This window comes from Electrophorus electricus, chromosome 2 (genome assembly GCF_041902795.1).
Source record: "Electrophorus electricus isolate QZ-2024a chromosome 2, ASM4190279v1, whole genome shotgun sequence".
NCBI lineage: Eukaryota > Metazoa > Chordata > Actinopteri > Gymnotiformes > Gymnotidae > Electrophorus > Electrophorus electricus.
This window is the reverse complement of record NC_137498.1, coordinates 32,733,552-32,804,761: the sequence shown is the minus strand read 5'-3', so window position 1 is coordinate 32,804,761 and position 71,210 is coordinate 32,733,552. Positions and strand designations below refer to the sequence as shown.

The window sequence follows — 71,210 nt, the reverse complement described above, 5'->3', positions numbered from 1 at the left end:
GCAATATTCATACCCTCCTTCATGATAAACGATTCAGGAGTCATTTAGCTGGAATGCTCGTTTAATGAACTGAGGCAGAGGACAATTAAAGTGTGCTGTGCGTGGTGATCTGGGGGGCGAAGACAGCGTCCTGTGGTCTGAATCAACTCAAGGGACGGGTATGACTCACTCTCCACACCCAAATTGATGACCTTTCTTCACTCCTCCTCAATAGCCAGAGTCCATTTTGTGCATCATCATGAGTGTCACCATAAAATGGCCTCCATACTGAAGTGTGTTTGATGTTGTGAAGTTTCTGTCAGCCTCTTGGTCAACACATATTTGAACTAATGATGACCTTTTATGCTTTATGACTGGCCATCGTAGTCCTTAAAGCGAAGACCTTCAGCTGCAGTGGATCCCACTTTGGATGTAGCACCCATTTGCTGTGTAAAGCCAGTTTCCTACAGCTTTATTCCATTAGATGGAAATGGGGGAAAAAATGGCATGATGCTGAAATGATTGCTAGGTTGAAAACAGAAAAGCAGAAGACTGACCCTCTGGGCTTGTGCTGTGATGGGGAGAAACACAGCTTAAGCAATCACAGAGATGAGAGTTGTGACCTGGTTTCCCCCCATTTCCTCTCCCTCTTTCCCACTATCCGTCTCAGTTCAAGGCCTCTTCTCCTATTTATTGCAGACAGCGCTGACAGCATGTCAGTGTCCTTGCTCTGCATGCGCCTGGGAGGCCTCTTTGGGCCCTAGGGCCTGAACCCACCGCATATCTCTGTGCTGGCCCACCCAGCAGAGTCCTGCAGGAACCAGAATTTATGGCAGCATGAAGTCTCCAGTGCCAGATGGATGGCTCTGACCATGAGCTCCCAACCGCAGTGCTCACTACAGGACAAAAAGCCTCAGGGAGGTCCCTGTTCATACCGTAGCCATGCTCAAGGGGACTGCAGTCACTGTCTGTCATTAGGACAGTAGGGAGAACAACGCTTAGAACTGATGTGCTGGTGTATGCACTTGTGGACGGGCGTACAGCAAAACACAAATTAAAGACAGAGAATGTGTGCAATGGGTCTCATCTCCTCACCAGAGAGCCATTTACCTTGTTGTTCCAATATCCCACTGTGTGGATACATTAGTGCCCAGCCCCCTCATTTGGGCTGTCACAGAGTCTCTGGGCACCCACTGAGGGAGAAGAGAGAGACACACAGAACACCAGTAATGTTGCTGTGTGTCGTTCTGCTTCATGCGGCAAGATGTGGGTACAATGCTAGAGCATCACTTAAAGCCAAAATGACCAGTTGTGTGAATCCCCCCCCCCCCCCCCCCCCATTAAGGAAATGGCTTGAAGCGGAAGCACAGATGGTTTGTACTGTCAAATGTCAAATCACACCAGGCAAGAGCATGATGGGAATAAAGCACAGCAGATTTGGCCAACATCATATCTGTGCATTATTCACCCCTCAAAGCACTGTCCTTATCGACAGACTTCATAATGAAATCTGCAGTCAAGCACTTCCAATTTCTTCCTCAGCATTTCCTCATCGAGTAGCATTTCTTCAGCTCCACCCTGATACCAAGATGTGCTGGCCATGGCAGCATGTTTGAGAGTTGTCTGTTAGAGACATATGTTCCCACTGAAATTTAGTGGGAAATATGACAGACAGTGAAATAATGTTTGCAAAATACCATTGGGTTCCCCTAGGTTTCCCATTAAGTGAGTTGCATTCTAGGCCACGTATGTGGCCATATTGTGTGATTAATGTTGCATGCCGTGTTGCAAAGTGAGTCCGCAGCACTGGGCATATAACACACATTCGTGTTCTCTCGTATTGCCTATGCTGCTGATGTCGTCATCGGAAGAGAGCAGCAGGGCTGGGGTATGTGAGCTAACAGAGTGCTCCACCTCAGTGCTTTTCCTCGAAAGGGACTCTGTGTGAGGGTGAGCCAGTCAAACATAAATTAAAGCAGGTGGAACAGTAGCACAGCACTTTGGGTTTGTTTGGGAGAGTGAGGAGGGGATGATTGCACTGGTCTGATCAAGAGCTGTTACATTCTCCAAAATGACCACCTTTAAATCCCGTGGAGCATTCAGGCCAGAGATTGCTAGACTACAAGGCAGTGAGAGAAGGGTGGCTGGAGAGAAAATAGAACTATCAGAGGGCTGGATTGCTTTTCTCTCTGCCTCCCTGTTGGTACACCGTTAACAAATTACTGTCGATCTATACAGAATTAGCAGCCGGGCCCTTGTGTTGGCAGGCCAGCCGTGGCGAGGTGACAAACCGAGGTGTTAATAAAAGCACCCACAGCATGACGATACAGAGGCAGGCCGTTGAGTGGTAATCGGATAGTGATAGTCCACCACGAGTGATGTGAATTCAGCAGCTGTAGGATCTCCAGCGCACAACACACACACACACACACAAAGCCAGGGTATAGAATAGCAGGGATGCTGTACAGAAGTGCCCCCAGCTTCCATGAGCTCCTTGGGATGAAGTTAGACTACTATACACCTGCATATCAGATCAGGCCTTTGTGGATGGGATAAAGACAAATTTCCATGTTGGGACCCCACCCATTTAAAGAGCTCCATGTTTGAGTGATCTTCAAACAACACTTCAAGTGTTCTATGCTTGGGTGATCTCCAGCCACTTTAATTTAACATCTTGCCTAAGAATTGGATCTGTTTCAGAGAGTGGTGGCACAGAACGCTTGAAATACTGTACAACCATCTGTCAGCCGAAAAGGAGAGCCACACATTGTGCATTTGGAATGAAAATCCTGAGGCTTTAATATAACTGGCCAAGTGAAGAATCAGGGGGTGGATACAGAACTTATTCTCTCCCCATCTGAATATTTTGTTCTGTTTTTTGTTTCTTTTCATTTGTATAATTTCTGCTTTCAAATGTTTTGAATGTATAAATATTGTTCTGTTAAATGATAGTGAAGAACTGTGTAAAATGCATTTGGGTGCTCTGTTTCCCATGCATTCTCCAGTTATTACTCACAGAAGCAACACAGAAAATATCAAGTGAAATCACAATGCAAGTGCATCAAAAAGGCAGTTTCTCTGATGCACATATTGCAAGTTGTTCCTTAGCAGTTCCCTGTCTGCATATCAATTTTGAGATATGAGAGCATACAGATAGTCTTAGGAAGGCAGTTAAAAATATATAGAATTTTAATGAAAAGCAGAGCATTATTCCCTGAACCCAAGTTTCTGTCCTTCTGCTCCCTGCCGCTAAATTTCCATTCTGATGTTCAGTCTTCTGTTGCACAGCAGTTCACTTTTCTCATTCACACAAAAGCCGATTCATCACAGCGACTATCGCTTTTTAATTGCTTCCATTCTTGCAGCAGAATATATGATGCTTCCAACTGTTTTAATAGCAAAGTGCTTTTGTATAGGGTGTGAAATTTCACAATAACTCTGTCTCTAGTTCAGCCTTGTCCACATCAGTGCTGGCAGCTGTATAAAAAGAGGGTGATGGAGGAAGTGAGGGGTAAGGAGGTCCCTCATAGTGCAAAAGGCCCCTGCTCCTGCTTTGAGGTTTGTCCCTGCAGATTGACTGATGAGTTTAGACTCAGGAGTGACACATCTGGAGAGCAGCAGGCTAGCTATGATTCTGCTTTAGTACGTTAGTGTAGGTTTCCAACTGTTTCATATCATCAGTGCTCTTGAGGTTTCGTAACCATCGGCGTATGCAGAGCATTTTTAAAGTCTGGAATATTTCTGAGAGTTTGCCTCAGAAAGTCAAATAAAGCAGTGATCTGTTTCAGAGCCTCCCATCTGCTGAGACAGTGATCTAGGAAGAAACAGGTTTTTCATAGTTTGTAGAACCTGCATGCATGCACATGTACATACATGCATATGTTCCCCTCCCTCTCTCTTCCTCTGTAGTATCCAGGAGTGTATCTGCTCACTTCTGTGGGTATCGTCACTACTGTAGCATGGAGTGTTTTGCTTGGGTAAGCACATCTCCTCTTCAGCTTATTTATACATTTGTGAGTTAGATGTCATGTGGCCTGTTTCGACTAGGAGTCCATTATTTACCTGATCGCTCTTGTCTTGTCATACCTTCTGCAAATGTTGATTGGTGAGGGAGTGAAAATTATGGAATTCACCAGGGGACTTGCCCACGGAGGCCATGTCTAAAGGTTGCTTGCACTTACTTTTCCATTGCCAAATAACCAAGAATTCAGGTTTCCTGTATTCTGTAAATGCCTCAGCTGTTGCCTGGGACATTCTGCTCACCTGTGAGACCTGTGTTTGTGTACAAACAGGGGCTGTTACTTACTGGCCATGGAGTCACAGGGACTAGCAGTGGAGACTGAAAGATCCTGGATCCCAGGATGCAAGTGTCTCTTCCCTAGATTTCCATTTTGCTGTCTGTCCACTAATCCACTTAGTGACTCTGAAAGGGGTCATTGTGCATGAAGTGAGTGGCAAGAGTTACATGGGTTTCTGTTTGGAGTGGGGCCTTGGAGAAGTGTTCACCTGACGATGTATACAAACAGGGAGGGGAGGTGCAGTTACTCACTTATGCTTACTTTATGTAGATATCATACAGACAAGCAAGTGGCAGCACTGCCAGCAATGCACTACACAACTTTACATCAAAGAAGAAAAGGGGTGTGTTCAGTAGCACAGGGCACCCAGGTGTTTAAATACAAGCAGTCTCTCGGGTTTTCCCTTCACCCAAGGGTAGACCTCAAAGAGAGGTTTCTGGAAACCCAAACAATAGCCAACAACTACCAGTTATATTAATCTGAGTAATGGAAGAATCTGAGTCTGATCAGCATTACCATGGCAATAGATTCACAAATGTTACTAAGCAAGCTGGTAGAGGCAGTAATGATGCGGTCTGAAACAAAGGTTATCTTCCCTATCACAAAACAGAAGACAAAATTTCAGTTCCTGGACTTAGCGCCAGAAGGAAGATTCCCAATATACCTGGAGGACATCAATGACGTTCACTGAAGAATTAGCACTGACAATTCCCTTAAAATTCTAGATGAATTCTGTGAGGACAGCTTGGATAATTTCTGAAAATATCCAACACGTGAGACTTTGGTAAAGATCTACGCATTGTTTAGTTAAAGAACCTAAAGGACATGGTCCTTAAAGTAAAATACAACAGGACAGCAGGGTTAGGGGAGAGGGGAGACAGCTCACATGATGATGTGAAAGTCAGGAGCATATGATTTAATAATGTTATGCTTTGTGGAGGCAGTGGTGGTACATCATTATACTAACTGTCGTAATAAGGAGATTCTCATTTTTTTGATTATATAAACCAGATTTATGCAGATATTTTTGCATGCCTACTTTAATGTACATGAGTCACATCTCAGTATTATTTTGCTTTTACAAAAAAAAAACCAACTTACCACCATTGTGCTTTGTCCTGTGATCACGTTAGAAGAAGACCAGCTGAGCTTATTTACATACAGCCATGCCATTCTGTCATTCATACTTCATGCCATTTTATTATTTTGGTTCTCCATAGGCAAGCCAAACCAGCAAATCTCCACACTTTTTACATCATGAACATACCTACTCACTTTTCTTCTGTTTCTCATAAGCAAAATTGCCTTTTAGCTTGTCTACACTGTAAATGTATCGATAGCTGATTCTAGTCCGTGTCTTAGAGTAGTTATTTTCACTCTGTCTGTCTATCAGTCAAATTCTGATTGTTGCCAATATCTAAAATAAATCATATGCACATAATGATCACTATCATCAGTCATCATCTTCATCATCATAAAACCATCAGTATGTTCTTTAGGTAGAATTAAGAATTGTGTTTTGATTTTATATATATATATATATATATATAAAACATTGAAATTATGTTGCCTGCACTCGAATAGCATAAAGCAGCACTGCAGTGGAAACAATGCAGGAAAGTGGGGTAAGAGGAGACATCTCACATGATGATGTGAGCATCAGGAGCATATGACTTTATAATGTTATGACTTTATAATGTTATGCTTCGTGTAGGCGCACAAGTGGTGGTACATCATACTAACTGTCGTAATAAGGCGGTTCATTCTCTTATAAGTCAGGTCAAGCATCACTAAGTCCATAGTTCCATGAAAGACCTGCACTAAAACAGTATTCACTCATAGTAAACAATATTTGTATAATATTGTATGGAGTGGAAAAAAAAATGCAATTTCAGTTTAATGGGATGTAAAATAGGAAGATCATTGTTGTCAGTTTGCCGTTTTTTGCCTTTATTTTTAGCCATATTTTTTAAAATACAAGCCTGAATATGTGACACCTTCATGAACAAAACAATAATGAATACAAATGCTTTTTATGGAATTCTTTTCCAGCAAATTATGCAATCTTATAATGCCACAAAAAATGTCCCATTTTAACTTATATATCAAAACTGCCGTGTATTGGTCTGAATGTAATGCTTCCTCTGTTATGTTTGAGGATGTGGATGAACACACAGCCCAGGGATCTGAGATGAATGCTCCTTATAGGATATCTCCAGATCCCTTCGAAGCCCTGGTCCTCTCATGTGCTCTCCTCTCCTCTTGATCTGTAGGTTTTCAGAGTAGTGCAGATCTGGGGATAAGCTTCTCATTGCAAAGGTTTGATTCTGTACTCATCTGGAGGGAAGTTTTGGATCAGGGTCCTACCGTACCCAGGAGTGATTTAGTTTTTTCTGGAAAAGCTAGCTTGATTTCATCATAACATAACAATATCCCCAGAGCCTTCAGAAGCACATATCTATAACCATATTTCACAGAGTATGGTATGTATGGACCTTACTTTCTCTGGCAATCCCAGTGGTAGAAACTCCCCCACCCTGTGTACAGAAGAATGCACACACATCCTTTTCTAAGAAGATTTAACACATTTTCACTTGATTTCGGCTTCTTAATTACTGGCCCAGTAGTAAAAATTACTATTTTTAGGCATGTATCCATTTCTTAAAGAATTGCTTTGTTTATGAAGGTAAAACTTTTATCTAAAATTTTGTTTTCTGTCCATGTTAGTGAGCCAGGGAATGTAAACTGTAAAATCTAACTATACACTGGAAGATACTTTCATTAGAATTTCAAAAGTGCCAACGCATTCACAAATATGACATTTTCAGTTTTACATGATGCAAAAACATACATTTAAAAACTTTGCTGATGGCAAATGGCAGATCAGGAATTAAATCAGAAGATGTGTTTGTACTTACTCATTATCCACCCATAACCCCACAGATCTAGTTTTATTAACAAATTTATTAAAAGCTAGATTTCTCCCATATCAAGACCAAGGTTTTTTTTCAGTCCTTTTATGGGGATGGGGGGGGGGGGGGGGGGCTGTGGTCAGTCACATAAACACAATTGCTCAGTGATCATCATCACACCATATTGCATGATTACACCCCTCAGTGAAAATCTGGTTGTTCTCCAAAAATGCACTTGTGTTTCAGAGAAAAACAAGCAAATCATCCAAAAAGAGTAATTGTGTGAACAGTGTATTATGTCTGCAGTCTCCTACAATATGGTAGCCCCCACCCTTTACTCTAATGAAATACAGCAGCAGTGGATATAATGCCTGGACTTTGTATGTATGAGTGTAGAGTTACATCATGTATATCAGCCAAGGGCACAGAGAGGTTCTGCAGAACCATAATGAATGGTGTGATGAATGCAACATGCAGTGAATTCTATCTATAATATCCAAGCATATTGAACTTAGAATCAAAGAATCTATTCATGTGTATGATTCATTATTCACAAAGTCTAACTATTCTGAGATATGCTAAAAGCTGCAGAGTCAGCATCCAGGTCTGTTCAGTCCATGTGTTTTCTATTTGAAACCATAATGAAACAGTTCTAAAGACCAGCTCTGCTTGACTTTCCTCAAAGGTTCATCTGTAACACAAGGCAAAATCTTTACCCATTTTCTCTACAACTGTGCTATATTGGTGTTTTTAATCAAATGATTTACACTGAAGATAAAAACAATGGAGATGGAAAACATGTTCTGTGAAATTCTGCTTTTAAATGCTCTGCTGCCTAAAGAAAGGAGGAGGAGCAAATGCTTCTTAATTTTCTCTTGTTCATTTATTCAAACTAGCAGTCAAAATAAATATTACTGATGTGTAAAAAAAAGGGAGGAGGAGTTGGTAGGAATTTTTTTTAACATCAACAAAGGCTCATCAGATCATTTCTCAGTGATTATGTGCCTGCAATTACTTTAGTCCTTGAGGTTTGAAAGGCATATAGGAGTTTGTCGTAAAAGAGGAAAAATATCTTCTGAACCCATTGTAATTGGTCCTCTTCTGACCTGTGAAGCCAAAAGAAGAAAACCCTAATTTAGTGTACTTACTAAAGAGGTTATATAAATTAAGTGATGCCTTTTATTGACAGAGGATTCAAATGGCCATGTGCTACAGTGCAACAGCAGGGCTCTGGCTGGGCCAGGACTCCTGCCCCAGTCTCAGCATGGAGTCTGAAGCCCTCCAGAGTGGTTCAAGCTGGAGCAGAGTCTTCACACATGCTCGCGCCAGACGTCACCCAGTCCCAAAAAAATTGCTCTGAGACATACACTGCTCATTTCACCTTGGGTCCATGAGTACCCCAGTAATACAGTGGATTTAATGGCACTGTCGGCCCTCCATTTCACAAATTCCCCGAACTATAGTCCTCTCACTGCTCCCTGCTTCTGTAGCCTCTCTCTCTTCACACTTCCACTTCTCTTGCTCTCATGGTGAAATGATCCATTCCAAAGTCATGGTAAAATCAAAACCTCCCAAACATAAGGTTTTTCATGAAAACATTCAGTGAGAAATATTGATGCCTACAATCTGCATTAGTCCCATGAACCACAAACTGCTATAGAAGAGCAACAACGCTGTGGTCATACCTGGAGTGAACCGTGGCACGCTGTGCTCTGACTAGAGACACTTTATGTCATTCTGCTTGTTTGTAAGGAGACATGGCATCCTGTATCTGAGGAAGGGAACTACAAACACCTGCAATTAAAAAGTAGTCACATGACTACTAATACAAAACACCTTTAACAAAGGAGTCTTGGTTGAAGGTAGAGTACAGTTCACATGTGTGGGTGTGTGTGGATGTGCAAGTAGGACAAATAGGTTTTCTTGGCTGAACTAACATAATACCATACATTTTTATGAGATATAAATCATGTATGTAGCTTAATGAATGAAACATTTGAATCTATTTCCCAGGCAGAATTGCTTATTCATGGATACAGGAAAAGATGACCTGATTTCACTGTGTAATTAAATCAAAATTAGATTTGAAATAAAAGTGTAAAAAAAAAATTCTCTTTTAGTAGGTGCCAGTTTAAAAAAGACAAGCTGTCACCTTGTCATAAGCATATAGCCATAATTCTACATAATTGCACATTATGAAAAAAACTGTTGTCAGAACAAATTGTGTGATGTTCACTTACATTCTTACACACAGGATCATGAGGAACTGACTCGATCATATTTTATCAAGTGCTGTCAGAACACAATGAGCAGTTTGGAGTAAATCATATGCATCTAGGGCACCCATTCGTATCTCCCCATCTACCCTATAAGTAACTAAAGGAGCTTCAGCTCACTGAAATGTGCCTAAGACAGCAGTCACTTATTAGTGTATAATATTAACAAGGCTGATCTGATGTGCACTGCATTTTGTTATTCTATTTTGTGCCACTTTCATTTCAGTAGAACATCTTTCATTCTCTCCCAGGAGATAACTCTGGAGCTGTGCAGACGGCTAGTGCTTGTTTGCTGCACCACGGCAGGACGTTTGGAGGGTTTTCTGAAGACGGATAATGCATGTGTCTGCTGAATGAGCACAGCACCATCTGGTGTTTGGTCTTCCAAAATTAAGTCTGAAATATTCCACTTCCAGAAAGAGGATTCTTGATACACTGACCATGAAAAATCAAATGTAACTGCAAGCCTGTCAAGTTTTAAGTAAATGCCTTTCTACTCATACTCTGAAATCCAAGACCTTCTCATTTGTGTATTGCTTGGACTAAGTATTAACTATATTCACAAGATATTTTAATAGACTATTATAAACACTTCTAGAGACTACAAATAGACCAAGTATTTTTAATGAAATTGGTCATGGGTTAAAACTGGTTAAGATAAATTTTAAACTGTTGAGAGATCATGAAGAATATCCCTTCCATAAGAGGTTTGAATAAAGCCAACCAAGGACTGTAAGATTTGAATTGTTAAAATGTAATTATGTCAGACTGTAAATATCATAAAGGCAGGTATAAACCTTTACTGGTTTACCCAAACAGCCTGGTGCCCATTGTACCAAATTCTGCATACAAGTCAAGACATCAAGCATATATTGTAGGCCCACAACACCTGAAAATTTAGCAAGACCCTCAATGAGGCAAAATCTTTTGCTGAATAAGTACTTTGTAAACATCTTTACTATGCACAGCTCACAAAAGTAAACAGCTATACCCTTCACCTTTAAGAAAAAAAATAAATAAGCCAGCTTATGCAGTTTAATACATGGATGCAGCTTTATTGCTACTGTAGTTCCTTAGTGATTCAGAAACAGTTGCAGACCCAGCTAGCCTTCAGTTAACATTTAAATACTTGTATTGCTGTAGAGCAAGAGATTGATTAAACTTGTTGTGGCTTATCACTTAATATATAAAACCATTTTAATTTAAAGAAAAAAAGTCTCGGAGAAAGACAGGGTGATGTCTTACATGTGCACTTTTATTGGAATTGAATTAGTCAGTGTACAGGTTGGCCCCACCAAATGTCTGGCACCACCACATTCTATACAGACTAACATTTGCCCAGGGGGGATGGAAACCTTTACATTTTGAAGGTAAAGCTTTTGTTTTTTCCATTTTGTAACAAACAAAACTGAGATTAAGGCTGAAAGTACAAAACCCAGACATTGTTCTGTTAACATAATTTACATACAAGTAATACTACAAATGTTATGTATGCTCCCAATTACTGGGTAGCCTTCATAGAGGCAAATAAGTTTCTGAACAATGCATTTAACATTTGGAATGACTAAATGGAAAAACCAAAAGGGCAAAAAAAACAACAAAAAAAAAAAACCCAAAAAAGGCCTTTGAGTCCTCAGATGCATTGTAGAACTTCAGGGATGCTTATTTGCCAAAAAAACATTACCGTCACCTTCACCGTTCCAGTTTTTAGATCCTGAGTCAAGCGCCAAAAATAAGCCATGCCAATGTTGTCGTTTCAGGTTTTGCTTTGCGCAGTTTTGAGTCGGCGTGAAGTGGTAACAGTCTGTTTAGAAGCATTTACGGTGGACAATGGAGGGTCCAGACTCATCATACTCCTGCTTGCTGATCCACATCTGCTGGAAGGTGGACAAGGAGGCCAGGATGGAGCCTCCAATCCAGACAGAGTATTTACGCTCAGGTGGGGCAATAATCTGCAAAAAAAACAAAAACAAACAAACACACCATTAGTCACATGAAAGCCTGATGTTAGGCATCAACTACCTGTGTACAGCCAGAGCCTAGTCTCACCTTAATTTTCATTGTGCTAGGTGCCAGGGATGTGATTTCCTTCTGCATTCTGTCTGCAATGCCAGGGTACATGGTGGTACCACCAGACAACACAGTGTTGGCATACAGATCCTTACGGATGTCCACATCACACTTCATGATAGAGTTGAACGTGGTCTCATGGATTCCACAGGATTCCATACCTGAGGACCAAGGCAACATTAGGCAGGCACTCCTAGTATTGCCATCAGCATAGAGGACCTTCCATTGTAGAGAAATTGATAGCTCATGCAGTGTACTTACCCAGGAAAGATGGCTGGAAGAGAGCCTCAGGGCACCTGAACCTCTCATTGCCAATGGTGATGACCTGTCCATCAGGCAACTCATAGCTCTTCTCCAGGGAGGAGGAGGACGCAGCAGTGCCCATCTCCTGCTCAAAGTCAAGGGCAACATAGCAGAGCTTCTCCTTGATGTCACGAACAATTTCCCTCTCAGCTGTGGTAGTAAAGCTGTAGCCTCTCTCAGTCAGGATCTTCATGAGGTAGTCAGTCAGGTCACGACCAGCCAGGTCCAGACGGAGGATGGCATGCGGCAGGGCGTAGCCTTCATAGATGGGCACAGTGTGTGTAACACCATCACCAGAGTCCATCACAATACCAGTGGTACGACCAGAGGCATACAGGGACAGCACAGCCTGGATGGCAACGTACATGGCTGGGGTGTTGAAGGTCTCGAACATGATCTGAAATGAGAAGGGTTGTCAGTATTTGTTTAAATACAGCACAATCCATGCAGAGGTTTATTAAAAAAAGAAATTAAGTCAAGGCAAGTTAAGAAAAAAGGCATGAGTGCAAAAAAACAGGTTCAACACAAAGGGGTGCAGCAACAGCAAGAATGCAGGAAAGCCAGGCAGGGGAAGAGGAAGTAACCTGCTGCTTCCAGCAGATGAGAAACTCAGGAGTTCAGGAGATAAAGCCTGGAGAAAATGAATGAAGGAATGAATGGGGAGAACTTGGGTAATGAAAGTTTTAAAAAGTCAGACAAGAGGCAGATTGAACCAACCTGTGTCATCTTTTCCCTGTTGGCTTTGGGGTTCAGGGGGGCCTCAGTAAGCAGGACAGGGTGCTCCTCAGGGGCAACACGCAGCTCATTGTAGAAGGTGTGGTGCCAGATCTTCTCCATATCATCCCAGTTGGTGACAATACCATGTTCAATTGGGTACTTCAGGGTCAGGATACCCCTTTTGCTCTGGGCCTCATCACCAACATAGCTGTCCTTCTGTCCCATGCCAACCATCACACCCTGTAACAAAACCCCATTTAGTCAAGTCTTCTCTCCCCCACCCCTTTTTTGTGTTAGAGACCAGCATTCACACATAGGAAGGCAGAAACGCAAGTAAAACTACATACCTGGTGTCTTGGGCGACCCACAATGGATGGGAAGACAGCTCGGGGAGCATCATCTCCAGCAAATCCAGCTTTGCACATGCCAGATCCGTTGTCAACAACCAGTGCGGCAATTTCATCATCCATGGCTGAGCTTAAAAAAAAAAGAAAATATTTACTGTAAAGCAATGTAGCAGTGTCAATGTGACTATACTGAGCCAACTTCCTGTTTTGCCCTGCATTCAATTTCCTAACCACTAGATGGCGCTGGAGCGGAACAATGCATACTCCCAGAGATATGCCAGACAAAGGAAGTCCCTCCGCTTTCTCGTTATTACCATAAAAGGCAATGTTTGAGGCGCTTTGCGGCTGCCGGTGGTGTGGCATCCAGCCAAAGGAGAAAGGTTCAATAAAAAGGAACGGATTTCGAAATTCATGTCCATAGCCACTCCCTAAATAAGTTTCCATTCCTCCTCCCACTGCCGGCTAAGTGTGCTTTACCAAATTGACAATTAGGCAACTCTACCTGACGAACATTACTGCGTCATATATCTGCAGCCAGTCGTGATGTTCCAGTTTCAACTCTTTGGCCGTCTCTACGAGCCTTTCAGAGCTAGCCAGCCGAGTGGATAATTTCAATAACAGTTATAGGCCTTTGCTTAAGTTCCTGCATTTTTAAAGCATAGAACATTTAACAGTCTGATGTGGTCAAATCTGAATTTCTGTTGAAGTAGTCGACTTTAATGGTCTATGCCAAACCGTTATTTCAAACAACTGATACTGAGCCACACCTTGTTCTGTCAACTGTCTTGTTCATTTGAAAGCGCACACCAAATGTGACTCGCGAAATCCGTTGAGTGACCGCTTTTTAAAATTCCGTGCTTGTTTTATCGGATATCCATACCATTTTATGGCGATTGCGTTCGATAGACGTATACCCGTCTCTGGGTCGTTTCAGAAGGCAATGTACATAAGTAGTGTGAAGAACACCTGGCCAGCCAGATAGCAAATGCCGGCTAGCATGCTAGCAAGCTAACGGGTAGCGTTAAGTAGGTCACACCCTGCTGCAGCAAAGGCACAAAGAACTACCCATGCCAGGCATAAATAAAGTGCCAGGTAGGTCAAGTAACGTTGAACCCTCGAAATGTTTAAGTTTACAGTTTAAAAATGTAAACGTCATTAAAGTGAAACACTAAGTGCCACCTGTAATTTGGGGAGCTATTCAACATGTATGCACAACCGTCTAGCGAATGGGTAACAAACTTAATCACAGCCAGTTAGCAGTTAACCTAGCTAGCAAAATAACCATGCCAGTTCCGAGCGTCATCTTAACTTTGGACTTAAAGATGCTCACTTCTAAGTACAGCCACAATAACTTAACCATAAAGTTGCCCGTTAATGTATTCCTAACATCTCTACTTGAAATAACCAAAAATGTTACAATTCAAATTGATTAATAGCATTTTATGCAATGAAAAGCATGTGGGTAACCCACTCCCTAAAGAAAAAAACTTACCTTAAGATTGGGGGGGGGGGGCTTGTCGGCTTAAGAAAATTTGTTACAGGCAGATGATATTCCGCACTAGCTGCGAATGGAGGAGCTCAAAGTAAGGCTGTGAAGCTGGGCGCACGTTTTTATACAGAGTTTGATGCCCGGCTCTCGCCATAAAAGGTAAACTTTCGCGGCTGTGCGCTCTGATTGGTTCAGCGTCACACACCCGGGCTATCGCGTGCACATTGCTACACTTGCTTGCAACTTGAGAGCGAAAGAAGGGGAAGCTAGCTAGGTTTGTAGCGGGAAACAGGCCTACTTAAGTCTTATGAAATTGTGCTTTTGTACTAAATTATTTTATTAAAGTCAATTTTTTTTGTTAGTCGCTGTTATCTTAAAAGAATGCATTTTCGTATTTTTATTCAGTTAATTCACCTTCACATTCTTTCTGTTGTTTACAAGGCCAAGCTTTTAACATGGATACTTGATTACAGGGCCTCATGTGTTTATAGTGCAAAAGAACAGTGACCTGACAAGTTGTTTAGCTTTGTTATGATTGTACTTTTAGTTATTGTTCAATGGGGCAGGATAAACATGACAAATCACCAGTACAAATGCTACTCCACAGTGCCACTTGTCAGGAGATTAGTTTGAGCTGATACAGGCTAGAATATGCATTTTCTTTAGCTTTTATGTTGAAACTTTGTGCAGGGGTCTATAAAGTCCTGTTTGAATTTTGTTAATCCATGCATTCAAGTAAAAAAAAGTAATTACCTGATTTATTTTCACTTCAGTAAGCCTGCACAACCAAACTTGCTCCATGTCACTGCTTGGAGGACAGCAGGATAGTATAGTGCACAGGTGTGTGCATATAACATAACACTTATAAGGAGGGGCAGATATGTCATTTTTGTATAAATGAAGTGTTGTAAGGTTTTATGGATTGAAACATGGAGCTTGATTCTGGCTTACTATTGGTTTATGCTATGTTTTATGCTTTCAAAATCTTACATTGAATTGATATGCAATCAGTGTCAGAAATGCAGTGCTGATTTTAATGGAAACATGAATGGAAATCGTTCTGATAATTACATTGATTCAGTCTGTTCAGAAATAATTGCAGGGGCAGTGCGGTGGCTAAGTGACTAGTAATAAGAAGGTTGCCAGTTCAAGCCCCAGTGCTGCCAAGCTGCCACTGTTGGGCCCTGAGTAAGGAAGGCTGTTAACCCTTAATTGCTCAAGTTGTTTTCAGTCATAACTGTAAGTCACTTTGGATAAAAGTGTCAGCTAAATCCCACAAATGTAAAATGTTTAATAATTCGCAAGCTTACTTCAGATGCTTACAGTCCTTTGTGGAGGATCAGAAAGACGTTCTTGTGACTTTTTAATATGTAAACAATGAGCAATGCTTGTGGAGCTTAGTCAAGAAATTTGTAAGTGGTAGTTAAAGTGGTAGGTAGCTCTAAAAAGAAGAGCTGACTATGATAGGCTGATTATGTCTGCTATCAGATACATTCTGTGTGGTTAGCTAAAGAATCATGTTTACATAATTTCAGACACATTACTGCTCCCTCATCTGCCTCTGTAGTATTCTTTAGTATGTGTCATATATTTGATTGGCAAACCTATTCAGATCTGAATTGTATTTTGTGAGGGCTATTATTTTTTGTCCTGCCCAACCATTGCCCAACTGTAGTGAGAGTGTAGGAGTTATAATGAAATTCAAAATTCTAATTTCAAAGGTTCATTTCAGGCCTAAATGAGTTCTCAAAATAGTGTTACAACTGGTGGGTTATATTCCTGGCATCAACAACTCAAATTAGGGAGACAGTGTTCAGAGATTAAGATAAGGACATGGTGCTGGTAGACTGAGTGGTATCTCATCATTTAGGTTTGAATACAGTCTCTCAGTCTTAAATAAGGATTTAGAAATTACAGGAAAAATCCTTTGCCATCCCCTCCCCCACACCCGCTTCAAAGAATCTTACAAGTCCAACCTCCTTTCACACAAGCTAACCTTAAATTACCAAAAGATTTTTTTTTAAATTATTAGTTTAATTGTTGTATTGAGGTGATATTTGACAGTATAGTTTAAGTTTGTCATTTCTCTTATATATTTTTCATTGTTACTTTAGTCATGATTTTCCCAGGCTGCATGGGGTCCTTCTACTGCAGATCTGCTCTGGCTTCCAACCCCACAGATCTGTGGGGTGCCTTTCTTCTGCCTTTCTGGACTGCATTTCTTATTCTGTTTCACGTTTATCACCATTCTAATAAGTTTACACTTTAGACAATTTCCAAAAAAACATTCACAGTAATCTGGATTTGCATTAATGAATATATACAATTACAGTATTCAGTGGATTTAATATGCATTAGCCAAAAGGAATTTAATGCATTTACATTTATTTGTTTGATTGTTTGTTTGTTTGTGTGCATGTGCGAATGTGTGTGTGTGTTTAGTGGGAGCTGCTATCAATACCTTACACCCCCAGTAAACTGAAGTGTGTCAGAGACTAGCCTATCCTGCTGAATTAGCATTTGTAAAGACAAACACACTCCATCTTAACCCCTTTCTCCTGAAATGTTCTCCACACACTATTTCTTAGCATCCAAGAAGGCTAGTGGCTTCCCCAGTAAATTTAAATGGACCACTTATTGGCAGCACTGTTACTACACGCTGATTTTTGAATCATTTAAATGTGCATCTTTACCCAGAACTTCTGAATAAAGCAAAACAAACAAAAAAAACCCCAAACAAACAAGGAAGTCACATTGTACTGTGCTAGCTGGGTTTTTAGTTTACAGATTGGATTAGACTTCAATTTATGGGCCATCTGGATTAATCTCCTCGTCCCCACACACTTAAAAGGGACACTTTTTTATCCCTTTGACCTGTTTCTTGTGATCAGCATAAATGTTTTTGATTAATTTAGAGGACCTCCATTTAATTTTATGTTAAACATGATAAGCAGGCCATAATTGTACCACTAAATGCTTTAAACAACATAAACAATGTTTTAAACATCCTTAGTGTTACTACAAAGAACAAAAACAAAGAAATGCATTGTGTGGTGATGCATTTAAAAATGTTCTGGAACAGGAAATGATACTGACCATGCAAAAAAGAAAGAAAGAATGAAAAAAACAGTGTTCCTATCGGCCTTAAGTGCTTCGGTGGTGGCAGTGTACTCTTGCCATATCTCTGCTTTGCTTCCTCTTTTCAGTGACAAGGGACCATAGGTGGCCTTTATGACTGCGAGGATTTACAGGGTGCTCAGAGCTCCATGTTCCCACAGCACTGGCTTGACCACCTTGGCCTTCTCACTTTGGTCCTGGCATGGTGACATGTCTGAGGTTTGACTTCTCACACAGGTGTCTCACTGCCACACTACCACCAACAACTTGGCGTGAGGGCCAGGTTGTTTGCTGCATGTGCGGTGGGTCACCGTCTGGTCACAGGGGGTGGGGTATGGTCTTTGGTACTCTTGTTAGGACAGGCAGATTAATGCAGATCGGTGCCTTAATAGCATCCCACTGAGATGCCTGCTAACTAGGGCACACAGAGTTCTGGAGAGATATTTCTGCAAATACAGAGCCATTCACTGAAAAGCATACTCTATGCAGCCATTCACAGTGGGGTCAGACATTTTGAAGTTCTAAAGTCGTCTATACAAACCGCACACCTGTATAGTTCTGCTCCATATACTAAGTGTGATACATTATATAACAGTAAGACTATGAGCCGTGGTATTCACAATAGTTACGATCCCTTTTGTCCATTGCTTGCATATTTCTTCTCCTTAAGTATAGCAATTAAGGGTAGATAAGGGGTAATCATGGCCCATCATGGCCTGCTATTCAGTGCTAAAGACTGCATGGTTGAAATTACTCTACTAAGCAACATTAATAAAACTCTGCTGAGGAATTGCCCAAACTACAATGGTACTAACTGAGTTTAGTGGAAGAGAGCATGTTGAATATTCTTACTATAGAAATTGTATATATAATTCTGAATTCTTATCTTCTGTAGTAACGAGATCTCCTGCTGTTTTCAGCAAAAACTGGGAATTTAATTCTTATAGGATATTGAGTAACATCTGCAACAGCAGAGTTCATCATTGTTTAACTCTATTGGTGATCATTTCCACATCCTGGAATCTTTGCTTAAAACCTTGGGCCTCACCCTTTCTATGCTAGTGTTTAAAAGGTTTTGCTGGCGTGGCCTTTTGATCTTCCAGATAAATGTTTATTCATTATGCAGTTAGTTAGGTAATGCATCATTAAGGCTAGTTGTATTAGTTGTACTGTACACCATAGTAGTTGTACTGACATCACACGCTTGGGCTGACACTTAGACTCCACCCTGCTAAAATAATACTGAGATTAATACACTAACTGACACTGGTTAGAACTGGTGAGACCTGTGTCTACGTACCATTCACAGGACTAGATCCATCACTATGCACAGGTCCTGTGTGGCTGGGAAATGCAATGCCTCTCTCACCTCTCTGCGAGGACAGGTTTCAACATCAATATCTGTCTTAGAAGTATATTTATGTTTTGAATAACACCTATCACTCCATTAGCATCTCTGCTATCAATCAATCAATCAATCAATTAATAGCCAGGCAATATAGCCAGTCTTCATGGTAATGATTTAAAAAATGCATATTAATTTTGATAAACTTTCACAAGTAAAGCAAGTAAAATAAAAAGGATTTAGGCCTCAGTGCATGGGAGACCTAGCCTCTAGGCATATGTTCATATAAGTTGCCAAATAAGGGAACAGCCCAAGCATTCAGAACAGGAAGTGAATTTCTGAGGGATCCCTTTTTTCTGCAAGTTTGTACAGGAAATCACATTCAAGCATTTGAAGCTAGGAGAGGGCTGCCTGACGCTGGAATGCACAGTGTGGCTGCGTGTGTTGACTGCTCTTTATCCCAGCCTGTCATAGCCTGCTAGCTCACACTGCAGTGGGAAAAGACGACGCGACACACTACCAACAAGTCATTTTAATTAGCACACTATAAACAAACTGCCTCATCTGTGTACTCTTCTGTGTTTGGTTAGACATGTGATCTAAATTAGTAAACCTCTGATATTGCAATAGTCTTAACATAGATTACGATTAAGATTATTGTTAAGATTAATATTATTGTTGTGAAAGTTTGTTTGTTTTGTTTAACTTGGCGGTCTCCGAACAATTTTCTTACTCTTTAGTTGAGAAGCCAAACATTAATTAGAGAGCAACTGATGTATAACCAGCCTTCAGGTTTTCTGATTCATCTTATCTTTCTAAGACGTAAGTATACATGCCCTTGTGGAGCTCATATAGAGCACTGCTCTCAATCCAGTACTTTTAAAGCATTTTGCATATGCTCCAGGCAGTAGCATTGAGCTAAACACATATATGGTAGTTTTTATTGTCGTGATGGGTAAAGGCAAGGTTCCCTCGTATTTATTTCCTCAAAGGCATGGCTTTCAACCGTTCATGCAATTTGGTAGTGTTAAGGCCTCGCCCTCTAGCAGATGTAACAGCAACCACCATAAAAGGAAATCTTTAAGTGTGTCACATGGTAACAATGTCAAGAATTCAAGGCCGCTGTCACATGGCACTTTCTCAAGGAAATCAGATTGAAACTGCTGGCCAAATGAATGAAGTATTGCTTGCTAAGCGATGCTAGGGAATTTTAAGCAGTGATGGTTTTCACTTTTATTTTGATGCACTCATAACCATGTTTTTTCCCTTTGTAAAAACTACAAGGTAACCTGTATTGCTTTTTAATCTCCCATGTTCATACAGCTGTACTTTGGTTTTGCTGTGGGGATTTGACATTCTGCATGTGTTTCTCATTCTCTTTGCTCATTGTGTAAAAGGTACAGTAGCTCTTAGTGACACTGAGAGGCAAAGATAAATGCTGTAGCAGAGATCCACATCACAGCAAACGAGAAGGAAGTGGTCTAGAATGATGATAGCGGAGTCTTAGCCTTATATAGTCAGCCTTGGCAAAGGAAAAGATGACTGATATATTGTGTCAACTTAGGGCAGCGAACTTTGTGCTTCAAGTGTGTAAAACTAAACCATTATCATGCTGCACTGAATTTCTAAATTTCACATCAATAGTTTTCAGTCTTAGTCTTTTCAACAAGTTCTCTATCTCTCTTTTACTCACACCCTCTCTTACACATGTACACACACATATGCTGTCACGCACACTCATACCCACACAATAACTCTTACATTTTCTATGAAACTCCCATCCTATCACTCCCATTCTCTTCCCTGCTTGTACTGTTTAGATGACAAACAATTGCGTGCTCAAGGCCTCTGGGGAGGAGCTTCTGTGCACTTCTCATGTCTCAGGTGCCATATAAGGGCAGAACCAGCAGGTAGTTTTTGCCAAACTTAGTCATCAAAGTGCATAGGGCTCAGTCACACAGTCAGCCCACAGTATTTGGATGAAACTTAGGGGGCGTGTTTCTTTCTACTCCAGGGCTCTATGTATTCTGGCAAATGCATGGTTCCCAAACCAGTTTATGATCTAGGCTTGTTTCTCCCCTTAAAACCCCAAGACCTAGAACTCCAAGAACAGTTTCCTCAGGTACAGTTGGTGAAAACCACTGGGGCATCCTGCCATTTTCTGTAACTGAATCTATAAGTGTTGTATAGAGGTTTACAGGAGTACAGTTATTAACATATATGCCTTTCTAAAGTATGAATACTGCTTCTTTTTAAAATTTTGGCCATGAGTTGGTTTTTTTGTCTTATATTTAAGGGATAAATTATTCACATAATTCTGTTTTTCTGTAGGTTGTTAACTGAGCTTGTGTGTCCTAAGCAAGCTACATTTAGGACTGAGACACACAGAAGAAATACACACCTCCTACTTCCCACACTGAGGAGCTATTGGTTAGCGATTACTCTGATGTAACAGAGGCACTGAGTTTGAACAGAATCAAGTGCTTGCCTATGCATGCTAAAAATTCTAAGAAATGCTAATTGCTCTTCTCCTAATGATGTTACTAAACAGGACGACTGAAAATATGGCCTTGCTTTTGTCTCCTACAAGTTATTAATTCAATGTTTTTGACTTTTATGATCACTAATGATGGACTGTTTGCACTTGTGTAGCATGTTGTCTGTTGTTTTGTGTTGCACCATGGTCCTGGAGGAACATTGTCTCGTTTTTGTTGTGTACTTGTATATAGCTGAAATGACAATAAAACCTCTTTGAACTTTGAACTTGAACTTGAACTATTATCAGCAGTTATTGTTAGATGCAACTGTAACTGTCAAAGACAAGCCATGACACAGGTTGGATTGAACTGCAGGATTTCTCCTGTAAGAGACATGGTTAGGAAGCCCATGGGTAACTCTGGATATCCAACAAAAATATGTTTGGATTTTATGTAACAAAAGATTTTTTAGTTGTTATCTTATGCAACAAAGAACTTGATAACCTTGTATTCATCATGTGAGCACTGGATTGATCAACCACTTTAGATATGAAAATAAACCTTTTAAAGACCGTGATGTGATTACTAAAAGTGTTAGGAAGATCTCTGAGATAATGTGTGGGTAGGGATAGGAGTAATGTTGTGAATGGTTGAAGGCAGATAAAAAAAAGATTATCATGTATATCCCTTGATTCAGCACAGGCCTCAGTTTCCTGTTATTGTAAAAATGGAGTCCAATTTCAGATAACTTCCCCTTTCTTGTACTTTATGTGTTAAAAAAAAGAAACTTATTTGAAAAAGCACCTTCTTTGCTTCTTTGGCTGAAGTGCAAAAACTGTTTGCATGATTATGTTATTGATGTGTCTCAGAATCATAGCATTTACACTCTCCTTTCCCTCAACCACACCCAGGCCCACTGAATGTGGATGTGCCCACATCTTTCCCTTCACACTGTTCCATAATGCTAATTTCAAACAGCTGGAAAAATTTACCACATTATTTTCTAAAGCATGTGAGCATATATCTTCATACTCATTGTAAAGAACTTGGAAACTGAAATAAACAGGATTACTTCATTTAAACTTAAATCAGATTTGTGTTCACACCAGCTGGGTCATTCAAGATTATAACTCATCAATTATGCAGAGATAACTTTGCTGCAGCCAGCATTGACTCATATGTTGTGACCTACTTCTGGGCTATAACATTGCTCGAGCTTGACAGAACATGGAAAAGAAGTCAGTGAGAGACAGACTGTTCCGTGTGAATATGTGAAATATGAGGGATCTCTTTCCCCGCTCACTCTCTGCCCCTGTTATTATCCAGATATGTATGGTGTAGAGAGGGAAAAGAGTCTGGATTTAAGAGCATCTGTGGTTTACAGGGCATTGAATCAGAGATGCTTGGTATTCTGGCTATCTCTCTGCCTGGGCTGCTTCCTCTGTCCCTGTGAGGAGCCTTGTTGCCTGCTTACCCTGATCTCTTTTCTCCCATCAGCCAACTTTCACTCTGTGCAGGGTCAGTCAGAGGCCTGTAGAGGGAACAGAGGCTTCAACCGTGCTGGTACAAAGGGGTGAGAATTAGATGCTTGCTCTGCTGCCCCAGCTGTCCAGTTAATTCCTGAGTATGCGACCCATGTCCGTCATCCCACCCAGCCAAGGAAAGCAGTGCTGGAGGTGAAGACATCTCTTCCATTGGTTGTATCCATTAGGCTGTGGCTATGGTCATTATTCCATAATGGCATATTACTAGAAACAAGGACTCCTGTTCATAAGAAAGCATTTCAGTTTTGCTAAAACACTGAATGCTTTTCAGGCATTTTTCCGAAACGTTCATGTCATCTTTATTTGCAGCTAATATGTATCGGGCAATACTCACTGTATAATGTGTTTACCTTCATATAAAATAACATGCCACATGACATAGTCATGTTTAATGGATCCTTATCTTCTGTGGCAGTGAGCTTTGCCCTGATCGGTGCTGGGCTTTGCTCACAGAGAGTGGGTGGAAGAGGCAGTGATGGGATGGAGCTCTGGGCCACAGGGAGAGAGACAATACAGAGGAAGGGGAATCCAGTGTCACTCACTGCAAGCCTGTCACAGTCATTCCCTAAAAAGGCAATCCAGTCTATTGGCATGACTGAGGAGCACCAGATGGATATAGAGAGAAAGAGAGAGAGAGGGAGGAGCATTCCTGGGCTAGGTGTTGAGCCAGGTAACCCTCACAGTGTCTGTGAGAGTGTTCCATGGTCAGAAGCTGCAATCCATGCTAAGTTCCTGCCTAGCAGCTTACTACAGGTAGAGTGCAGCTCTCACCCTACCCTGTACGTTAAGATCATACTTTCTGCCTAAATAAGGAAAGATTGAAGAGTAGAAGACTGACATATGTAGGGGTGGGCAGAATTGCAACACTTCCATGCCTGAAATTCTTTATTATCTCTCTTTCCCTCTCATATTTTGTCTCTCTCACACTGCAGGAAGTTCGATGGTTCTCAGAAAAGAACTCCCACTGAAGAGTGTGTGGCTGAGCATAAACACACACGCCTGGTTAGAAGCAATATGTAACCTGAAAACTCAGTGATGTGCTGGTAGGGTGTTGCATAACTCCCAGTAATTGCACCATCTCCAACACGCAGTGTGAAGGCCAAGTGTAATAAAATAATGGATTTCATATCTCAAATTGGTTTCAGCTCCTACTCAGTGTCCTACATGTAGAATAGTCCCACTTTATGATAATCTAAGGATTTACAAATTTGGGATTTCCTTTGTTTGTTAAAAAATCTCTCAAGAGGTTTACAATTGACAAATGGCATTTTTTTTAAAAGGAATTTGACATACTTTTTGGCAAACATACTAGGTGTTTTTATCTTGTATGTTTGTAGTTTATATAATCTCTTTGTCCTAGTACAGTTCTGTGGTCAAATTCTTCATACTCTGCATACTCCTGACAACATTTACATTTGCATTTACATTTACATTTACGGCATTTAGCAGACGCCCTTATCCAGAGTGACTTACAAAAGTGCTTTGTCGTTTAGTCATAGAATATATCCTAGTACAGTATAGTAGGTTAGAATTAAACATACCAATGAACTAGAATACTGTAGAATACAGGAATTAATGCTGATACCTAGAAGTGCAAAATATATAAGGTCTATCTTAAACAATGATAAGTGCTATAAACAATAAGTGCTAGAGTTTGTTAAAAAGCATAAATAATGCCCTACAATAAGTACTAAATTAGTCAGTCAGTAAGGGAGCAGTGTCAGTTGTCCTTTAAATATTCTGCAAATAGAAAACAAATATTAATAAACAAATATTAATAGCTTGCAAGACAGAAAAAAGGTAAGTGAGGGCAGTCTGCTACATGTTTTACAGACTGCCTGTACTTTGTGAACACTTTATGAAGTGACAAGAGACACAGTTTCAGAGAAAGGTGGCAGTTTTTCTTCTAATTTTCTTCTAATTCAGTTTTTCTTCTAATTTTGAAAAATATTTTTCTTTGGAAACACTCAACCTGTCCTGAATTACCTGTCTGTTTTGGGGGGAAAAAAAGGCAAAGTGACCAAGCAACTGTCCATATTTCTCTCTATCAGGGTGGTGATTTGGACAATGTGCCGTTCGTCAGATGAAAGCTACTGAGCGGAAAGAAGGAGTGGAGCCAGGCTGGGGACGTGGACCATCATGGTGTTCGCCCCGGAGGGACTGACTGTTGTTGGCCAAATGAACAAAAGAACGTGTGTCACTGCAGGCTGGACAGATGGGCAGCAGAAAGCCTCCATCCCAGGTCACAATAGCATGGCTCAGCAGGAGCAGCGATAGAGCCTGGAGACTCCACAACACCACCCAGCTCCATTCCTGGCCACACCTCTGACCAACTACAGATGCCTTTATCTCTTGTTACACTGCCAGAATACATGGGGCTAACCCCATGGATGCATCTGTAACTGCAAATGGAGACTGTTCTACGATGAGAAAGGATCAGACCTTTATTAAATTGTAGTGAAAACTGTTGACTACTGTTGTCTGTATTATAACTTTTCTATCAGCACAGCCAGCTCTATTTCTATTAATTGAAAGCAGTTAGTAACCAGTGTAATAATTATGGGGAGATGTGCAAGTATAATATGTGTGATAATAAAATTATTACAATTCCGCATGGGTCAAACTATGTAATGTGAGAAGAATTAATGGTGTACCCTTAGTGCACCAGTAATTATCATACAATGGGCACTCTGCCAAAGAGGCAGGAGACCAAAGCCCTCTGTTGTGGGGTATCAGTGGAGTGTTGGTCTGTGTGTGTGTTTGTGTGGGTGTGTTTGGCCATCTGTGCCAGATGTTAAAGAGCCATCTATCAGCAGATGATGTGTGTTCCCACATTTAAAAACAAGAGATTTAAAATAAGAGTCTTTAGACAGTATCATTGTCAGTGTCATATTTTTTGCATCAATAACATTCAACTAATGAAGTGATACTAGAGGAATATTTCAATAATTCAGGCCTAGATCCTTGAAAATAAATTACCCAAATTATCTTTCCTGGGGCTACTCTGCCAATTAACTGATGAAACTGAACAAGAAAAAGGGGTTAAAAAAGAGGGTTAAAAATGTTTATATATATATTCATTTATTTTCTCAGCTAGCTGAATCAGCGGTAAAGCAGTGAGCAAACAGCTGGTTGTGGGTAGTGTGTGTGGCTGAATGGCTGAGGCCTGAAGAATGGGGGCCCTCCAGAGTTGCCGCTGTTCATTGTTAGCTTAGTGCATATCATTAACATCCAAATGCCTTACTGACCAAACAGGCAAAATAGGCATGTCCAGAGAAAAGGGGGAGAGGCTGAGAGTGCAAAGATCGCACCCAGACACATGATAAGAGAAAGGCCTCAGTGGATGGGCATCGCCTCTGAGAACAACAACCATCTTACAAATGCTGAGGAACTAGGAGATGTTTTAGAATGACCAACATGTAGTCATCCACTCAGCAATCATAATCATCTACTCCTTGGTTCAAAACTAAATATTGTGTGTAACCATACAAACATGTGTAAAATAGACATGAAATATGAAATGTTCTGTGAGGAAAAAGGGATATTGGATTAAAAAATGGATATTGAGTAAAAATGAATATAATCTTCTAGGAGACGTTGCTATTGTAATGTCATTGTAGTTGATGCAGTATCTCAATTGGATCAGTAGGTGGAGTAGTAGAGCGCAGAAAAAAAACTACTTTTACGTCTGCCCACTGATGTGATTATAATCACAGGAAAATAAACAAACCACGAATTAACACAAAGAACCCCATATCCAGCGACTATCACTAGCATCTTAATCCAAACAGAAGAACATATTTTAGTGAATCCTGATCAAGCCTAACTGCAAAACCCTCTGGAAACTCTAGTAAGTTGAGAAGGTTCAGAAAGTGTTAAAAGATGCCCTTGATGAGTAGGCTGCAATGAATGTGACCTTGACCACTGAGTGGGTACAGTCTCTTACATTTGCCACAGCAGTTTTATTCTGGGATCTTGTTCCTCCAGCCACCACAGAGCTGATCTCCCTATGCAGATCGATGGAAGAGGAGTGTAAGGGGAGACAGCAGCCAGGCTCATGTACTCCATGCTGCAGGTACATTTGATGGGTCTTCTTCTCCTTTTTCAGCCACCCGTAAGCCATCCGTGATGGAGTCAGTACTGGATGCATAAGTTCTTGTATAAGTATAAGTATAAGTATAAGTATAAGTGCACTATATTGGACTGTTTGCACTTGTGTAGCATATTGTCTGTTGCACTGTTGTTTTTATGTTGCACCATGGTCCTGGAGGTACATTGTCTCGTTTTTGTTGTGTACTTGTATATAGCTGAAATGACAATAAAACCTCTTGAACTTGAACTTCTTCTGGCACAGGTTCAAATAGCAGTAAAACACCAAACCTTTAATCCAGTGAGGAAATAAAACTTTTGTGATAAATAAAACTGAGGAAATAGATGAGGTCTGCATGTATGCAAACTATCACCAAAAGCCAAGACAAAAGGTTTAACCATGAATGAAAACCCAACAATAATTTTGACACACACACACACACACAAACACACACTCACAAACTTGTACGCCTGGTGCTTTTCATGCAATTCAAATCAGCCTTGTATCAGGCTTAAGAAGCTTAGCCTAAATCAAAACAATAACAAGACTTTGTCTCTACATTTTTGGAGTCCAAATGGGTCCATCTTTTGGAGATGTGACTGAGATGTAATTACCGTAATCCAGTCTTTTGTAATTAACCTCCAGTCCTCTCTGTGTGATCCTAATTACTCCCTATAAACCATATGGGATCACTCTTATTCTGAGGAGACATTCTCCCTGCTTTTCATGTGGGGGCTTCTAAGGGGATTGGAGCTTGCTCTTAGGCAGGGGGGAACCCACTGATGGTTGACCCACACTGGGTTTACATGCCTGGGGTGGAGGTATGTGCAGCTACACCTGATACCCCACCCTCCAGCCTGGATCCATTTTGCAGCTAAAATCCTCCATCAGGGAATGCATTGCCTTTAAAGCAGTCAGCATGAGGACTGGGGAGAGGGATTTTTTTTTTCCCTCTCTGCTGATAGGAATTCAATAAATCTCTGTGCAGATAACTCTGTTGACATTATAGGTATCATTATCCACAAAGAGGCAGGCACAGATAATGCTTTATTTATCTGAAAGTGCATGCCAGTCACATAATTGTCATTACTGATTGTTACTACTCAGTTTATCATTTCGACGACAGCAATACAGCGTAAATATGACTATCAGCAGTGCTAAAACAAACAAAAGTGAATAGCACATTATATCAGGATATACACTGTTGTTTATACAACTGAAATGTCAGTGCAGGAAATGATTTCATTGTCCTCTGGCCCTCTGGATACCTACCATCTGCTGCCTTAGGAAGTTGCAGAGTGAGGCCACTCTTCCCTTTATTTGATCAGTTAACTAGACATGTAATCCAATACCTGTTTTGTATGCTGTGAAATGTTATTTGCAAAATAAGCGCTGTCTCTCTGCAGGCATATACAATTCTCTGCAGCTCCACTAAAGTGATCAGGGAGCTTTATGAGGTGCTTTGCATTGCACAGTGACCTTTAAATGAAAAGACTCACCTGTTATCTTGCATCCAGTGGAGCAGGATCTCCCTGTGGACCAGGTGATGCGTGCTCCACTTCCCAGTGTATCATCCATACCTTTGCAGACAACTCTCTTTGCCTCCTAGTCCCTCAGTAGCAGGTCTAGACCTTAGCCTTGCCTGTCTTTGAGTCTGACTGACCTGGATGTGCATGCTCCGAGTCTAATCTCTGTCCTGAGCATGAGCATGCTCCCTAACATTTTGTGATCTTTGGTCATCATACTGTGGTCTGAGCAAGACGGAGCCCTTGCAGCTCCCGACAGGAAACCCCTTCACTCATCTGGCATTGATGGCCTTTCTGAGGGTGCTGCAGGGATGCCTGCAGCAGGATTCTATGGGCTGGACAGTGGGTGAAGGGTAAATTTTGAAGGGTGGAGGGAGGCTTTGCTGTTGCACTGATGGATTAAGCAGGATCTGCTGACTTTGGCCCAGACAGAGAGAGACGTTTTTCAGTTGGCATGACAATAATGGGCAGGAAATGTCAGTGCTCCAGCAGCCATACAGCCCCGTGAAGAAAAAAACACCTGGGACCTCTCACCTCATCTGCTGGAGGGATGGGCAGTTTACACTGACAGGGCTCCCCAGTGGTTTCAGGACTCATACTCTAAATCTGCTCAACTGAGAGGTTTCATGAGCTTTACTGGGCACTGTGTTCCTGGAATCAGATAAAGATATAAATAAAAGGTGTCAATGTAAAGGTTTAGCAGGGGAAGTGAAAATGTGTGTGTGTGTGTGTGTGTGTGTGTGTGTGTGTGTGTGTGTGTGTGTGTGTGTGTGTGTGTGTGTAAGACACCCCCCCCCCCCCACCTCATATCCTGTTTTAGAACCATGTCAGTATTCAGCTCAGTCTTTAGCTCAGCATCTGGAACAGTCATTACAGGCTGCTACCTACAAAGGGTTTTAAAAGCCGACTTTCCCTATAAAATTTGCTTACATCAACCCCTCACTGTTCAACAGACCCTTTCAATGATCTAGTGAAATCTTTAATAAGGAATGTAGCTGAAATAACATTATACATAACATTTTTCACTCATTCAAAGTTTCGCTTGTCAGACAAGATATTTTAATGAAACAAAACAGAAGGAAAGAAAGAAAGAGAATCTTTTAAAAAATTGCAAAGTAATAAAAGAATGTGCTTAAATGAACATTTATTAGAAAGTATAGCTAAAGAAAGTTAGAATTTTCAAATATAAACAAAACTGCTTTTCTGATATGACTCTAACATCATTATGCCCTTGATTAAGCATGTCAGTCATTCTTGGTAACACATTCAGATATACATGCTAGGCATTCAGATACTGTATTTATACACAGGATAAGATGTAAAAATATCCTATACCAATCCATTTGAGCTTTACATTAGTTTTTCATTCCAGCAACCACAACATGGCATGCTCTTCTCAGGGCTCATCAGGTAGGCACCCCCCTTTGTCCATGTTTTGCTGAATTAAGTCCAGTAAAGTCTTGCATCCCAGAATAAAAAAAAAAGAAATAAGAAATGAAAAAAATGTACCTTTTTTCCAAAATAAAAAGTTGGCCAGTGACTCCAGAAGAACACATTTCCCTTTCCAGGTTGATTTTGTTTAATACTTAATCTTTGAACACTATCATTAATGTAAATTATGCTGATGATATATGTTTTATTGTCTTCTCAGACAGACTGAAATGTCTCTTTTTAAACCTCTGAATAGATAAGAATGCATTGTTTCTGTTGTGCTGTACATTTGCACTTTGTAGTCCTTTGCACTGTGCTGTTCTGCTGTTATTGTGTTGCACCATTGGCCAAAAGAAACAACATCCTGTGTATACTAAGCATATGGAGGAGTTACCATAAACGTGAGCTTGACTTGACTTGAAGCTACATTTGGAGTGGATGTTTCTCGAAACAATGAGGGTGTGGAGATGATGCAGTTCCTCCTTCCTCTCGTTCCTGCAGTGAGGAGCCATTGTTCCTACCTCTGGTCATTGATTGGTAAAGCACTTTTGAAATCTGGCCATTTTATGGATCAAAAGGCTAAATCAGCTAATTCTAATAATAGATCAGCCTGTGGTCTGTCCACTAAACAATGGGTTGCCTGCAACACGTTTTACTCTGGAGGGATAATTAGATATCCGCCTGTCTGGCGAGATTTAATGTTAATAATTTCTGCTAAAACCCACTTTAGTTAGTTAGTGCTTTTAAGCAGATTTAGCAGAGGGTGTAATTGTACTCTCTACCGCTGATGTAATGAATAGCAATGCCAGCTAACAAAGCTTAAAATCTACTATCAGCATTTTGGTTTGTCTGGGTTTGTTCCAAATAATTATATTTCATAGGAGACAATGGACAGAAGAGCATGCCGCATTAGGAATGGCACAGTGTACAGTGTGTAGGTCAGTCAGACAGTCAGCACACCCCACTGAAAAACTGAGATATCAGCCAGAGATATGTGGGAACTGGCAGACTAACTAGCACCTGGTTATCCCCCCCCCCCCTAAAAAAAAAAAAAAAAACCCAAAAAAACCCACCCCAAATCTACAATGTGGAAAAGGGAGAAAGGGTAGGAAGGGGACAAGGCAGAATGGTTAGTAAAAACATACTTGTGTCAGCAAGCTTCTGAAGGGGATTTAAGGTGCATGCAGCAATCCCACGCCTTACTCCATCACCTCTGGCGATATGAGACCTCAGTAACAGTGTGCGCCTTTGCAAGGAATTCAGCAGGTTTTACATCTTTAAATAGAGGGCATCAGATGTACTGAAGGCATTATATGGTTCCATATAAATAATCTCTTCTATATAGCAGCCACTGAGAAGATGAACAGGGTTGAAAAAGTACATGGCAATAGGTTATTAAAAGTTATTAATGATTCTTAAAGGTGGATGCCATTATAAAGGATGTGGAGCAGCAGAAAGATATGAATCATGTGAACTATTTGTCCCAGTTTTCCCTTGTATTGTGTTCTTTCTGATGTGGTGATAACAGGCACATAAAGACCATGGGAGAACTTGTAATGTATGTGATCTAAGCACCACTCAGTTACTGCACAAGATTGACTAGTTTATACTTAAACAAATCTGAAGACAAAGCTGCCCGAATAAAAAAGGAGCACCCTAGACAACAATGACAATGACAATGTACACTGTAAGCATGTGGGAACATGGGCAGTGTTTGGGAGGTAAAAGAAATGTCGGTGTTAGACATGAGTCACTGAGGTGCACACAAAGAGCCAGTCTAATCTAATGTCTTACAGAGGCTTGCTGGCTCATCCTAGTTGGAGGGCGGAGCATTATACTGAAGAGGCATCTGATTGGTGAAGTGGCAGAGCCTGCATCTGATCGAATGGAGCTGGCAGATCACATCTGACGCAGTGCTGCAGTACATGGTCATTATGCATGATACTGCGTCGCCTCCCAAGAGCAAACACAGCAGCCCTGGTACAGAGAGAGAGGGAAAGAGATGGAGCGAAGTACATTATTAATAGCGCAAAGCCCAGACAACAAATGGGGGTAGATATAGACAGAATAGAGACATATTCAATGGTTTCCACAGACAAATCCGCTGTTTGGACGAGTGTTGCTAATGCAGGATTTCAGTATGACTGACTACTGACTACTGAGTACTGAGGCCTATCCTGAGAGGCAGAGCAATTTGAGATTTGTATGCTGTTGCTGCTATGCAGACTCAGCTCCACAGCAGTAGGTGTAAAGGAGGGGCGCGCAAAGCCCACACTGCAGGGGTGGGGGAGTTGGAGTGGGTGCACCTTGAATTGAGTGGGCCCCCACAGAGGGTATCATAAATGTAAAAAATAATAATAATGATTGTTTTTTTTTTTAAGGGCCTCCACACTGTGTCTTGTGATGGAGCCCCAAAATTTTGTGCTTCACCACTGGGTGAAGGCTGGGACTGCCCTCCCCACCCTCTACTGGCCCCTTCAGGCCCCCACAGCACCACAGTCTACACCAAACATGACGCTCTGCACCACAACAATACCTCCATCAACTTTAGCTTCCATCCCAGGAGAGTTCTTGTCATGGTTTGTTTATTTAGGGAACATTTTACCTCTCTTCATTAAACCTGGTGCTATTCTCTAATCTACAGCAGATTTGGGGCTCAAGCCCCACTATAGCTTCCATTGTAGCTATGAAACTTAGTTACAACACAGGATCTTCTCAGATACATCTAGGAACATAAACAGAAGAGACGCTTGTGGCATTATATCATTTAATGTTTCATGGTTATATTAAGACCAGCCTTCATGCTATTGCAATAGACCTCGTGGTTCGTTTTTTATTCTGAACAGCAAATTGGAGATCTGTCTCCATGGTAACTGCAGTGGCAGTGTGAACAAAGATACCTCTCACTCGAAAATGCAGATAGACGACCACTCGTTCAGTTAGCTTTCTAGCTAAGAGTAGCATTAACAAAAACCTTATCTCAGCAAAGATATGTAGCACAATGAAATACAATGTTATAGATTTAATGCACAGATTTAATGTCTTTCTTCACAGACACTGAGGATAAACTAATTCTGGCGGTGAGGCTACAAATTATGTTTAAAAGGTAGATGGCATTTGATGACAGTCTGGCTCTGTGAAAAATAACATGACTTTAGATTTCACTAAAAGAAATATCATCTGGGATAGGAGATATCTCAGAGCAAAGTAGAAGGGACTAAATTATGTAGAGGGATGTACAATATTGATGTTTTTGGGTCGATACAATAACTGGTAATTAGCATCTTGCTGTGGCCGATACCAATAATAATACACATTAATTTTACATTTATGCATTTTAAAGTTGAAACTATAATCTATACGTGTGTAATACATGTGAAATCTAAAAATAGATAATTAATTTTACATAACCTTGTCACACAATCTGACATTGCAATTATTTTTCTGCCTTGAACCAGTGCATGTATAATAAAGCTTGTGGCTGGAACAACCCTAGAAAAGATATAACTGGAATATAATTATAGTCACCAACATCAGAAACTTTGCGTAATGAGTAAACCCCCCTTTATCCATGTTTTGATGAATTAAGTCCAGTGAAGTCTGGCATCCCAGAATAAAAAATGGAAAAAAAAGTACTTTTCCTAAATGAAAAGTTGTACATTTGCACTGTGCTGTTCTGCAGTTATTGTGTTGCACGAAACAATATCCCGTGTATACTAAGCATATGGAGGAGTTACAATAAACGTGAGCTTGACTTGACTTGTACTGTGAAGCTGCATTTGGAGTGGATGTTTCTCCAACCTAGGGTGTGGAGATAAAAAATATCTTGGGTATACTTTAAAAATCAGTATAGTATTAAATATAATTCCAGAGAATCATGATTATATTCACCTGAAAAATAAACACCTCCACAATACCGCCCCCTCTAAAGTTTTACTGGACTGTGCGATCTCCATGTCCAGACTATGAATAGACCTTTGACTCTGACAAACAGTATGAGTTTTGTTTTCGCAACCAGTCACACACCAGTGAAGCACAACTCATTCTGAAGTCAAAAATGTTCATCCTACTGAAAGCACATTCACAGAACAAGGCTATTTGTGGTAATCGCTCCTTACTTCTGTCATGTATGTAAAAAACAGCAATGAAAAAAAACATTGCTAGCGTGTTTTAACAGAAAGTAAAGATTTAAAGAACTATATTCAGTTAAACTGGGGTATGTACTTCGCTCATGTGCAGGTATCAAACCTTTTAGACGTGGTTTATATATCTTCCGTTTTTACGTTTTCTTTTTTCTTTTTTTAAATTCTTTTTTTTGTGGAATTAAACCTGATGAACGAAAACGAACTGATTAATCTATATTACCGTATATTATTTTTGCTAACGGGGCGGAGGCTGCGCGCATGACCTCACTCATCTGTATAAAAGCTACATCGGCGTCTTTAAGCTCGCGCTGTGAGCGGCTACATACCAGGGCGCGCACGCTCCCCAAACAAAGAGAGACCACACGGGCATCACTGCTACAGCAGAAGAATCAATCTCAAGTGCATATAAAGACAAACTAACCTCATTTCCGGCGAGAAACATGACCGCTAACGGAACCAGCGACATGCTCAAAATCCAGTTTGGGCTTATAAATTGTGGAAATAAATACCTCACAGCCGAGACGTTTGGGTTTAAAATAAATGCCTCAGCCACCAGCATGAAGAAGAAACAGATTTGGACCTTGGAGCAGAATGGAGATGACTCAAACATGTTCTTCTTGAAGAGCCACCTCGGAAGGTACATTGCTGCTGACAAGGACGGTAATGTTACAGGTGACAGTGAGAGTCCAACCGAGGATTGCCGGTTTATTATCACTGCCCACGATGACGGGCGCTGGTCTCTGCAATCCGAACCCCACAAGCGCTATCTTGGTGGCACCGAGGACAGAATTACTTGCTTTGCACAAACCATCTCTATTGCGGAAAAATGGAGCGTCCACATCGCTATGCACCCGCAGGTCAACATCTTCAGCCTCACCAGGAAAAGATATGCACACCTGGGCACCAATGAGAATGAGATCGCCATCGACAGGGATGTTCCATGGGGTGTCGACTCTCTGATCACCTTGGTCTTCCAAGACCAGAGGTATCATCTGCAAACATCCGATAACCGCTTCCTGAATAATGATGGCAGTTTATCACCCAAGCCTGATAAGACAACTGGATACACCTTGGAGTTCAGGTCCGGAAAGGTTGCGTTCAGAGACTGTGCAGGAAAGTACCTCGCCCCCTCTGGTCCCAGTGGAACCATGAAGTCCGGCAAGAGCTCCAAGGTTGGGAAAGACGAGCTTTTTGTTCTGGAGCAAAGCCACCCTCAAGTGGTGCTCACCGCAGCCAACGACAGGAATGTGTCCACCAGGCAAGGTATTACTGCACTGATGCAATGATCGTTACAGAGCTTTAAAAATATGAACGGCTTGTAATTTATGACCAATTCATGGATGGTGTAGCCTAATCTCTAAACGATTACTATATTTGAATACATCTAAGTAGAATACAGTATTCTGTAACTTGTGGCAATTTGTGTAACAGCCTTTAACTTCCACAAATTAAAGATGAACTATAGGTTAGGCTGATATCTTTCCATAAATCTTTTCTAATTACATAGTTCATTCTTAATTATAAATATTCCTCTCTGCTCTTCATGACTTGTGGTGCCTGTGTGGCTATGGGTAAAGCCAGTATGAGTGGATCTTCAAACGGCAAGAAGGATTTTGCCACTGCAAAGTCGGTTTGTGCTGTTGAGATGCTTTGACATGTCTTACTTCTAAAGTTTGGCTGTGAAAGATGCATGTGTTTTAGTGATTTGTGCTGCTGTGCAGCATCCATTTTGTGTTTCTTTCTCTCCTGAGTTGATCTCTGAATACTGTGACAACAAGGAGAGAAAAATAAGAGACAGTCCTATGAAAATGATGCACTATCCTGCATGTATTACAATGCATGTCTATTTCTCTTGGAATTCCACAGCTACATCCTAGAGAATCCAGTATATTGTAATTAGGATAGAAGTGAAGGTAGCCATTACTGTACACCCAGAGGAATGGGTATGAGGGAGCAAGACAGAAGTAAAGGATTAGACTGAACTACTACTCATTGCAGTATGATATGTCCTAATGTTTTGGTGTGTTGTACCCCTTCCCCCCCTCAACAGTAGCTTATTCTGAGGTTTGATGAACAGGACTGGCAGGTTTAAGAAAAGTTTGCTAGGCGGCTGCTGGGCGTTTGGCACAATGTATTACCCTCTGGACAAAGATGCCTGGTCTCAGCCCTGGTTCACGTGTGTTGCTGGCGCCGAGTAAGGCTGCTCGGTTGCAGGCTTGGGCCAGAGCCAAGAGCCCAGCTATCACACGTGGTCTCTGCAGGTCAGGATGGAGGAGGATGTGTGCTGTGTTCAGCCTTTGTTCTTCATCGAGCCTCAACTGAGCCTCAGGCTCTTTTTGCTTCTGCTGATGGGCAGGGCTGCTGTGTACTCTTGTGCTTCAGTGAGGCGTCCTCTTGCTTCGAAAGAGGACATTTTGCCATGAGCTAATTTTCAAGCATCTGGATTGAATTAAGAATTCCATCTTGCACAAGATAATCTGTATGCTTTCTGTGTCCTGGGGTCAATTTTTTTTCTGTGAATTTTATTCTTCTCACTAATAATTTTAGCCTCCCAACTTTTAGGTTTTTTAGGCTCTGATTTTGGCAATCAGTTTGCTGTGCTGAGTGTGGATTGTTCCTTTCTTTTGTGTATGAAGGAAAGGCTGCGACTTTCTGCTGTAGTGTGAGGTTGGGGTGTGTGGTGAGGGATGTACCAGAACAAAGGCAGTATGATATGGCCTTCTTGCCCCTGTACCCCAGTCTCATTGCCCCATAGGCAGCTGTGTTTAGCAGGACAAAGGCAGTCTCCCCTCCCACAAAAACAGGGCTTGTTCGAGTGGTCTCCAGGCACTCTAGGCTCATCTGTCTGGGAAAGGATTCTGTGTTTTTTCCTTGTCCCAGGCCCATGGTGCTATGTAAATTATTTTGGCAACCTACCACGAATACGGAAATGCTTTCCTCACTAACCACCTTTTCTCTCATCGATGGTGTCCTGGCACTGTTTGTTCACACAACATTCAGTTGAGTACCTTTTTTAGGTCTGACAATATGAGAACAGAAGTCCATTCCTTGTCTAAATAACAGGGATGTTTGAAGCCAACATTCCCATCTGCAACAGCAAATATCTTGGTGATGTTTTAAGATGAGATCTGTGGGATTTTCACCAATGAATAGTTGCCCTGCTCCTCTCTTCCCCAGTTGCCATGGTGTGGATAGATCAACTGGACATCTGTGTGAGGTGCCTTTAGAAATCACTGTGGGTTGGGGGTGGGGTGATTCAGCTGGTGGTTTTAAAAGCTCCTTCAGAACCAGTTAGGGGCTGGGCATTGATTACATGGGTAACCGAAAATGATCAAGTGCAATTTCTTTTCTGCCAGTGACTTTGCCATTGACTGATTTGGAGTCAGCTTTAGTTGCTCTCCCCCATACAGCCATGTGGTTCTCATCGTGGTCATTTATTTTCCTTGCTCATTCAGGCTTGCATATTTCTGTGGAAACTCAATCTTCCCATACAGAAGCTGGGTGCCTGTGCAGTACAGGCTTAGTTGTGAAGAGATTTGAACTTGCTGAAGCAGGAGCAAAAAAAGCAACCGTTGGTAGACAGATTCTTAAAGAAGTATTGTCTGGGCCACAGGGGATTAAACCCAAACTTTTTCTGCCAGATACCATGATTCCCCCCTTATACATAGACTTATTTTATTTTGTGTCCTGTTTCATAATTGTGCAAAGAAATGGTGAAAAACTACAAACTAATCTTTGCTCACAATGTGCAGTGAATGTTACAATATACCCATTCAGTTTCTTGCCATGTGGGGTTACTATAACTTCATGACTCATATGTTCATAGGGGTGCCATAATGGTTTGATGTGAAGTCAGTCAGTAGTTCAGTGGTATTCTGCTCTTTGGCTCTAGTTCACTTTGTAGACTTAAGCCAGATGCATCCTCAGGAACTGAGTCACATCTGTTGTCTCTCAGTGAGCATCTTGGCATGTATGATGGCTCAGAATTCCAGAGAAGATTAACTCTGTGGAGGAGGTTGCTGTGTGTGGAACTTCTACACAGTAGACTAAATGTTGCTGGCATCGCAGTTTTACTAACTGGCCATGTCTTGGAGAAAATCTTTTAATCTCAGATGAATATTTTGCAGCCTCTTTGTAGGACATGTATTCATTTAAAAGTGATGACCAAATCATAACCTATTTTCTGTGTCCTACTAATTACGTCTCAGGGGTTTGTTGGTTTTGGTATGGTGTTCAGTGACGGCCTCCAAGATGAGCTGGCTCCTCATCATGGTGTGCTAATTTTCTGTCTACCAGGGATGGATCTCTCTGCCAACCAGGATGAGGAGGGTGATCAGGAGACCTTTCAGATGGAGATCAGCAAGGAAACTAAGAAGTGTGCTTTCAGGACCTGTACTGGGAAGTACTGGACCCTTACTGCTAATGGTGGACTGCAATGCACTGCTTCTACTAAGTGAGTCTTGGGCAAACATTGAAACATGGCACTGGCCTATACTCTAACTAACAAAATATAGCTTCTTCCCATGCTAAATGCTAAGCAAATATTTTGGAGGCCATTTAAAAGTATATGCACTAGTGTAGTGACTTTTATTCTTTATGGGAATCTTTTGGATTTCTTCAACTTGTTTAAGATTGACTTGGTAGTTAAATCAGTATAATCTCCTACATAGTATATTTGTACAGAGAATAAATTTGATATTAATGTGTTTTTGGATTACCATGTATACTTTTATATTATCAATTTTATAAAGCTGGTAATAAATAATGCCCTTGAAATCAGGTCTGCCAACTGCTATTTTGACATTGAATGGCGTGGAAAGAAAATAACACTTCGTGCCAACAATGGAAAATACGTGGCAGCCAAAAAGAATGGTCAGCTGGCTGCCACCATCGACACTGCAGGTGAGGTGTGGCTTCCAACTCTTGCTAGTCATCAAGCTCTTGTTCAGCAGTACCAAGCTGATTTGATAAAAACAACTTGAAGAAACAGACTCCTTTTTGAAATCCTTTAGTAAACATCGGCTTTGTCTTTTCTGCCATGTTCTTGATTTTGAGACACTTGGTATTAAATTACTAGAGCAGAGTTCAGTGCAAATGTATTTGTTTGAGGCAATCATGTTTCCCCTTCTTGCTCTCCAGGAGAGTCGGAGGAGTTCCTGATGAAGCTTATTAACAGGCCCCTCATTGTCCTGAGAGGAGAGCATGGCTTCATTGGCTGCAGGAAGGTGACTGGCACTCTGGACTCCAACCGCTCCTCTTACGATGTCTTTGGTCTGGTGTTCCATGACGGGGCCTACAGCCTCCAAGGTGAGCAGGCTGCTCATGTCATGATTGGTGTCTGTCTTCATCTACCTAACCCCCATTTGAAGAAAGAGATGGTGGTGCTACACAATTAGCTCAGTGTTCTGTAAAAACAAAACGAACAACAAAAAACCCCTCTCCTGACATCCCCAATCTCTTATTTTAGATTCCACTGGGAAGTACTGGATGGTCGGAAGTGAGTCTTCAGTTGTCAGCAGCAGTGATGTCTCAGTAGATTTTTTCCTTGAGTTCTGCGACTACAACAAGGTGGCGATCAAGTCAAGTGAAGGGAAGTACCTGAGGGGAGACCATGCTGGTGTCCTGAAGGCCAATGCTGATGACCTGGACAGCTCCACCATGTGGGAGTATTAGCAGCACTTAAGTAACCACTGTGGCTTTCCCCCCTATAACTTTTTTTTTTTTTTTTTTTTTTTTCCTCCCCTTTCTGTTCTACATTTTCAACTAGAGTGAGCACAAGAGGGCATTATATACAGCAGAGAGCATCTTGAAGGCCTAATGGTTTAATTTTGGTGGCTTACATTCCTGCTTATTTCTACTCACCATAAGCATACTAGTACTCCACCATTCTCGTGCCATGAAATTCTTGCAGTGTTGTACGGTCTTCATTCAATGTGTGCCAGAGCTAAATTTATGGGGCTTTACCTGGTCTCCAAATTGATGTAGTGTGGTAAAGGCCTTTTGCATATTGTAACTTGTCATAATATTCGAATGGAATTAAAAAAAAATATTAAGTGTCTGAAAAAGGGTGTGTACACAGCACATTTTGAGGAGCCATGTTTTTACAGAATTGCTGAGTATCCTCAGTGAGAACTGATGGTATTCGAGATCCCTTTCCCTGGTCTTTGCACAGTTCTTTAAGAGCCCCTCTTTCTAGATATGTTGACCTCTAGAAGAATGTCTGGTATATTGATGTCTCGTCAAACCCTGTGAGTCTACGTTTCTGGTCAGTGCCCCTCCTACATGACATTGAGTGATATGCATCTTGACCAGAAGACATGGCAGTATTAAATAGTAATTATGAATAATCTATGACTATATTGCCATATGCTTGACAGTTATGGAGGGAGTTCTTTAACCACTGGAATAAGCAATGATTCTGATGGTGGGCTGTTTTGATTTTGTATTTTGAAGTATGCATATGTTCTTGTGAGGTAATAGTGTGTACTGGATGTTTGCTTGTGACATTACAATATATTTCCCTGTATAAGAATACAAAACTGGACATTTGGTATGTGAAGGAGTCACGTTGCAGGTCTTCATCTCAATTTATAAATCATAGGATTAATGGGGGGGGGGGGCGGAAGAAGCCTATTAAAACAATTTCTGCAAGTAAAGGGTTGTCATTAAGTTTTGTGTAGATGTGAAATGATCTGTCTGATCCAGTATATTGTTGCAGGTTCAACACGATATTTATGATAAATTAAAAATTCCCTCCTGCTTGATTCGGATGGGTCACTGCAACATTCTATGTTTGCTGCAAATGTGTAACTGGCATGACTTATCTGGAAATGCACAATTATTTCACTGGAAAAGTATCAGTTGTTCTATTTTGATTTTCATAAGGCACAGACATTATCATAAACCTTAATACATATGAAGTGAGGAGTTGTGAAAACTCAGTAATAAGCATGTGCACAAAACACTCTCACCCAATTAGAACTGTTAACACATGGTGAAAGATTAATAAAACATTGAAAGCAAAGATGGTAACTTGTGCTCACATTTACTTCAGGTATGTATCAAGCCATCACAACTCAGCAACTCTTAACTGGACACCATCAAACAGTAAGGACAGAAAACTTGCATGTAATTCAGAATTGAGTGTAGGAGTAATTTTGTGTACCCTCACAATGGTAATGACTGTGCCTTATTTTGAGTATATCGTCATACTGGAACTAGGAAAAAACCCATTCCATATCTATACTTTGTAAAATGTTAGGCTTCCTTTTTATATTGTTTTGATATTATGGTTGCTTTTCCTCATGTGCCATGGGTGCAAACTAAATCCGATAATAAATTTGAATATGAAACTATGGCAGTGAATTGGTCATCTCTGATTTGTTTGTGTAAACCATTCTTTAGGTAATATTCTTCTGAAGTCTTTAGACTTCTTAGCAGATGGTGGAAATGATTCACAAGTAAAGCTAATTCAAACATTGCCAAGCTCCCTGGGAGCACTAGAGCTCAGAGTGCCTTTGTCTTGCAGCTGTTGGGAAATCACCTCTGAAATTACTGAGGCATGACTGCACCTTCTAGAGTTTATTTTCAAAGCCTGTTGCTCTACGTGCATAGGTCAGAGGAAGAAGTGTTTCCACAGGGATGATTGCTCTTCTGAGCAGTTTTAGATTTTTCTAGCCCTCATTCTGATCATCAATGAGATCTTTGTGCTACTGCTTTGTTGGATCAGTAATCACCATGCAGATTTCACTCAACTTTAGTTACTGCATTACAGCTAATTTGTTACAAAGAACCTGAAATCATGAACTAGTTATGGAACACTATTCAGTACATTTACAATACATGCAAAACCACAACCACCTTAATTGATAATCTGTAAGTTAATACATGGATCACACAGTGAAAAGGTGCTGTGCAGGTCATGCAAATGATTAATGACTTCAAAAAGCTTATTTACTGAATTTAAACAGGAGACATTTTCTAATGTCCCCATGGTCTTTCCCTTCCTCCACGAGCATGCCTCCTAACCCAGTAATGAACAACCCCACCAGAGCCTTTATCCACTTCACTGTGAATGCCAAAACCAGGCCAAGAAAATGTCAGGAAGGTTAATTAAGCTTGGTCCCGGTGGTCCACACAACACATCTAGCCATCTCAATGACAAAGTGCTGGTTAGGAACCTTAACCTTAAATATGAACAGTATTCAAACCAATAATTCATAAGCGTAATGTTTGCTTTAAACTCCTTTAAGCAAATCCTATTTATGCTATAACCTTTTGAGCTGGCAGGTTTTATTATTAGAACAATAAATCTGTACAAAGCTTGGGTGGTGTAGCCCCTGAGAAAAAGGTAAATGAAAGGGTTAAGTAATCTTCAACCCGGGTGCTATCATAGTTGAACGTTTCCATGGCAACTAAGAGCTTGTAGCTTGAAAATGAAGGCATGTGTGCCTGTTCTGGGGAAACAGAGGGGGTGGGGCTGATCCAGGCTCTACATCTCAAAATCAAAGGTGGAGGATGGACTATTGTTCAAAACAGGCATCTTGTGTTAGATACTCCCATAGTCAGGCAGATATTGCAGGCAAGGGATGTAAATGAATGGGAATGGGTTTGACATGTCATTGGCTGACTCAAGTAGATTGCAGGTTCCTGACCTTTAATTATATTAAATGAGAAAGGCCCACCACTGCACTGTTTCAGATGTATGTGTGCTGTATTCCTTGGCAAGGGGTGAGTTATATCATCAAGGGAACTGAAGCAAGGAAAATTTATTTAATAGGACAAAAAATATATTTTAACTCAAAAATATATTTCAAGGGAAAAATATTTCAAATCAGAATGCTGTGTATTTTCATTCCACACGTATGCTAGTAAAAATCCAGTAGAATTCAACAAAGAGTAATAGTAATGTAGATATACTTTCTTAAACTGGCAACATACTTGTCTGAATGGTTAACAATGGTACTCTTCAACTGCAAAAATAACCACAGAATGTTACAGAAAAACATATTCAAAAGCTTTCAGTGAAGCAGTAAAATGGAAGTCAAACAAAGTTAAAACAAATTGATGTGGCATTTCCCAGTAGCTTTGGAGAAAGTGATGAAAATAGGAACAAATATGCTCACACAGACATCACATCTCATACCTAATCACCAAGGTTGAGAGTCTGCAATTCCCTAGAATGTCCCTTTCACAGTACTTATATGAGCCAAAGAGGCTCCTTCTTTTAATGACATCATAAGATATGGGCAGCAGCTGCAGCCATCACATGACAGGCACTGACCCCAAGAAGTTAATCAGAAAGCTTCATGCTACATTTGACCACCCCCTAAGGCACTGTGATGGGGGAGATGGCCCTCACGACCTTTAATGGCTATAGTATTATACCCCAGGGTAAGCAGGCTTCTCCACAACTGGCATTAGCTTTATCTGGCCAGACACAAAGCAAGGTTCAGGAGAGCATATGTATGTTACACAGTCTCACTAACCATACATGTCAATCACAGGTGGCACAGGCAGTAAATGTAGGGTGGTGGGTAGGGAAAGATTTGGAACATTGCTGTCATTGTCACACAAGTAAAAGGTATTGCTATGGTGACCAAGGAAGGATGGCGATTGTTCATCTTGACCAAAAGTTGACAGAGGAAAAAATGCACAAGGAAAGCAAAAAAAAAAAAAAAAAAAAAAAAAAAAAAAGACACAAAAATGAAACATTGCAGTTACACAACAGCTATGTGCAATTTTGAGACATTCGCTGATCTGTTTCTCTGAATTCTCCATGAGTCCATAAAAATAGAGATAATTAGATTCTGAGCTTCATAGACACTGTGAATCGCGAGATAGCATCTTTACACTATTGCTATAATCAACCACTATAGCATATTATCTACTGTATACAAACAGCAGTTCTCACATGTACATCTAAGATAATGGTATATAAAACAAACATTGTGATCAACTGGATGGACTGAGTGAAAGACTCCTACCAGCAAGTACACTTGAACTTTAAAAAAAAAAAAAAAATGTAAAAATCAAAATTTATTTATATAACGCTTTTTACGACAGATGTCACAAAGCAGTTTTACAAACGTTCAAGTCCAAGCCCCATAGTCATTTTACTGACCCAGTTAAATGCAGGAAGACTCAAAGGCTTACCTCCATTTTCAGCAGCCTCTCTGGCAGTGCTACCTCAGAGCTACCTGCAGTGTTCAGCACTCCATACCTGTAGGGCTGACCTAGTGGCCTAGCTAGCAGGTGGAAGTCATTGTCAAACCAAGCTCCCTTAAGGTTACAAACAGTACAAGAGCCAGGTTCCATAAACCTGAGGGAACACCACACAATCTCAAGGACCACTCACTGTCAAGCTGTTAGAAGCTTACGTCTTTTTTTGTTTGTGAAGTCCACATCACGACAAGACTCACTGAACACTTCAGTCTAGAGGTGCTCACTTGAAATCTGTCTTAACAAGTTCTTTTTCTTAGAACTCTGTAGCCTGACTTGCTCTACTGGCTGTACAGGAATTGACTCTGCATTCCTTTCAGAGAACTACAGCACTGCACAGAACTAGACTTGACCCCAAACCCCCCACCTCTTTAGTTGTGTGTCTGCAGTGGCATGTATTTCTGACCCAAGGGCCCAGTGCCAGCTTCCTGGAGTGGAAGTGTGACGAAGGCTGAAGGCAACAACCATACCAGGGTATCAAAACCAAGTCCAACAGGTGGTAAAGAATGAACTGATCTCTCAGTGTGATCAGAGCAGTGAACAGTGAGCTGACAGAAGAAAAAAGGTCTTTTCCCCATGAAGCATTTCCACAGCACCTCCGGATGATCTGATAAAATAATATGCAAAAATATGTGACAAATATAAACAGTAAAATTAACTATGCAAATGATTTCAGACAGGAACATATCTGCCACATAACGAACGGGCAGATAAGAGACTCCAGTTCTTTGCATGCAGCTCTTCCCAACAACAGTTTTCCTTAGATGGAGTAGAGGACAACTTTTAACTGACAACTTAGAGATTTTATCTAAACAACAAAACATTAACCTACAAAATGGGAGTGGGGACGGGGAATTCCCTAAAAGGCATCAATATGGACAGAGTCGGTTAACCCACACTACAATGCCTAACAAACTGCAATAAGAAATGCCTGCTGGAAGGTTATGGCTGGTTTCTTTACTCTAGATTGTTCTCTGTAGCTCAGAATGAGGGTTCATTTATATGTTCATTTTAACACTTACTTTTAAATGCTGAGTCCTATTACAGCAATAAACAAACAACAAATTACAAGTCCATAAACATATTTTATTCAAATTAAAACATATCCTCTTGTGTGCATGAGTTCCACATTCTGTAAAAAAAAAAAAAAAACAACAAAAAAAAACAACAAAAAAAAAAAACACCTTTCCAAAGAAATGAGAAGAAGCAAGTGGAATAGGCACTCTGCTGCAGTTCCACGCTCTGGAGAAAATTAGGTCTCTGTCTCCTGAACCACCATGCTAGAAAAAGAAAATGAGCGAGGGTCTAGGCAGCGTTGGGTACTAAGAGTCGCTCACACGTTCCACGTCTTCAGATGGGTCTGAAGAAGCGGTGTGGTGGGCCATAGTGCATAGGCAGGTTAAAGTCGAAGTTAGGGATGTTATAGTTGGCGGGGCCCATGTTGGGCAGCGGCGGCACATAGGGGGCAGCAACGGGCTGCAGGAAGAGGCGCTGTGCACCGGGACCCGGCAGCATCACCTGTGGGATGAGGAGGGGCGGTCGCACAGCGTTAGGGGCTACAGCCTGCATCACCCGAGGTCTTTTAGCAGGGACAGGCTCCGGAGGAGGACCCACTCTCTTCCCGGTGGCATCTGAGGGAGCGGTGGTGTAATTAGTGGCTATTCAAGCTCTGCTGTTTATAGTTAATGATACCTGACAGGTGTAACAAAATACTGAAATGAGGGGTGAGACAGACAGACAGACAGACAGACAGACAGACTCTCCCACCTGCCAGACTGCTCTTCTTGTTCAATTCAGCTTCACCCTCCTTCTGGATCTCCTGGATAATTCTCTCATCATCTTGCTAAAGACACACAAAGAGTAAGGGACTGAGAAAGAGCAAGAGAGATACTGTGTGCGTAAGAAGGTGAGTGAGAGATCACATGCTCACAAGAGTATACATATGAGAAAGAGAAAGAGAGAAAGAGAGAGAGAGGGAGAGAGAGATATGCCAGAGAGAAAAATCATTCTTTGAGAGAGAACGTGAATGCTAAGGTTCCTGACAGTTCTCCGATTATTGTACTCCGAGGACAGTGAACACTCCTGGCCAAACCCAACCCCTCTCTTGCCAGGGTTAGAGTTAAGCTGAAGCACAGGCCAGGCAAACAGGACCAGCCAATGGACCTGGTAGTTCTGCTTCATCGGTCCAGCACAAAGAAGCTGAAATGTGCATGGTAAGGCTCTGTATGTAATGGCATACCCAGGGAGCCACTGGGACAGCCCATGGCCAAAATAACAGTGTTAATTTATAAATTAAATTCTTAACAGTTTAGAGAATTGACAAGACATTTCCGATTATAAAAGGAACACACAAACCTTTAAAAACTCCAGGTGGACAGAATTGAGCAGGGTGCTGTGAATACAGTTTTATGAGCATATTCCAGTATGCTGGGGTCCTCATCTGTTCTCACAGAGCATCAAAATGTTTAGTGTAAAAAGCCTCCAAAGCTGGGTGTAAATAATACATGATGAGTTCGGTAATTTGTACTTGGCCATTATTCAGCTCCGATTTGCAGATGGAGTTCCTACTTATCCATTATAGAGCCTAAGAGTAGCTGACATGGCCAGGAAGCTGTGGTGCACACATGACTGTCCTCTCCCTGTATTCAAAGGCCTGTGATGAGCAATAACATGAGCTACATTACTGGAGTGCTTACTAGTATTCATGAAACAGTTGTAACTCAAGTCCTAAATGGGCCCCGGTGTATATACAGTGCTATCACAAAGCTGGAACAGGTTGTGACTGCATGCATGTGTTTACTCAGAAGTTCAACAACTTGGCACAAAGGGTGAAGCCCAGCAGACGTGGAGTATCAGGTTACTGCACTTACATAATGGGCTCCAATGAGAAGCGTTCACCTGAGACCAGAGCCTCACTGAGACTAGGGGGAGGAAGAGAGAGACAGAAGGGAGCGGGCACGAGAAAGAGAAGGGGACAGAGGGATCTGAAGGGGGGTGTGTGTGTGTGTGTGTGTCTTGTCTGTGCACACAGGTGTAGAGGGGAAGCTGTTCACCGTGGGGTCTGTCCACAGCGAACACCTCTTGCAGTGGCGGCAGGGGGCCCCGGGCGAGCGTGCGTGCTGGCAGAAGTGGTTGTAGCCGCTGATGGGCTGGCGGCAGAGGTAGCACATGAAGGCCCCACAGCGGCACGACATGCGGTTGCAGCCCTCAGACTTGACCAGGCCCGCCGAGCACTGGTGGCACTTCCTGATGCGTGCTGCCGTCATCCGCTCCTCGCTGTGGTGGGAGAGACAAGAAGACAACAGCATGGGGTTTAGCTGCAACCACAGCCTCACCTTGGATCGGTCAGAAAATGTTACTAAAGAAAATTACATAGCAACGTGTCTAATTTAACCTCACTGCAGAGCCGTTCTTCCTGTGGGAGGAAGCAAAAAGGTGTCAAGGACGCGGGGTAAACAGGATAGCTGCCACTGAGCCGCCTGCTTCCTCCAGACAGGGACAGGAAGGAAGCAGCACTGCTCCACATCCTGGCCAGTCCAGGAAGTGACCAGCCGCAAGAGCATGCTGTGCCGCTAAACATATTTACACAGGCCTCCATTATCCTCTCTTCCTCCTTATAAAAATGTAGCACTGCAATGGGTCAATGGCAGCTGGACAGACTGTACACCTGCATAACAGGAAAGCTTTGGAGTGCACAGTCATGTTTGTAGAGACCTCAGTTAGAAGTCATGAGAAGTGCTTATTGATGAAGGCAGACTCCAATGATGTCATTAACAACCGCTTTGATGGTGGAGGGCATAGGCAAGAGCCTTGCCAGGCCAAACGCTGAGCTACAGCGAGGCAGGGCCCTGGCTAAAGTTTATCAGACAGGAACTTACAAGGCCACTCGCAGCCGGATCTCGTCCCTCTCCAAGACCTGCTCGCAGGTCTTCCCTGCATGTTCCTTCCATACCACATGGCACCTCCGGCAGCTTTCCTGTAGAAAGAAGGGGTGACAGAGACAAGCCTCCATGTTAAATGTACAGAGTGGTGGTGGACAGTATTTTGTTTATGCATAGCATGTGCTCAACTGGATTTGTGTGTTAGGAAGTGTTCTAAGTTCCCTGCACCGCATCCAAGTCTCCTCTAGCAGCAGTGCTGGGACCTGTATTGCCGGCACTCTTTTGGGATTCATAGGAAGGCCTTCAGACAACACAGCACGGGTCAACGGCACAAAGGCTAGGAGCTGAACTATGCCTACACTACAGTAAATGAGTGAAGCTCGCTGCACATCTGCCTCGCTCATGCCCCCTGTGCTAATGTTCCCCACACACCTACAAACAGTCTCTGTGAGACTTCACATGCAAGGGCAGCGTGGCGGCCCTGTGCGTTTGCAGACAGGAGCAGCTAGCTGGCTGCACCCATCACCCAGGCTGGTTGCCTGGATACAGTACCTTCATCTGTTCTGTTTTAGTCATGCTTACCCATGATGCTGGGCCTTTCAGCTGGCTCTGAAGGACATCTGGCCTGGGTGCTGGCAAAGCCCCAGACCTGGGGATGTGTGAAACCGGGTTAGAATGCAGTCCAGACGCCTACACAGTTCACACAACCGACGTCTTGGCACAAGAAATCGGCATGTGCAGGACGCAGCTGTGTTGCCTCTGAGACCAATTCACCATGCTACTTCATCAATCCTGGATTTTTTGCCTTTCACATAAGGCCACCCTCCACAAGTTTAGGGACAGGTTTTTGGTGTGTTAAAGACTGGCCTTAGTTGTGCTAATTTCCACACTGTTACAGTGTAGCACTCTGACACTGGAGATAAAGAGCACACATTGTGTGAGAGCAGCTGCCATGTCACAGCTTTAAACAGCACCAACCTCCTCTCCTCTCCGTTCCACACCCCTCCACAGACAGACACACATACCCAACAGATGTGGCCACTGCCCATGGAGCGTCTTCTCTCCCTCTGCTGAGAGTTGCCTGGAAACAGCCCCCCTCTGCTAAATTCCACCAATATAAATATTTAAAGTTGACAGTGAATTTTAATGCTGAAAGCATATGACATGTGACAGCTTGGAGAAGCAGGACACGGGTAGACAACTGTCCTCAGCACTGACGGTCAGAGGTGAACCACAGCTCTGAAAACAACCCTAGAGCACATGGTCATACAACAGCTTTAAGTGCATTACTCAGTACCTATTCTTTATGACAGAGGAATTATTCACAGATGTAGCATGCTTTAATCTTCCTGACAAAACATAGACATGCTCATAAAATGTGAGACACATGGTGTCTCTTTTCCACCAACAGAGACGATGGCCAAGCAGAAAGGCAGACGGAGCGGTGGTGTGGAGTTGTGCTGAAGAGTAGGATGAGGAGGGATCACCCCCTAATGGAAATCAATGAAACAGCAAGGGTGGAACAACAGTGACCTAAAGGGGAGGGTGTGCGTCAAGACAAATATGGCCTGTTCAAACCATAGCCTTTCTGGAAACAAAACATTGACCTGTACTACACAGTACATGCATCTGAACTCATTCACTGTTGCAATTTAGACACAACTGCAGCAAGTGATCTGTCTCCTTCCTGAGTAATCTCCCTTAAACTCATGTGACACCACCAACAAAAACTTTCCATATTTCTTCACTTCCTCAAAAATAAGAGTCATCCACAAAGAACTTTATGATACTAGTCTCAAACTAAAAAATGTTTTCATATCATTTAGCCCATTAGCTTTGGAACTCAAATGGCTTTCAATGGTACTTGAACAGGTTTTGTGATCTACAGATACAGTACGGAGAAACAGCCTAAGACTGGGTCACACAGTGGAAGCTAATTTCTGAAGTTAAGAGTCATATATGAAGGCTTGGCCTTGTGCAGGGAAGACCAGGTGCTGCACAGTGGCTATGTGCTGCAGACTGGAGTTGCGAACACAGTGAAGGAGGCTGAAGGAAATGAACTCTTACACGAGTGCTGTGATCAAAGGTGAGCATGCAAGCACCCTTGCTTATATAGTGAGACTAAAATACAGCAGTGACATCATGCTGACATCATCCTGGTGAAGGAGCACACCTCTATGCTGAGCTGACACTTCCTGGATTGCTCAGAGTGGTGCTGAGGAAGGGGTGGGGCTGGCCCAGAAACCTTCTCAGGTCCTCTGCTCATGTAAGCCTGCCCCACTTCCTGGTTGGCATGCTGGAAATGTACACTTTGGCTTGTGTGCACTGTTGGCTTTATGAAGTTGTTTGGCACACTGTGAACTCCTGCTGGAACCACAGCAAACACTCTTCAGATGCATGAGTGATGGGAGTGGAAAACTACTGAGCGCCAATGTTTCCAGAGGCAAATTGAGGAATACCAACAGAACTGAATTTTACACCATGAATCTCACTACAATCAGCCGAGAGAGAGAGAGAGAGAGAGAGAGAGAGAGAGAGAGAGAGAGAGAGAGAGAGACCCCTCCAAATGCCAGAGAGAAAATCATTCTTTGGAGGTGCCATGTATGGAGGAACAAGCACTCCCAGGGCATAAAATCAAGAGGAGCCAGCTTGGCCACACAGGAAGTCAGCAGCCATCTATGCCAAGTTCACTTTTTTTAAAGTGACAAGTCAAAGATATCATCCCGACATGCCGAGCTTCAAGAAAAACGAGAAAAACTACCTCTGCAAGCAAAGGAGAACGTGACACTTCATGTCAGCACATAGCAGCACTAGCTTCCTATCCCCCAATGAGCAGAGCTAGCGGCTGCTGGTTAGCAGAGAACTCATGAGCAACCCACCCAGTTTGGAATCCTCAGCACCCTGGTCTGCACTGGTGCACGCAGCAGATCATGCCCATACACCGCAGTCAGGCCCAAAATGCTGACCGGCAGGCAAGCACAAGTACCATGTGAATAAGGGCTCTCACCAACAGCCTTGTTGTACTGCACAGCCCCACATGAAACAAATGTGGTTTGTTGAACATATGTATGTTAGCGCAGACATGCGCAGCATGTAAGAGCATTGTCCAGCTCCGTCTCTTTTCCGTGCTCCCCCCACCTAGCACACCAGCCGCAGCATGCCCTTATAAGGCAGAAGGAGACATTAGTGGAGCTTCTGATTGGGGGGCTGCTGCATGTGCAATCGCTAACGTCTTGGTACGCAGTGCTCTGAAGGGGTGTGCCGGCCTACGTCTTGCCTGGGCCCTAGCGAAGAGAGTGGCTAAACCACGCATGAGCACACACTCGCGCCACGCGCAGTTACGGAGCGAACTGTAAGGTTGTTTTTTTCCTTCACTGTGCAGGCGGGGCGTGTGGAAGCAGGGCAGGGCTTGCTTGGCTCATGAATGGCTTGTGCTGCCAGGCAGAGTTAGCTCAGGTCTCTGGAGATTAGGCAACATGTCTCAACTAGAACTCCTCTCCAACATCTGCAGGTAGATGGAGTTGCCATAAAAGGCTGGATGCTAATGCTAACTAGCAAGTGGAAGAAGAAGTGAACGCGCGCACATGCAGCGAAAACGCCGCCACAGACATCTGTGAGCTGCAAACGAGAAATATGAGCCATTCCTTTTCTCATATCACTTCAGTGTAGAGTAATGCATCTCAAAGTTTGAACACATACACGAAAGCTAACACAATGGACAACTCACAGGAAACACAAAAGCAGCAAACTGTGGTCAGCACAGTGGGTCTTTAAAAAACCCCACTTCTGTTTTCACTAACCACATATGGCATTTTTTGAATTTTGAAATGTGCACACACAAGAATGGGTGCGTTGGCGGGGGAGGGGAGATCTGTGTCTAACTTAAACTATTCTACATTTTAAACTGGAAGGATCTGGGCCTGGCCAATCAGGTGCTCAGAGTGGCAGAAAGAGGCGTTAGCCCATAGATACTGAGGTGGAGAATGCGTGTCAGTTATATAGGCTAACTCTTGCATGCACAGCAAGGGGAAGGCCATTGGTGAGGGGCATGGGGGTTGAGTCAAACCTAAACAAAATCAGTATTTATGCAAGGAAGGAAAAAGGTTGGGGGGGGGGGGGGGGGGGAACACCTCCTTGCGAATGAACACGCCACCTGGGAGGAAGAGGAGGGGCAAGTTTCTGCAGCTTGCTGGGGCAGGACGCTGGCCGCCCAGGCAGGGGTGACTGCAGAGCTTTACATAGTGGAAGGCTCTTCGACATGGGTCCCATTGACTGTGGCCATTGAAAACCTCTCTCAGTGCAAGCTGGGAGGTCCTCTAACAGTCTGCAGACTGAGGGCTACTGCAACCCACAAGCCCTACGACTTCAGTGATTACAACTGAAAAGCTTTCAGTTTTTCACAAACCAAATCATTCAGCATGTTTTTTTTACCTCCTGATCATTTACATATAATTTGTATTTTTTGTATTAAGAAGTAGATAATTTGGATTTGGAAATAGTCCTTCAACACAGATCACTGCAGCTCAGCCCTAGCTGCTCTCTGCCAACAAAAAAGTCAAATAAAGCACTAGAAAAGGGCAGGGAAGAGGAAGAAAGTGGGTCATAGTGTTACACCCCCCCTCCCCCCAAGACTATCCATTCTCCTCTCACCCCATCCTGGGACACTCAAGAGGACGAACAAAGACAAGCAGTAAAATGGAAGCCTAGGCTGATAGCTTTTTACGTATCAGGAGTGTTGGAGAGGGCAGCCAAGGGCCAAACTGCTGGAGGGTGTGTCCAGCAGGGTGGCTTTTCCCGCTCACCCTCCCTCCGTCCCCTCTGGATGTGATTTTCTGCAGGAGTGGGGAGGAGCAGGGCACGGGGCAGCCAGAGGAGGAGGTGTGTAGTCAGAAGCAGCTGTGGAACTGGGCGAGGCAACCTTATTCTGCACTACAGAGCAACACTGCCACCATGAGGATGTACTGCACAAAAAGCAGGCACCCTTTCTGCAAATCTCCTACATTTTTTTGTGGTCATAATACACATGTAAACCTACCATAAAACTCAGCAGACACATTAGTAGCACAGAAAAAGAACCTTCCTATAGGCAACAACCATTGTTTGTGCTGTAATTCTGTACAATGAGTACTGCTCACAGCAATTGAGACGCACTACAGTGTAGTGTTAAATGCCAGGCTCAGGCTAAGCTGAGTGTGTTAGACGGGTAAATGCTCATGCTATCTAGCACTGGCTCAAGCAGGTGCTGGGTTTGTATGCACTTTCAAAGCTTCAAAGAGAAAAGCCTGGAATTGCAAGCTATTACATCACACCTGTGTGATTGGCAGCGGGGTTTCCCCCTTCTGAGAACAAGCATATACAAGAGCTGCAGGAACTATGGACCCTCTTCCTAACTCAGCCACTCTGATCCGGTAGATCGCAGCACACTCGCATGCAGAAAGCCATGCCTGTTCCTCACTGGATCTGCCAGACAACGTTCCCAGCAGGTACACCCAGGCAGACATCACCCCCAGCAGGCACACCCTACAGGCGTTTATGAAGGTCTGGGCAGGGTGCAGGAAAAGCGCCCCATCCCTGCTCTCCTCTGAGCCTTCATTTCTGATGGAGTGCCTTCTGCATAACGTGGGAAAGAAGCAAGAACTTCTAACTCTCATGAGACACACCTCCTCATATGAGAGTATAATACAATAACCATTAGGACAATTAACCCAGATTTGGGTTAAGAGCTACTGGCTTAGAACTACTACTCTGGAACAGGTGGTAGAATTAGTGCACTACACCTGTATGCTGGAATTTAAAATGTAGTAATTCCTAAAGGCAGATAAAAATAAATAAATAAATAAATAATTTTTTTAAACAGGGAGTACCAATTAAACCTAGCTGTGGAGGATTTGGTAAAATACAAATCCCACTGAGACTTTACACACTACTCATCACATAATTAGTTTTGCCCACCTTAAGCCTCCTCCTCCTTCAGTGAAACCGTCCAAGTTGTTTATGAAGTGCTGGTACAAAGAGAGTGTCCTTGAGTGGGTCATTCACCACTGTGGAATGCCCTTAATCATACACGAGTTTTTTTTCTTCCTTTTAACCCCCTTCTGTAGCAGTAAGACATATTGGACAGTCACAGTGAGTCTATCCCACTGGACTCTTTGAGGGTGCCACAAACAAACCATAACACCTTACTAAAAGTAGGTCACCAGGAACTTTGCATTGGGGAAAGTTTATGTCGAAAGGCACTTTTAGAGTAAGTGACTTTCACTGAGTGAAAAAGCTCTGGGTAAGAGCCGACCCTGTCTTTATTCACGCCTTGAGGACTGCTGAGCTCCCATCTGCAGTGTTAATTCCTTCCCCTTAGCATATGAGGGGAGATGCCAAAGAGGCCAGTGTTATTACCAAGCCAGGGAGAGAAGTTGACAGGAAAAAGAAGAAGAGAAGGCGGCAAAGGGTGAAGGTTTTGCGGTTCCTTATCTCTCTGTCCCTCTGAATTGAGGAAGGGACAGCTATGGCAGTGTGTTTGACATGCCCTGCCCATCAGCTCAGACACGGAGCCAGGTCCCTTTCCGCTGCTGGTACATTCCTGACAACTACCCGCCCAAAACGCCCGCCCGCCCGCCCACCCGCACGCACGCCAAAAACCCCTAGAGCTCACACAGTATGCTGAAACCCTTCTCTCACAATTCAGCAAAAGACGTCGACTTTTAAGACATTGAACAAAACTTTACTGGCATGTTTAAATGAAATGAATGTGTTTAAATAAAATGTGTTTCAATGGGTTCTTCTTCCAAATAGAGACAAATGAAGCAGTTCACAAATGGGAAGCAATGTTTTCATTTATCGGAGCCTTGATCTGTTTGGTTGCAGATCAAGAATGGTTAAGTTGATTGCAGATCAAGAACGGTTAAGTTGCCTTAAAGCTCTTGAGAGTGGCGGGGGTTGTGGCAAATATGATGAATGCCTGACTCTTTGTTCCCACATGACCTGGGTCACGTGAGCAGAGGATGTCCTGCCAGCACAGGAACCCCATTAGGCTCGTGTATACCTGCACAATTCATCACGAGGGGTCAAGCTTCAGCCTCATTAAAGTGCTGGCCCCCATGGCAGCCGATCCAATGGGCCCACAGCACCACCTAGTGATGACCAAGGGGCCCTGCTACCTTTAACACCAAGCCATCAGCGCTTTCCATTCAACTGTAATCAATCATAAAACCTTTACCACCAACCTTTCTGCAGCGAGGATTGGGACAGCTGAACAGAGAAATATCTTTATCCAAGAGTGCAGGGAAGTTGCAAAATGGACACCTTGAAAGGGAAAATGGGCAAAAGGTCAGCTTGGGCAGCACTTCCAAAGTGGAGGAAATTCTCAGGAGCCTCTGTGTTCAGAGAGGTGTGAGGACGTGTGTATATGCGTGGAGCGCCTGGGCCTGGCGGATGACGTACCTGACCAGCTCATCTGCGCAAGTGGCAGCCACGGCCTCTTCTGCCTGCCGCTCATAGTACTTGCAGAGGATGTTCTCCGGCAGAACCTTCTCCAGCTCGCTGGTGGGGAAGGAGCAGGTGCAGCTGCCATCCATGCAGCTCAGCTCCGACTGACAACACAAAATGCTACACGATTGGACTTGCAGGGCATGTGCATGCGGCCATATCAATAAAAACTTTGGTGTTTTAAAGTGGGACTGGGCTATGTGTTAATCACATAACATTCATATGGTGTGAAAGTGAAAGGCGTTTCAGAAAAGTTTGGAAAACACCTCCACCTTCCCATTTCAAAGTGAAGAGGCCAATACCAACTGAACCACTTCAAGTGCTTTCCACAATACCAGTCAATGATTTATGACTTTCAGTTATGTTCCCTTTGAAATGGGAGCAGTCTATCTGCTCATGCCACAATGACAGAGTCCAAACAAAACATTTCAATGCCCTTTTATGGAAGCATGTATCAACAGCCATCATCACTGCAACAAGCATTGAAACCATAAGACTATCATCTGACAGTAATCGTGATACATGATCAGCTGAAAATGATCTGTTGGTACCACGCTTTGTGGCATGAGGAGCAGAATCCCCGCCTTGCGAGCCACATACCCGTCCAGAGCCGAACACAGCCTCCTGGGCATACTTCACCAGGCACTCCTTACAGAAGAGATGACCATCGGAGCACTGCGTCATCTCCTCAAAGGCAAAATCACCACAGCAGCAGCCACACTCAATCAGCTGACCATCCTGCAGGACACACAGGTCAGGCACAGGGCCTCACATCACCTTTGGCCACCACGCCTCAACCAAAAGATTTTGCCAGACCCAGTTTTTGCAACACTGCAGAAAAGGATGTTACTCCTCATGGTCAGGACTCCAAAAGCAAACATCACATTCACTAATAACAATTTTCATATTATTTATATTATTTTATAACAGAAGACAATCCAATCATTGCTTTATCTTTTGGCCAAGAGTGGAGTGAAAGAATTGCATTTGGAAAATTAGGTATATAAAATAAGTTGTTATCTCCCACAACAACTAGGAATATACTAAGAAATGTTGTAAATGAAAATGGCTTAATTCCTTTCATGGGTCATTAACAGTGGAGTATCTCCTCAGCCCCACCTTTTGATACTGCTCCTCATTCACTTGAACAGCCAGAAGGAAATCTTCATGCTGGAAGCAGAAGTCAAAGGCACCACACAGCTCACAATTAATTCCCACATCCTTAAAACTGCCACTCGTTATGATCTTGCTCTCATGGCGCATTTCAGAGAAAAAGCAAAGTGGAATCTAAAGCCTGCTGAAACAGTGGGATCTGTCAAAAATGTACCTCGGCCATTTCCTTTGCTTTCTGCTCATAGAACTGAAGCTCTTTTATTAAAGATGGCTCCAGCACCGCACCAAAGCTCCTGCACCACCTTCGGTTTTTCTCCAGGAAGTACATCTTCCTCTCCAGTTTCAAAGAACCTGGGAACATGAGACTGGTTACCAACATTCCAGTAACTCTTACAATGGCCTTTTGAAGATATATGGTAGAAAATGATCAACCAAGAAAATTTGGAGGCAAGTGAAGTGCAGTCACCCTGCTCAAACTTGAAATCGATAAAGGTGCGTTCATTGGGCTCTTTCCTCTTCTTCTTCTTCCCTGAGGGATCAGTGGAACTTTCTTGCCACTTCTTAAGGGCATCAAATAAGGCCTTGAACACACAACAACAAGTGTTCACATGTGGAAAATTCAAGCTCCAGAGCTCAAAAAAGACAGGTCCGTGGGAAGCTTGTAACACCCTTGCTCAGTACCTTGCGGGTGATTGCATAGTGTCCTTTGAGGGAATTCAGGGCCCATTTGATATCCTGGCAGCTGAGCATTTTGAAGTCACCCATGAGCATGTCTGCTGCTTGCATGACAACCTCTGGCCCAACACTTTTCAACTTGGAGTAATCAAAATAGTTCTCACTTTCCTGAATGAGAAAACAATACTCAAAAACAGTTTTATCCACCCTGGAATATTCAACAGGTCAGCTCAAGAAATGGTCCTTTCATAACATAGTAGTGTTATTTTACAGCCTCAGGTCAAAAATGAGAAGCCTCAGTAGAACTGTCTCAATTTTGCCTGAAAACTTGCTAAGGGGGAAATACTGTACAAACCTGCATTTCAGTGTCATTTGTCTCAAGGAGCATACTCCTCTGAGTTAGAGCAGAGTTTGCTTTCCTTGGATAATCTGGATTCTCCAACAGCATATTGCATAATCTGGATTTTTAAAAAATAAAAGGTTTTTACCTAATGAACCTAAAATGATTTAGAAACATATAGGTACAAACTGAAGGAAGTAGATAGCTTACACATTTAAATCTTTGAGGTTACTTCCCTCTATCAGTTCTGATACATAAGCCTCCTGTACATCTGGGAAAAGGTCCAGCTGTAAAACAAAATGATAAAATTTAGCATACTGACATGCTGTGCACATGAGCGACTTATCTACCTTTGATGAATCAAATTGGTATAACTGTAAAAATGGAAGATCTCTGAATGTGCTGTAATGGACCTCAGGAGTAGGACTCTAATGCCATAATGTCAGAGTGCAGCTAGCCCAGCTACAAAGATCCTGAGTACTTAATATATGCAAGTTAAAGCAAAATTCAAACTAAACTTCTTGCCAGACCCTGTAAGAACCAAAACAACTTACAACTATGCCAGTTGTAAAGTAACTGATCATTGATTAAAGCTGAGGGCTAGAATGAGCTTTCTCGAACACATCTCAAGGACCCCATCATTTCACATTAGGAGCTACAGCACCTGTGAACAACTCAACATAAATCCGAGCAGAGCATTAGCCTGTGGTCTTTGTATTAACAGTATACCAGATGCTGAGATTAGAATGCAGTTTATTACAGCGGAAAAAGGGTAGAACTCACAAGAGACTTATAGGGCTGCTCATATCCTGGTTTGCAAAGAAGAGTATGGGGAAGGCTTGGAGGTGTATACATAACAACTTAAAAAAAAATGTATTAGACTTATAGGACCAGTAACAAATGCTTCAGAGTCTATATAGCCAGATTATCCTGTTCCTGTCCCTACAGCTGTTCCTTAAACATGAAATTCAATTTAAAAAATGTATAAAGTAAAATAATATATTTTTATTTTCATGGTCATAGAATGAAAATTAAAAAATAAAAATGCCAGAAAAATCAACAACTTCACTAGAGACCTTCAGTAGTTCTGATGTACTCATGTATACTGTGCTGATGATCAGTCTGTTTTAGATATGAAAATACAATTTTAATGAGGCAGATGTGCAATCCATATGTTGGAATCTAGTCTAATACAGATTTCTATGGAAGGTCTGACCACTTCAAATCTCTAATTCTGTCAGACTTGTGTTTTAAATCATTTTTATTAGATTAAAAATTCATTTAATCCACGTGTACGTGGAGGGGTATAGTATAAGTAGACTGATTTATATACATTTACATTTTTAATGTATATTTTTCAACACAGATGGGTGAAGCAGTCTGATAAACCTGTCAGATGGCAGTCACTGTTTTAAATGTCTAGTAAATTTTAGATTTTTTTTATTGATGAAAATTGTAGTTTTCTTTTTTTTACATCCTATATTCAAGCATTTACTTTAATAATATTAATAAGTAAAGAATCATTACCAAACTAACATGGAATGTGTTGACTGTTTAAACCTGTCTAGGCTATCTTCAGGAGTGATTGCATATGCCTGCTAGCTACATTCAGCAGCAAATTGATCTATTGTGGGGGGCGGGGGAAACGACTAATTTGAATGTTTTTTTCATGGGACATTGTGCATTTACAAGCTTTTATGTAAATAAGGTAGTATGTTATTCTTAAAGCCAATGACAGCTGTGGTCAGAATAATGATCACAGTCGGCCCACTCTTTGTCTTGAGGCTGCATGTTTGTTATATGGAATAATTAATGCAGTTATTCATTTTGATCAGTCGTACCACTGAGCATGTCAACAATGTAAGTGTCAGGGAGATCGAAGAGCAGCCTAGAATACTTGAACAGATATGCTCTCAAGTTTCACATTCCACAAATTGTGAACGAGCGTTACTGCAGGCTACCTGAATAAAGTATTGCTTAGTCAACATTAAGGGATTTACATAATATTAAAGTCAGTATTTAAAAGGATATCAAATCACACAGATGATGCTCACTGATCCAGCGAGGGGCGAGGTACATGTAGATACTACTAGAAGACTCACCACTTTCTTCACAAGCACCTCAATACCATTCTGCTCAGAGGCCTGTGGTACTGGAGGCACCATGGCTGTTGAGGGGCCAGGCCTCTCGTCATCGGCCAGTGCCAGTAAGCTTGCGGGGGAGGGCGGAGCAACCCGCTGCTGGTCCTCAGGCTGGAGCATGGCTGCCTCGGGCTCTGGTGCCACCTGCACAGGCTGGGGCTGGACCAAGGGTGGTTCCTGAGTGGGGATTGGGGCAGCAGCCCCTGTGTACCTTTCAGTTCTCTGCAGATTGCCTTCTGCCATCTGGACATCCATGCCCGGGTGAGCTGGTAGTTCGGCGACAGGTGGGGTGAAAAGAGAAGTGCCCCAGTCTGAAGGGTGTGCAGCAGGCACAGGCCCGTTAAGTAGGGGTATCGACCCTGCAGCAGCAAAGTGAGGTCTGTCTCTAGACGTGGAAGGTACAGGGTTCTGGTCCGTGGTAAAGACACCTATGGCTTCATTTCCTGATGTGGGCTGTGCAGGTGCTACAGAGGTCTGGGGAAGTTGCAAGTCCACTGGGTGTGGGACTGGCGCAGAGGCCTGGATCTGGGCTATGCTGCCCCCCCACTGAGCAGCAGGCCGGATCAGGCTGCGAAGAGGCAGTACCTGTGGCTGACGAAGACAAAACAGCAGACAAGCTTCCTGATAAAACTACCACAGAAACTGTATAACGTTATTAAAAACCTTTTGCATCTATACAATTTGACCAGTGTTTAACTTTGGTGACACATGCTCAGTTTTACATACCTCCAAAATGCTAACTTCATCTTTATCATCATCATCATCATCATCATCATCTCTGACCACAACAGAATCATTTGCCACAAGTGTGACCAGCTCATCCTCAGAATCATCAGATATGGTTATGTAGGTGCTCCCTGTTGATCTGTTACCTAATGAGAACACACAAAAAGAAATGCATGCAATAAGTCCACATCTGCTCCAAGACAAGGCACTGTGGTCCCTTCATATGAAGCATTCAAACTTACACTGAATTTCCACAAATGTTATATTTTATCTTAACCCATGTTATCAAAGCTTTGGTACTGAATCTGTTACAAGACAATCATAGCTAGATTTACAGAGGGTTATACAAACGTAGTATAGGAATGTGACAGAAACCTTGGCTGCGATGTGTGTTGAAACTGGCCAGATGAATGACATCGTCATCACTGGTTCCGTCAGCCATGGTAAGACAGCCAGACTCCCTGAATCTTCCACCTTTTCTCTCTCTTTTGCACACAAACTCCCATGCACACAAAAGGGGCCTGAAATCAGAGGACCATGGTCCTGCAGACAAAGACCCGAATAAAACTAGTTATTGGTGGGTGAATATTATGATGTGATTCCAGGTTATCTAATTCTGCACAGCCCCAAACAAGGATCTAGCTGTAATTCTCCACGAAATGTTACTCATTCAGTGCAGAGTTTCACTACTTGAAAAACTGATATTTGTATTCTTAACATGAATGCGTTTGTTATAAAGTAAGCTCGTTACCTAACGAAAATAACAATAGCTAGTGTTTACTTGAAGTGATTGAAATGTTAATAAACGTCGTAACGAATTTATAAGACATTAGCCCCTCAAGTTAGTAAACTCCTAAACTATCTGATTAGCAACAAACGAGCCATTCACGCGGAAAAATTATAACGCCTTAATTGTACTTTTTACAACATTGTTGTCGCTTAGCTACCAGCCAACTACGATTAAACAGTAAACTAGAAACACAAGTTGACTGACACACCAATAGCACCAGTAGCACAGAGTGCTCAAAAGATTCACAGCTTTCATCGATGGGACTTGCTCTGCACGTTAACTAACAATATAGTAAACTTTGGTAGCTTGAATGATCAGGAACATAGCGTTAGCTAGGTTAGCAAACAGAACACGCAGATAAACAGCTAGATATCAAGCTAGCTAACCAAAGAGGTAGCTAGGTAGCCAACATAGCTAGGTAGCTAAGATAGCTAACTAACCTAACGCTAACCTAGCTACGTTTTAGCCAAGAGTAGTCCAGCTGGCTAACATCCTAGCCGACTAGACAAGGAACTAAAAGACTGTACTTAGGTAGATTTAGTGGTTTAGATTACCGTTTCAACATAACTCAGTTGCAGACCAGAGGGTTATTAATCGGATTTCAGTACGCCGAATGTTGGGGAAAAAATTTACACCTACCTCTCAGTTAAAACGTCCAGCACATCGACAAGGTTTAGGAGCCGGATATCGAAACAAACGGTCAAAACAAGCCAGCGTACGTCAACGACTCAACGTACGTGAGGAGTCGATGATGATGGGGGCTGTAGTTCTTATCTTCAGACACGGTACTCGAAAGTGTACGCACAGTAGATGTCACTATGTTCTTTGCAGACAGTAAGGAAACACAGATCTGACCTGTCTAGTTCATGAGAGAGAGAGAGAGAGAGAGAGAGAGAGAGAGAGAGAGAGAGAGAGAGAGAGAGAGAGCCAGCAAGAGAGAGAGAGCGAGAGAGAGCAAGAGAGAGAGCAAGAGAGAGAGAGAGAGCCAGCAAGAGAGAGAGAGAGAGCGAGAGAGAGAGAGAGCAAGAGAGAGAGCGAGCGAGCGAGAGCGAGCAAGAGAGAGAGAGAGAGAGCAAGAGAGAGCGAGAGAGCGAGCGAGAGATCGATCAATCGATCATCGATCAGAATATTATGAATCAGCTAGACTTGAAAAGGGTTGTAAACCACAAGGTTCAGACTGACAATCTCCAGCATATTCTACTATAACAAAGTACATTTTTATTTTGAGTGGCAATAGTCCAAACCACATAATTTTTTTCACATTTCCTAAAGCATTTATGATCTTGACTAACATACTGCATCCAGAATTTTTTGCGTCATTTATTTGTGATATGAAATAATGCTTCTAAAAGCATTGGCAAAAACATGACAGAGACATCTATTAAACATTACAATAAGGCAAAATCAATTGCTAAAGTTAACCATTTTTCTCAGAAGCATGTGTCACAGTGTCTCCTCTGAATTTAGTATTTTGTGCATTAGGACAAGACTGAGTCAATGGTGGAAGTGGATCAATCATGTCTACAGCAAAATCTCTCCAGAACTCTCATTCATGGACTCTTCATCTTAGCCACAGCTTTTAATGGGATTTAGACTAGCTGGCTGGGATGATCAAGCAAAATATTTGATTCTGTTATCAGTGAACCATGGGACCACTAGACAATGAAATAGTTTTTAAGCCCAGGTTTTCAGGCTTGTTATCAGCTTTTACACAATGCCCTTCCCCGCCTCAACAACCCTGCTCTGCTGCCACAACCAGGTGTAGAGTAATATGTGGGGGCTCTATAATACCACAAGACCCCTCACAACACTGCTTTTAATTCACCTGAAGATGCTCAAACACACAGAGCAAATTTTGCAACCAAATCTCACAACAGAAACAAACAGCCCAAAAAAGGGGCTTGGTTAAACAAACAAACAAACTAACAACAACAAAAAACAAACAAAAAGCCCAATCAGTGTGTGAATGAGGTCGCTTGATCAATTTATACATATGTACAAATGTATTGAATATATGTATGCATTTCATAAGAAATCATTAAAAAATATTGTAACTTGTAATTTTATATTTTGCTTTTTAACTCTAGAGAAACCTAGCCTAGCCAAAAACTGAGGAATGACTAAATAAAACAATGAACCAAAATGAAAGTGAAGACGTCCCATATAATGAACTGGCCAAGTTTTATATAAGTGAAGGCAAAACAAAGATATGTTGTTGGCCTGTTAAACAAAGAAACTGATGAATTATGTGATTTTGAGTTGTCTCACTCACCTCTGTGTCTGTGTTTGTTTGTTTGTTTGTTTGTTTGTTTTGGGGGGGTTGTGGACAGATCCTGCAACAGGACAAACTAGTTAGCAAGCTCCAAATAAGAAACCACACTACAAAAACACCGCTCCCCCATGATATTATCAAAATATAAACAAAATATTTTTATTTTGAAATTCATAGTATTATCCAGTCAGATCATGTAGTGGTTTTGTTGCAGACTGACATTCTTATACAGGCTGTAATATAGCTGTATGCGGAACCTTCAATAGGCAGTAGCCTATAGGTGGCCTAGTTTTCTTTGAACAAATCACATTGTTTTATGAGTTTCTAAAATAAGTACTAAAATAGATTGAGGTCATGGCCATTTGGTGTGCATTTTTTCCCAAGTTTATAACAGGTTATGTTTCCTGTTAGGAATGTGTACTGAGCCCCTGTGCATCAAGCCCTTCTTTTCCCCCATGACTGTCTCCCTGTCCACAATACAAACACAACCATTTAGTATGCAGGCAACACCACAGTGATAGGGTTGGTCTCTGATAATGATGACTCTGCCTACAGAGGAGAGATTCAGCACCAGGCAAGGTGGTGCTCAGACAATAGTTTATCTCTTAACACCAGCAAGACCAAGGCGGTTATCAGTTTCAGGAAAGGTAGTGGTGGACACACTCCACAATTCATAAATGGCATGGTGGAAAGAGTGTCAATCCCAAAGTTCGTGGGCATCCACCTGTCAGAGGATTTATCATGCACTAGCAATACTATAGCACTGATAAAGAAGGCACAACAACAGCTCTGCTTTCTGAGATGACAAAGAAAGTAAACTTTAGCAAAGATCTGCATGTCACCTTCTACCACTGTAGTATTGACAGCATGCTTATATACTGCTTATGTACATCAGCTGTATCGCTGCAGGTCTGCAGAGGGTCATCAACTGAATCTATACACCAGAACCCAGTTGCCATTATTCAAAGCAATTTAGAGCTTGTGCTGTTTCTGCAGAGTCACCACCATTTGCATTGACCCTATACACCCCTGCCACCACCTTTTCACTCTCATGCCCTCCAGATGCCCACCAGTGCCCACACTGCCAAACTGAGGGAAAGTTTATGTCCCAGAGCAATAGACCTTCAGAGCCATTTTTAAAAATTGTATTTTAAAAGCGTATGTATATGCAATGTCAACATTATTCATGTGAAGCTGCTTGCTTACCTGCACTGTACTGACATGTACTTAAATTGCATATTATATACTGCACTGCTGCTACTTACACAAAACTGACCACTGATTGCTCTGTCACTTTAAAATTACACACTACTGTTCAATGAAGCACTTCCACTTTAAAATGCAACATACACATACAAAGATCTATGCTGAATTTTACATCCAGAGACATCCATGGTTGAGACTAATGTAAACACAAGAAATGTACAATTTACAATGCCTTACTTATTGTCATATACTTTATAGCTTAGTACCAGTGATCAAACAAAACTAACCAACAGCTATAGGAACTAGTACGGCATTGATTTAGAGTCCTGAATAACCACTCACCATTTCTGGTGGAGAAAAGCCAAAGTGACTATTGTGATGTGACCAGTCTTATCTCTATGAGAGACAATAGATGTGCACAGCAGTAGATGTAGATGAGAATAAGACTTTATAGACCAGTTGGGCCTACAAATCCCCTGTTTGGCTCCATGGGCCATTCAGAACAGTTCCACACATGTGGCTCAATGTCACATGTTCTGGTCTTTTACAGAACATGTGATGTCTTCAGACTTCAGAAGTTCAAATATGAAGCTGTTTAGTTCTTGTCCCAGTTTTGTGTTGTGACATGTATCAGATTAGTATATAACATTGTTGTCTTAAAAATGCCCACTGAGCTTTCACACCTCTAGGTGAGGAGCAGGGAAATCAACATCTATCTTCTCTCATCAGAGGACTTTGGCATTCAGGACTGAGGGAATATGTTCTCAACAACACAAACTGCATGAAAAGATTCACAAGCACTGAGGGCTGAAACAGCACACAGTGTAATGAATAGTTATTTCAGCTGGTCAAAGTATCAAAAATTCTAAATGGATTTGGAATTAAAGATGGTCAAGATAGACATAAAGGAAGACATCCTTAGAAGTTAACTAAACTACTCCTGTTAACAGTGAACATACCAGTCACGTTCTGGTTGGCACCCAGTCAAGAACACATTCATCCACCAATTATTTCCCAGGTCCCAATCACCCACTTGCTAATCACTTTTTCCTATTTATTCCCACAGGCTTCCTCTGTCTGACACTTCACATTAGCATTACTTAAGAGTAAGGTTTGGCTGTCGTCTACCATCCAAGAAGAATGTTTTGTCTTAAACTGAGACTCTTCTTTACTTTTAGTTTCATCATTAAAAGTAACCTGATTCCTGAACTCGCGCCTCACTCCACTATATTCATGTCACAATAATCCATCAACAGAACAGATCATATGTTTATTCTTAAAGCCTCTGTTTGACACTAGAAAGCGTAAACTAACTTAGTTTAATGCCAGAGAAACTATTGTGGTACCAGCATCAGCAAAAAAAAAAAAAAAAAAAAAAGTAATAGAGAATCTCACAAATGTTTCAAAACATTAATCAACATGGTGTTGTGAAGGCAGCAGCAGGGAGGGAGGCAAGAGTGTGGTTGTGGAGAGTCTATTCTCCACTGCAATAAACCAAAGCGGACAGTAAGACGCTTGGCACAGCAAGGTGCGAGCAGACATCTTCTTGGCGTGGTACTGGAGCTCAATACACAACACTGGAGGAGAGAACCTGTGGGCTTTATATAGGGAGAGAACAAAACAAGGCACAGGTGCTTACATTTAATAATGAGGTGATTGAGAACAGGGCAGGTGCAGTGTGTGTGTGTGTGTGGGGGGGGGGGGCATGTCTCTGCTGCTGGGTGCCTGGTGCACTGTGACAGGTGTGAATTAGATTCAGAAATTATGATGGATAGATAGACATCTAAAATATAAATTGGGAGAAAAGTTAATGAATATTAAATAATATTAATTAATACAATTGTCTAGAACAAAAACAATACAAAAGTGCAGATTTATCAGGTTGGTTAATCTTCCAATTTGGAAAGATAATTCCTAAAATTAGCATCAGTGATCTTGTTTCTGCATGGGAAAGAAAGATTAAGTTTTGTCCTGTCTGTGTTGGCCATATGGTGTTTGCCTGTAATGTGTGTGCACAGCAGCGTCACCATATCTGTGCCACATGTGTTTAGCGTGCTTCAGAAAGAGGCAGTGAAAGAAGTTAAGATATATCATAAAAGACTATGGTTGTGAACTTGCTCATTGATAATGCACTCTTGGTTTTATAGGAGTATGTTAAATTTAATTAGAAGGTATGGAAACCCTGAATGCTGTTGAGAGAAAATTTTATTTGGTTAGGTTAATATTCAAACATTCTTCTTGCTTCTTAGTGAGGTAGATTGGGGTTATATGGGAAATAACGCATTTCACCACAAGGAAGGATGGAAATGTTCAATATACCTAACACATATGACTTGAAGAATCTGACAAAATATTTAATTCTGGCTTCAAACAAAAGATTTTTGAATTGGAACAACATTTTCAGCTTCTTGCTGAAATGTTACATTCATTTACAACCAGCCTTATGCAAAAGCTATAAATGCTTTATTCTAGTGACACACATATGCATAAACAATTAAGGTCATGTTTTTGCTTTAAAGGAAATTAAGTCTGAATCTAGTACAGTAAACCAATGGCTTTGACCAATTTGCTTAGCAAAGACATCTAAATATTTGACTGGACTTAAGCTTACATTAAGAAAAAAACCCCACAAAGCACCATTTAACCAGTGGAAAAGAGATTTACACCCCACTAAAAAAAAACATTCCAAGATGTATTCATTGCTAGCTTCTTGTCTAATCCTTTGAGATACAACTCAAGGTTTTCTTTACATCGGTAGCCCAGGCCTCCATGGGAGTTTTCTCACCTACAATAGGATGTCCCTGAGCCATTGTGCGTACAAGCTTATAATCTTTCTTAGCTTTGCGCATGTCAGCACACCTGCTATTCTGTGGGTATTCCAGCCCATTCTACAAATATGAATAAATGGTTAACCTATACCTGCCCTGTTACTAAAAAGTAAGATAAATTTGTCTTACCTCAGAAGAGAGTTAACCCAAATATGCAGAAGTATTCCAGTAATGATTGCAGACACCAACCTGCGTGTGAAGGGTTGTTGACTGGTTGTGTTGTCAGGTAGTTGTCATGTTGCCAAAACTGAATGCTGGTTACTTTTGACTAGTAATGACTCACATCATAAAGGGTCACCAATTTCTGTTTGATGAAAAGCCTACATTAAATTGGTATGTAATCACATTGGTTTCACCGAGTTCTATGGACTGAAAAGCCTACAATTCTGTTATCTCTCAGTAACAGTGTCAGTGCCAATATGCTGCCACCCTTGATTTCAGAACCTTTCCAGGAAAAGAAATCTTATCCTCACAGCCCATCATGACCCTAGAGTCGGCCAAACTCCTGAAAGAGCATCCAAGTTATCGCAAGCAATCAGAGATGATTGTCCAGGAAAGACAAAGTCAAAAGTATATAAGACATATCTAACTGCAAAAACAAGAAGTGCAAAGGAAGGTGTGTGAGTGGAAGACTGGCTGATTGGCTGTCTGGCTAAGTGGATGTCTGCTTGAGTGGATGTCTGGCTCACAATGGGTAATTTAAGCAACAAGCTTATAGGAGAATGAAGCTTGATAGAAGAACGGTATCAAGTGCTTAGTAATGCTACAATATGTTTTGTAAAAGCTGTCAAATATCTATCTGTATCTTTTCATAAACATTGCTGTGGCTATGTAATCTTTTTGCAAAGTGCTTTTGTGGCATACTGCAAATTCACAGGCCAGAAAGGATTTTGACCATATAAAAAAATTATTTATGGAAAATTCCCAGGGGACCATTTCCTTTCAATGTAGCAACAAATAATAACACATTTATTGAAGGTAACACCTGAGTGCAGATCCAGTAAGCTCCCAGTGTTTTAATTTTTTTATGTTTTTTAGTGATGCTTGTTCTGAGTGTGTGAATACAGTTCAATTTATGAAGCTCTGTACACAGACACAGACACTAAGTAATGTATAACAATGATATATTTCTTATAATGTAATGTGATTCTATGATCTCATTCAGTGTTAAGTTGCCAAATACATATGAACAAATCTGCTTACCTTTTTAACAGAAAAAGGTGACAATAACATAAAAAATAATGTTTTTCAAGACTGAACAATGCATGTAATAACTATATCAATAAAAATGCATAATGCTTTGCTTGTATATTACCATAAACAACCCATAGAACATCTAAGAATAAGAATATTTATACAAATGATCAATAACATATAGGTTATAACATATATGTTAACAATAACCCTATAACAATAACATATATGTACGAGCAAAAATAAGACAACTGACAATCTTACTAAATGTGCTATATTTCTATCTTTTAAGGACTGGAATCACTGTGGTTTGCATATACATGTAAACAGAAATAGGGGTGGAATACAGTTACATTCAAGAAGCATAATTACAGATTACAATTGTATGGTAGCCATTTTGTATCCCTAACTTTAAAAGCAAATAATTATTACACCACTATTATCTGGCAGTTTCTAAAAAAAAACAATTATGTTTTATTACAATATGCAAAGTGAAAAAAAGGATTTATCCCATTAAGGTTGATTTATAATGTAGACCTAACACTGAGACTGTTAAACAATGCCAAACAAATATTAGTGCTAGATCAATATTTTGATACTGATCTAGACCAATTTACAGTTGATAGTGAAATATGGTTGACAGTGAAATGTGGACGACAACAGTTTTGATGGACAATTAGTTTGGTGAGGCACTGCATATCTTATGAAGTTACCCATTAAAATGATTCATATCCCTGACTTCTGTGGCAGGATGAAGTAACTGGAGCTTGGAACAGCCTGAACAATTTCTGTGGATGTGCTTCATAGTTTATGTTGCATTTGTTATGTAGGAAAATAAAATGTTACATTTGCCCCTAATCTGTAGCAGTGTCCCAGAAACAGATTGTGTCGAAAGTTAGTGTAACAAGTTTATTGGGATTTCTGAGATAATTTTATTTTATTTTGGTGGCATAATCCATAACTATAGTGATATATCCTGTCATGAGCAGTCATTTAAATTAGGGATGTATGATTTATAAAAATCAACTGAAAGGAGCAGTTAAAGACATTACTGTGTGCTTATGAAGGCTGGTGTTCTATGCAAGGAATTATTGTGGGATTGCGTAGGCTGCAAAATCTGATGTCAGTATGAATGACTAACAGAAAATAGACAGAAACATGGGTGCTGAAATGCACCCTAAACCTGTATTCAGAAACTCTAATGGAATGGAAACTTTAATCACTGACTAACTTTGAAGTTTAGAGGACACTTTTTAATGTTTAAGCACTAGTTTTTGTAATGCAATATGTAATATTCTCTTCTTGTTACAGTAGACTAATAAGGACACTCAGTGGAGAATCACCACTGGTGGTTTCATTTAGTCTAGAACCAGGCTTCAGGAAACCAGTTCAGAATGTTCAGACCTCTCATTAGGGTCATCCCAAGGAAACGTACAAAAGCGAATGAACACTATATGTCTCATTACATTTATGTCAGTACAGTCACATGAATCAATACACCTACATATTTGAATGCTGCATGCTGTACATATTTTTAAAATATGTGGCATTTCAGAAGCCACTCCACTCTGCTAATTACAGTGGGTATTGTGATGCACTATTGACTTAAGATATATCTCTCTCATTCTCTCTCTCTCTTGCTCTCTCTCACCATCGGTTCCATTCTGTTCTGATCTGTAATTTGTTCTGTACGTCTCATCTATAAATCACCCATACTGTTTCTTCTTGTCTGTTTATGGGAACCTTTGTTTTTTTTTGTAAAGTTCTTGTTAAACCTTTTCTTGTATTAGATTTAATGATGTCCATTTTGTTTTTATAGACATCACATTTCTAAACTGGATAATTCTAATAATCTTGGCTATTAGAATATGTCACTGCTCATAGGAGAATGGTTGCTCTTCACAATGGGAGTATATGAAAATGTCAGGCATTGCTGTAGACATTGAGAACACCATTTTGGTGTGTGTGTGTCTTACTATGTTGATAAACTGATGACTTCCAGATGACAGATTATAAGTTATACCAAAGACTTATAGAATACCTCCGGTTTGTAACACTTATTAATTTCATTTGATGAGAATTCTGTAGTTTGTGACACCCAGTACACTCTTGCTAATTTGAGATACAGATAACCAATGATGCACCCAGGAGCCAAAATGCAAGTGTTAAAGAGCACAGTCAGGTACACCTTGTATGCCGTGATCTGCCAGGTCGGATGGCACATACGCTTTTCCGCTCCATTTGAACGTTCTTCTTCAGCTCGATCATGATGATT

The 71,210-nt window shown here is 41.6% G+C and overlaps 4 protein-coding genes and 1 long non-coding RNA gene across 8 annotated transcripts in view; 2 read left to right on the top strand and 3 right to left on the bottom strand.

Moving 5' to 3' along the window:
- Positions 1 to 10,699: 10,699 nt before the first annotated feature.
- Positions 10,700 to 14,505, bottom strand: actb2 (actin, beta 2). Of its 2 annotated transcripts, XM_027023528.3 has the most exons (6): positions 14,395 to 14,505; positions 12,903 to 13,032; positions 12,556 to 12,795; positions 11,797 to 12,235; positions 11,515 to 11,696; positions 10,700 to 11,417 (listed from the first exon to the last, which is right to left on the bottom strand). In XM_027023528.3, the coding sequence occupies exons 2-6, from the start codon at positions 13,023 to 13,025 to the stop codon at positions 11,274 to 11,276; spliced, it is 1,128 nt and encodes a 375-aa protein (XP_026879329.1). In that variant the 5' UTR covers positions 13,026 to 13,032; positions 14,395 to 14,505; the 3' UTR covers positions 10,700 to 11,273. The 2 variants fall into 2 exon arrangements, with proteins under 2 accessions (XP_026879329.1, XP_081555547.1); XM_081699421.1 differs by lacking the exons at positions 12,903 to 13,032; positions 14,395 to 14,505 and adding an exon at positions 12,423 to 12,469 and having other exon boundaries at positions 12,556 to 12,641.
- Positions 14,506 to 14,622: 117 nt separating this feature from the next.
- On the top strand, positions 14,623 to 25,484 carry LOC113586310 (uncharacterized). 3 transcript variants are annotated; one of them, XR_014117704.1, is made up of 6 exons: positions 14,634 to 14,665; positions 17,598 to 19,675; positions 21,185 to 21,283; positions 22,848 to 23,006; positions 23,807 to 23,917; positions 24,926 to 25,484. It is a non-coding gene; the product is annotated as an uncharacterized LOC113586310 (long non-coding RNA). The 3 variants fall into 3 exon arrangements; XR_003411630.3 differs by lacking the exons at positions 14,634 to 14,665; positions 17,598 to 19,675 and adding an exon at positions 19,731 to 20,975; XR_014117703.1 differs by lacking the exons at positions 17,598 to 19,675; positions 21,185 to 21,283; positions 22,848 to 23,006; positions 23,807 to 23,917 and having other exon boundaries at positions 14,623 to 14,665.
- Positions 25,485 to 34,354: 8,870 nt separating this feature from the next.
- Positions 34,355 to 41,423, top strand: fscn1a (fascin actin-bundling protein 1a). The gene is made up of 5 exons (XM_027002963.3): positions 34,355 to 35,329; positions 38,363 to 38,519; positions 38,847 to 38,968; positions 39,206 to 39,373; positions 39,534 to 41,423. Exons 1-5 carry the CDS (start codon positions 34,507 to 34,509, stop codon positions 39,737 to 39,739), a joined length of 1,476 nt encoding a protein of 491 aa, XP_026858764.1. The 5' UTR covers positions 34,355 to 34,506; the 3' UTR covers positions 39,740 to 41,423.
- Positions 41,424 to 42,892: 1,469 nt separating this feature from the next.
- Positions 42,893 to 62,205, bottom strand: rnf216 (ring finger protein 216). The gene is made up of 17 exons (XM_026997965.3): positions 62,075 to 62,205; positions 61,021 to 61,188; positions 60,646 to 60,791; positions 59,881 to 60,510; positions 57,989 to 58,065; positions 57,794 to 57,896; positions 57,445 to 57,606; positions 57,230 to 57,344; positions 56,978 to 57,114; positions 56,770 to 56,820; positions 56,251 to 56,388; positions 55,606 to 55,754; positions 55,389 to 55,467; positions 48,166 to 48,263; positions 47,341 to 47,563; positions 46,055 to 46,130; positions 42,893 to 45,918 (listed from the first exon to the last, which is right to left on the bottom strand). The coding sequence occupies exons 2-17, from the start codon at positions 61,085 to 61,087 to the stop codon at positions 45,638 to 45,640; spliced, it is 2,532 nt and encodes an 843-aa protein (XP_026853766.2). The 5' UTR covers positions 61,088 to 61,188; positions 62,075 to 62,205; the 3' UTR covers positions 42,893 to 45,637.
- An 8,588-nt stretch (positions 62,206 to 70,793) lies between these two features.
- uts2r5 (urotensin-2 receptor 5) overlaps positions 70,794 to 71,210 on the bottom strand; it is a gene marked incomplete at its 5' end in the record, with an annotated part of 812 nt that continues 395 nt past the window's right edge. The window contains 2 exon segments of the mRNA XM_035529183.2: positions 70,794 to 71,159; positions 71,162 to 71,210. The exon segment at positions 71,162 to 71,210 is cut by the window's right edge and continues 395 nt beyond it. Coding sequence (XP_035385076.1) covers positions 70,953 to 71,159; positions 71,162 to 71,210 — 256 coding nt within the window.

Bases quoted from the DNA above. Each gene is read 5' to 3' on its own strand.
- fscn1a (XM_027002963.3), top strand. From the start codon at position 34,507: ATGACCGCTAACGGAACCAGCGACATGCTCAAAATCCAGTTTGGGCTT. The intron at 38,520-38,846 runs GTGAGTCTTGGG...CCTTGAAATCAG, and splicing joins CAATGCACTGCTTCTACTAA to GTCTGCCAACTGCTATTTTG. The intron at 39,374-39,533 runs GTGAGCAGGCTG...CTCTTATTTTAG, and splicing joins CGGGGCCTACAGCCTCCAAG to ATTCCACTGGGAAGTACTGG.
- actb2 (XM_027023528.3), bottom strand. From the start codon at position 13,025: ATGGATGATGAAATTGCCGCACTGGTTGTTGACAACGGATCTGGCATG. The intron at 12,796-12,902 runs GTATGTAGTTTT...GTTTTGTTACAG, and splicing joins TGGGTCGCCCAAGACACCAG to GGTGTGATGGTTGGCATGGG. The intron at 11,418-11,514 runs GTGAGACTAGGC...TTTTTTTTGCAG, and splicing joins CTAGCACAATGAAAATTAAG to ATTATTGCCCCACCTGAGCG.
- rnf216 (XM_026997965.3), bottom strand. From the start codon at position 61,087: ATGGCTGACGGAACCAGTGATGACGATGTCATTCATCTGGCCAGTTTC. The intron at 56,821-56,977 runs GTACATTTTTGA...TTCTGCTTCCAG, and splicing joins AAGCAAAGGAAATGGCCGAG to CATGAAGATTTCCTTCTGGC. The intron at 48,264-55,388 runs GTTGGTGGTAAA...TTCTTTCTACAG, and splicing joins CCAATCCTCGCTGCAGAAAG to GAAAGCTGCCGGAGGTGCCA.